Raw genomic sequence first — 72089 nt, forward strand, 5'->3', positions numbered from 1 at the left:
TTTCATATGGGGGAAGAAAAACCCTTAGAAGCTCATCATATTTCCAAGGTCGTTCCCGGCCTTCCCCAAGGTCCTACCAATCTTGCTACATGAAATCTAGTCATCCCAATAACCTGAATGCTTCTCCGGTTTATCCGAATGTCCAAGCTCGACCATACCAAAGTCCACCCCAAAATTACCAAAGTTCATCTCTCATTTACCCAAATCATCCTCCATCCTACCAAATTCCTTCTCATTATTATCAAGGTGTTGCTCCCAACTGCGCTAACGTGCAGTTGAGATACCGAGCACCCCCTCCTGTTTATCAAGTCCAAGCTCCACTATACCGAAATTCATCTCTGAATTACCAAGCTCCATTGCCAAACTACTAAACAAATCCATATCCTAGAAGCAAAGCTCCCCGTCCAAATACGAGAAGTTATCAACAGGTGGATCCTCCTCAACAAGGCATTTATGAACCTCTCCGACCCATATTCGAGAAGAAGCCTTCAAGGAATTTCACTTCGCTTACTGAGATCCAAACAAAAGTGTACGAGAAACTGGCTGCAGTCGGATACATCCACCCTGTAGGGCCCAAACCCGTGGATGTCAACTCAAAATTCTATAGACCCGATCATAGATGTGCTTATCATTCCAACAATTTTGGGCATGATACTGAAAATTGTATCAACCTCAACCATAAAATTCAGGATTTGATTGATCAAGAGGTAGTCTCTCTCCAATCAGCGGCACCAAATGTCAACACCAACCCGTTGCCGAATTATGGAGGCAGCAATGTCAATATAATCGAGACAGACGAAGACAGGTGTGGAACGAAGATGATTACTCCCATCATTCACAATGATTTGGAAAAGGTTGATGCTTCTTTAAGCGTAAAAAAGAAGAGAGTGTTCATTATTTTGACACATGCAAAGGTTGTTGCTTTGGTGCCGTCAGAAACTCTTGTCAAGCCTAAGTTTGTTATTTAAACTACTACTGCTCAAGGCATGACCAGGTCTGGAAGATATTACACTCCTAACGAACTTGCTCTTAGAGGACAGAAGAAGGATCAGACTAAAATTTCGATAAGCGAATGAGAAGCGGAGGAATTCTGGAGAAGAATTCGGACAAAAGATTATTCTATTGTCAGGCATTTGGAGATGAATCCAGCTCATATCTCCATATGGGCCCTGCTAATGATCTCTCTATCCCCCAGGCAGACCTTAATGAAAGCTCTCGATGATACGTATGAACCTGCGGGCACAAGCTGCGATAACGTGGCCACCATGATTCACCAAGTTATTCGAGGGCACCGAATCAACTTTTGTGACGATGAGCTTCCTGTTGAAGGGAGGTAACACAACAAGGAGTTGCACGTCACTGTGGTATGCCACGAAAAGGCTGTCAACCGCGTCTTAGTAGATGATGGATCTGGTTTGAATATCTGCCCGTTGTTGACATTGAGGCAACTAAGGTTTAACCTTGGGAAACTGAAGAAAAACCAAGTCAACATGATATTCTTTGATAGGGTTCAGAGAGACACGCTGGGAGCGGTGAATTTGACCATTCAAATGAGCCCATCAAAATTAAGCGTGCAATTTCAAGTATTTGATATAGATACAAGTTACAACCTTCTTCTGGGAAGACTGTTCATCTATATGGCTAGAGCCGTCCCCTCTACTCTCCATCAGATGATGAAGCTCGTGTGGAAGAACGAAGAGCTGGTTATTCATGGCGAGGGGAATCACTCTTGAAGACAGGTGCTGATCATCAATGAGATATTGCGAGGTGCAGATTTTTACACGGTGGAGCTGGTGAATGCCACCGGTAATGACTTGGCCCCACAGACCCCCATGCATGTCGTGGACAAGATGATAGCCACTGTGATGCTACAAAATGGTTTTGAGCCAGGGTTCGGATTAGTAAGAGATTCCCAAAGACTTATTGAGCCTGTTTCGATCCTCGTTAAGGGATCCAGATATGGTTTGGGGTACATCCCCAAAGATGATGACATGAAGATGAAGAAGAAAAATGATCAAACATTGCCTAAGACGATCCCACATCTGTATCAATCCTTTCCAATCCGGTAGTATGCCGAGCATAAAGACCTTGGGGAAGAAATTTGTGACCTCTTCGAGGAGATCGATGCTGTTGTTGAGGAGGAGGTCGAGCTAGATGGTATCCGCGATGCTGAACCAGGGGAGGTGCTGCAGAACTTGACCTCCACCCCCATCCTGATACCCCAAACTCTTCGGTAGAAAGGCACCATTTCATGCACTTTAAAATCGATGGTAGTTCGGCAGAGGCCCAAAACCCACAATTTTACATTTCTTAACTGTTTGTATTTTTGAATTTTCATCATGATGTTCAAAGAAGGCAACATGGCCCTATGCCATAGACAATGTTTGAATTGTTTTCCAATTTGAATTAGAGCCTCTTCTATTTTCAAACTTTATTTATTTATTCATTTGTTGTACTTCACTTTCCTAACTTTGTCTGTTTATGATTTATGAAACATAAGTTTTATACCTGGCAATGTCATGTCGTGTTACGAGCTGAATGAACAAAATGAGGCAGGTGATGACGAGGTTGACGATTACGAAGTAGAAACTGAGGAAAGATTATGTCACCGAGGAATTTTGGGGGATCCAGAATATGTTAAAGAAGTTATGATCAGCATCCACCTAAATGAAGCTCAGAGAGAAGGCATAATTCAGTTGCTTGCTGAATATATTGATGTGTTTGTTTGCGAAGTCGATGACATGCAAAGGTTAAGTACCGATGTCGTATCTCATAAACGGCCGATTAACCTGGGGTTCGATCCGGTGAAGCAAGACACTCGAAAATTCAAGCCTAAACTGAGTTTAAAGATTAAGAAAGAGATCGCCAAATAGATAGAGTCTCAATTGGTGGAAGTGACACAATATCCAACTTGGCTGGCCAAGTTGTTTCGGTCACCTTAAAAGATGGGAATATCAAGATTTTTGTCGACTACAGAGACCTCAACAAAGCTAGCCCGAAGGATAATTTTTCGCTGCCGAATATTCACAATTTGATTGACAACTGTGCTAAGCATGAAATGCAGTCATTTGTTGATTGTTACGTGGGCTATCACCGAAGGATGGTGAAGATGGAAAAAAGACAACATTCATTGCACCTTGGGGTGTATATCATTATAGGGTGATGCCGTTGGGCCTCAAGAATGGTGGTGCTACCTACATGAGAGCTATGACGACCATTTTTCACGACATGATTCATAAGGAGATTGAAGTGTATGTGGAGGACTTCATAATTTACTCCCGCGAGAGTTCGGACCACTTGACACATCTAAGGAAATTCTTTGATCATTTGCGTGGCTACGACTTGAAGTTAAATCCCGCCAAATGCGCTTTTGGAGTTCCAGCCGGAAAGTTATTGGGATTTATAGTCAGTAAAAGGGGTATTGAGCTCCACCCTTCTAAGATTAAAGCAATTCAAGAGATACCTCCACCGAACACGATAAAAGAGGTGATGAGTTTCATAGGGAGGTTAAACTACATCAGTCAATTCATAGCTCAATCAACCATGGTGTGTGAGCCTATTTTGTAGTTGTTGAAGAAAGATGCCCCAATAAAGTGGACTGAAGAGTGTCAGACTGCTTTTGATGCTATCAAGAACAATTTTTCTAATCCACCGGTATTGGTTCCTCCGCGAGAAGGGAGTCCTTTGTTGCTATACTTATCTGTCTCAGATAGCGTATTCGGATGCGTACTTGGTCAACACGACGAGACAGGAAAGAAGGAAAGGGCTATCTATTATATAAGCAAGAAGTTTACTCCATACGAGTCTCGTTGCACTTTGTTGGAGAAAATGTGTTGTGCTTTGACATGGCTAACCTAGAAGCTGAGACATTATTTGTTCTTATACTACATACCTAATTTCCAGATGGATCAACCGAAGTATATCTTCAAGAAGGCGATGCCGACCCAAAAGTTAGCTAAGTGGGAAATGTTGTTGAGTGAATTTGACATTGTGTATGTGACTCAGAAAGCGATAATGGCACAGGATTTGGCTGATCGTCTTGTAGAAAATCCCGTTAATGAAGAGTATGAACCACTTAATACTTATTTTCACGATGAAGGAGTGTCATTTGTGGGTGAGGATATTTCTGAAGCATATCCAGGTTGGAGATTATTCTTTGATGGAGCGGAAAATCATCAAGGTAAAGGTATTGGAGCAGTCTTAGTGTCAGAATCCGGTCAGCACTATCCTATGGCGGCTAAGCTCCGATTTAATTGCACGAACAACATGGCCGAATACGAATGTGCATTCTTGGTTTGAAAATGGACATCGACATGAATATCTACGAGTTGTTTGTTATTGGAGATTCATACCTTTTGATTCATCCAGTTCAAGGAGAATGGACTGTGAAGAACCCAAAGATTATACCTTACGTACAATATGTGCAGAAGTTGTGCAAGAGGTTTCGCAAGATAGAGTTTAGATATACTCCCAGAATATAGAACGAATTGGCCAATGCTCTTGACACCATCACTTTGATGATTAAACATCTGGATATAGATTATATTGATCTCTGGATATAGAGTTGAAAGAACATCCAGTCCATTGTTTCCATGTCAAAGAAGAACCAGACGGTTTGCCTTGGTATTTGATATAAAGAAGTATTTGGAGTCTTGAACTTATCCTGAAGATTCTACGTCCAACCAAAAAAAGTGGATACGGCGCATCGCACTCAATTTCGGAGAAATCCTGTACAGGAGGACTCCAAACTTAGTCTTCTAAGATGCGTGGATGCACTTGAAGCTGTGAAGCTTATTGAACAGATACATGCTGGAGTTTGTGCCACGCATATGAATGGGCTCACTTTGGCAAGAAAGATTGTTCGAGCCGGATATTTCTTGATGACTATGGAGAATGATTGTTGCAAGTTTGTGCAAAAATGCCACAAATGTCAAATCACGGTGATTTGATCCGAGTGGCACCTCGCGAACTTAATTCTATGAGTTTACCTTGTTCATTCGTAGCTTAGGGTATGGATGTCATCGGTCCAATAGAGCCAACCGCTTCTAATAGACACAGATTCATTTTTGTTGCCATTGATTATTTCACCAAGTGGGTGGAAGTAGATTCTTACAAGTCGGTAAACAAGAAAGTTGTAGCTTTGTTAGAAACAATTTGATGTGCAGGTTCAGAATACAAGAGTCGATCATTACTGATAATGGTACAAATCTTAACAGTCACTTTATGAGAGATATATATGAGCAATTCAAGATTACTCACAAGAATTCAACCGCTTATTGTACCCAAATTAATGGAGTTGTGGAGGCCGCCAATAAGAATATCACGAAGATTCTGAGGAAGATGATTGACAATCACCGAGGTTGACATGAGATGATGCCATATGCTTTATTAGGTTATCAAACGACTGTCAGAACATCGACCAGAGCTACTTCGTCTAGTAAATATATGGAACAGAAGCAGTCATACCTGCTGAAGTCGAAATACCATCTTTGAGAATCATCCAAGAAGTTGAGCTAAGTAATTCTGAATGGGTCAGTAAGAGGATTGATCAACTAACTTTGATTGATGAGAAGAGAATGGTTGTCATCTGTCATGGTCAGTTGTATAGACAGAGAATGATTCGTGCCTTTCACAAGAGAGTGAAAGCTAGAATTTTCGAAGTTGGTCAGTTGGTTCTTAAGCGCATTTTTCCTCATCAAGATGAGTACAAAGGAAAGTTCGCATCAATCTGGCAAGGTCCTTACATGGTTCGTAAAGTATTATCTAGAGGTGCTTTGGTCCTGTCGGAGATGGATGGCACCGCATAGTCGAAACCTATCAATTCAGACGTTTTCAAGAGATACTACGTGGGAAGCTTCGGTTTGCTTTTATGTTATTTACTTGTAATCATTCTGTTTGCTTGTATTTCTTTTGCTTAATTTTTATCCTTCTGTGTAATGAACTACGTCTGACCTGAATTCTCAAGAACGAGATACATAGGTGCCTATGTCGACCTCGGTCACCCCAGTTTATCCTTTTTAATATTCATTTGTGTTTGAACTACGTTCGATTTGAATTGTCAAGAATGAGATATGTAGGCGGCCTATGTCGGCCTCGGTTAGTTTCTTTGTAATTTCCCTTACTTTGTCAACCTTTGAGGGGGGAACTACGTTTGACCCGATTCCTACCTTAACGGGATACGTAGGAGCCACAAGGGTTCACTCATGTCTCCTGTTAGATTTCTATTCCTCTTTACAATAAAAATCGGGACAGAATTTTTGAGAGGGACTCAAAAATTCTCGATGAGAAGAATCTTCCTCAACAAGTCAAGACTGAAGATTTTTTTAGATTTGCAACTGGGATAGAATTTTTGAGAAGATCTCAAAAATTTTGCAATCTACTCAGTTATAGTGGAAAGATAAGCAAGACAATTAACTCGGACAGAAATTTTGCGGATGGCCTCAAAATTTTAGCATAGTTTTATCTTCAAGTCCGGAGTGACTCTGAAAACTCCCCAACGAATAATTAGAAATTCCTCTAAGCATCAGAATCAAAGAAGTTTGTTAAGGCTGATATGACATGACTTGGCAGTGACCTTTTTCAGATATTATTTCTCTTAAATTTTACCTTTTACGTTTCATTTGTTTTGGCATAAAATATTTTGTCTCATCCATCAAGAGTCGGGAGATAGAGAAATCAATTGGAGGACGCATGTTTATAGCTTTGCTCTGAAATCAGCAAATTCTTCCGATGGATGAATATGGAGAGGTCAAAGGAGAAGAAAATTATCCCAAATTAATAGTTTTCATAGAATTGAGTAAGCATTTTATTTTGCTTATGTCGTATACTTGGAAATATGAATTGTTTATTTCAATCAATGTCCAAGAACATAAAATCTATGAAGAACATCCAGCTAGATTCGAAGGTGAATCAAGCAAAAATCTCAAGGAAAAGTTTACAATTTTTGTAAAAGGACGCCATTTGCATCATAACGTCAGATATGATATTATGCATTACCCGGAGGGGTCAGTTATTTTATTATCGATCAAGACGATATGCTATCTGGAAGTCGTTTACCGTTATCATCATTGGAAATAATATGATTATCCGTAAGGTTCCTATGTTGCTCGATTGAAGCACTATCTTCATTTAGTACCAAGGATGACATCAAAAGTTAATATATGTGCATGACTGAAAGATATCCGTGCCTTGCGGAAGATCATGCATCTCGAGTCAATATTCATGCATCGCGGAAGATCATGCATTGCGAGTTAATATTCATGCATCACGTAATATCATGCATCGCGGAAGACCATGCATCGCGAGTCAAAATCAGGCATCACGAGTCAATGTTCACGCATCATGGAAGATTATGCATCGTGAGTTAATATCCAAGCATCGTGAGAAGATTTCATACCTTGCAGAAATTCATGCATCATGAGAAGATTTCATACCTCGCAGAAATTTATGCATCGCGAGAAGATTTCATACCTCGCAGAAATTTATGCATCGCGAGAAGATTTCATACCTCACAGAAATTCATGCATTATTAGAAGATTTCATACCTCCCAGAAATTTATGCATCACGAGAAGATATTATACCTCGCAGAAATTTATGTATCGCGAGAAGATTCTATGCCTCGTCAAAATTTATGCATCGCGAGAAGATATTCATGTCTCGCAGAAATTTCTGCATCGCGGGAAGATATTCGTACTCGCAAGAAATCACGCATCGCGGGATGATATTCAAGCCTCGCAAGAAATCATGCACTGCTAGAGGAGGAATCGTGCATCTCAAAGGAAATATTTACCCCTCAACATCAACTGCATCTTTATTTGGCAAGAGTGAATGCCAAGAGAATCATCGAAAGCAACGAAGAAAATATCGGCATTGCATCAGCTTTATTTATTTTGACATCAAATGAAGAGTGCATTGAAGATTATATTGCAAACACAATACATAAGCTTTATTTGCTTTATGTCAAACCAATTGAGTTGACGTCAAATATCAAGGAGAACGAGTAAGTGTCGACACGGTAAAAGACACTGTCTCCCATTTAAATTGCATTTTTATGCTGACAAGTTTTATCTCAGTCTTTGTGGAGAGCATCCGAAAGGATGAATTCACCAAATCATACCACAGGTGCGGACGACATCAAAAAGGATGCAGCACAACGAGGAACTTTTTCTTAGCAGCAGACTGGGAGACAGTTCAAAGAGGAATGTCAAACTCTTAGGACGTGAGCAGAGGAGCGACTTCCACCACAATCAAACCACACTCGTATCAGAAGGCATGTGGATTTTCTTTAGTTTTATCAGTTTTGATCTCGCATCCGAAAATCTTGATACTTACCGAAAGTAATTTTCCAATCTGAGTGATGATACACCAAGACTTTTGGAAATTATGTATGTGTACATTCTTACCTATGGATGTGAGGAGAACCACATTCATGGATAAGAGATTACAAGCCTCTTTTTCATACTCGACCTATTTGTCACTCATACAAAACCAAAGGTTATCTAGTATAATAGATTTCCTTTCTAAATCGATAGAGTTGAACTACAAGCAGCCTGATGGTATAAGGATATGTAGGCGAGCTCAATGTTGAGAACTCGGTTGTATTCCTACATTTGCTCTCGGATCTTATTCTCGAGCACTCTGATACCTTCATAATTCGGTATCGAGGTGGCTTTTGATATCTTTCAAACATCATTCGTTAAATCAAGTGTATCAAACTACAAGTGTCCTGAATTCTCATATAGTCTGAGATATGTAGGAAACCCATTTTTGGGGTTCGCCCATAATTCCTAAAGTCCTTACCGAGTCCTTTGTTCAAAAATGAATACGTGTTCGGTCGAAATTAGATTAGTCAAATTCATTTTTTTCAAATTTCTTGCATCAATCCGAGTAAAATGAGGGACAGAGTTGTTGACGCCCAATTTTTACCCTCCCCGTCAAATTAGTTCGCGAGTTTCTTAAATTTTGAACGAGTTAAAATATTTAGCTTTATAAAATTCAAAATGTTCTTCCAGTCATTTCAAAATAATTTTAGTACCTTTAATAATCTTAAAATAGTGTATGTCCTTCATATAATTAGCTTATCTTATAAATATTTGAAAATCATCGGAAAATATTTTTATTTTAATTAATTAAATACTTTATTAATTAGTTTAATTACTTAATTGTTTATATTCTGATTAAGCTAGTTAATTTATCTCGTTAAATTTGAGAAGCTCGTTAATTACCTAATATCGATTAAATTTTACGCATGTTTAGAACGAATGTGCTAATCAAATTCGATGTAGTTACGTTCTAAATCAAGTTACCAATTCATGATTTTTCTAACAAAAGTTTTGGGCCCTTGAAACACTTTCATCTATCCCTTTTCCAGCAAAATCCAAACCCCCAAACCCATTTCATTTTCTTCCTCTGAACAATTGACTCGGCCCAAAGTCCTTTGCAATTTTCAGATTTCACCCAACCCATTTTTTTTGAATTCCTAGCCCCAAAAGCCGACCCATTCTTTTTGACCCGGCCCACTCCCCTTTCCCCTACAACAGAGGAGGCGTTGTCATTGCCTGCGTGAGATTGCTCCATGTCTTGACCCAATGACAATCGATCAATCCTGACCGTCCCATCCCCTTCCCCTTTTGGAATGGGTTGAGAATACCAGAAAAGTCTGTTTCGCCAAAAGGATGAAAGGAATTTTGATGTTTGAATATGGAGTGGGCCTCTTTTCCATCCGTTTTTACCCTTTCTCCCTCCCAAATTCGCAACCCTAGTTGTTCCCTTATATATTCGTTGCTTTGTTTCCACTGCTAAATGGAAGATTTTTGGTAAAAACGATTTTGAAAGAAAATAAATTGAGGGGTTAGAAGAACTTTGAAGAAAAACACAGCAAAACACTACATTGAAAAATATACTAGAAACCGGTTTTCAAAGAAAAAAAAGTACTTTTGGGAGTCAGCATTGAAGACTTCCAAGAATTTTCTTTCGGAATTCAATCGGAGGTTGTTGGAATTCAAGTGCGATGGTGGAATCGCCCTTAGCTCAGCTATGTCTCAGTTCAGCGGTCCGAAAAAGGGTAATGTCTACTTGTGTTCATTTTTATATTTGGATTCCAAATACTATGTATTGCACATGTCTCTGTTCGGTTCCTTTGGTCACAATCATGCCTTCTTCTTTATGATATTTTTAGTTGAAACCGTGTTTTGTTTGAACATAGATTTGAGTACGTTCTTCTCATTTCAATCAGTTAATCTTCTTACACTTTGGAATTTGAAGCAAGCGGGTTGAATTCGTTTATCCTTCCTCTTTAGTTTTTGAATATATCTGTAGGTGTCGAATAAACATTTGTTTATGTTAAAGAATCTTGTTCAAGAGGTTAAAACATTTGATACTCTATTACCTGTTAATCTGAGATAGTGAGATTTGTCACTCGTGGGTTTCTTTGGAAGACGCATTCATATGTTTCATGAGGTGTGTTCGAGTAGTGTATCAATAAACCGTTCGTAGGAGAAGATAATCGTAGTTCGAATAATTTTACACTCGATCATGAATAGATTGAAACTCTAAAGGCGAATCTTCTTAGTTTTGCATAGTTTCGACCAGCCATGGGTCGGAAATGTCTCTGTGCTCGAGCTATATCCATTTTGGAGGATTTTTCCCCTTTGTTTACGTGTTAAGATCTTCATTTAGCGCGACTTTATTTTATTGATGGTTTCTTTGTTTTATTTTTTGTCTTGGCGTTAAGTAGTAGGCAAGAACAATCCATGGTATATATGTCTTCCCTAAAAAATGATGTTCCATAGATAAACCTGTGCAAATAGATGTCTCCATGCTCATATGAATATGTATATGCTATTTGTATGTATCTGCTTGCTGGAACGTCAGTAAAGAACAAGTTTCTTTTGTGTTGTGTTAGCCATGTGCATATATTAATGACTATAATATTGATTCTTCTGGTTTGAGATGATTCACATGCTCCCTCAGTTGCTATTTCTAAAGCTCGTTAGCTCTCTACACGTTTGTGTGATATATTTAGTAAAATTATATGTAAATATTCACTGTTCGGGGCTCATGCACATTCTTTAATAAATCGCGTATTTCTCTTTATTTATCTCAATAAAGTTTGTGTATTAGTCATTTTTCCTTTTCTTTATTTGCATGTGAAATTCTTATCAAGTCATCATGGACTATACTTCACACTCTTTCACTTTCTCATTGAGCCATAACGGCTCGAACTACCTTCCCCGAGTCGTCCAGCCTCCTTGAAATAATGTACAGGTTGAGAGCAGTAGATTGTTGCTGGAAATTCTATTTGCAAACCCGGAAAATCAAAATCAGGTCGATATACTATCTGTATACACTGGTATACGATCAATATATATGATATACAAGTGTAAAAAAATGTAAAAGCACATGAAAATGCAGGAGATAATTTTTTTTTACTAAATGCAGGTTTTGGAAGGTCCGAATCGATGGAATACATCCCGACATACCGTGATATAAGCGAAATGTATACACATATTTTGAAAGGAAAATATGGCTAAGAGTCCCAAAAAAAAGGGAAAGAATAAAATTCTCTTTTTTAGCAGGCCCAACAGGTCAAATAATGGGCAACTTTCATTTTTTGGGCCATTTTAGATTTAGGACAGGTTGTTAAGATTTGGACAAAGGGACCAAATTTGATATTCTCTTCCTTCCTTACTCATAATATATTATTATGACTAACTTTATTTATCATATAGTATTAATTTAATTAAATTCCCGAGGTTGTCATTTCTCTTATATTCCTATATATACATATATATACATATATAAATATATATATATATATATATATATATATATATATATATATATATATATGTACGTATATATATGTATGTATGTATATATATATATATATATATATGTATGTATGTATGTATATATATGTATGTATGTATATATATATATATATATATTATATATATATATATATATATATATATGTATGTATGTATATATATGTATGTATGTATATATATATATATATATATATATATATATATATATATATATATATATATAGAAGTCGCTTAGCTTTTATTTTATTTTAGTCGTATTAACCCCCTTTATGTCACTCCCCCTTATAAATGATTTCACTGTTTTCCTAAAGAAAAAAAAAAGAATTTAATTCAATAATAATAAAATAGATAATAAATGAAGTCTCTTTACTTGGTTAAAAAAATTAAAAATTATTAAATAGAAGGTCATTTTTAGTCAAATCACCGGGGAACCGTGAGTTAGAGGACATCCTGAGGGCCTAAAACCTTCTCGGAATGTACATTCGAACTTCGAATCCTTTCAATTGATTTTATCTATTTTAAATCTTTTGAAAATATTTATAAGTTTTCTTATTTTTATCAAAAATCAAATGGTGATTTTGTCATTTCAAAAAATTAATTTCTCTTAAATCATAAGATTAATTGATTTTCGAAACCTAGTCATTTTTTACTATTATATATTATTAAGTAAAACAGGTTGGGCATGCAAGAACCCACAGCTCAAATGCATTAAGGCGCTGGTTAACCGCTTGAATATTTTGCTCCCTCAGTTGGGACTCCCTCTTCTCAATCTAGTCCTCAGCCTCGACAATGGATTTCCTGCATCTAAGGCTGAATACGATGCAGCAGGGTGGCCATCTGGGCCTCTAACTTCTGGACCCTTGCTATCTGGACAAGTGCTGCAGATGATGGAGTAGACCGGGAGGAACTGGGTTCTCTACTAGTGCCAGGAGCGGACTCCGCCGGGTGGTATAAGTGTGCTATGAAGTGAAAGGATCATCCCCTCGGGATAGCTCTACCGTATCCGCCAAATTCTAACTCAGCAGTTGTAACTCAACTTTATGCCCTCTCTGTGGTGCCATCACATTGGGCTCATCCCTGATGAGACCTATATCCACAGTCCAACTGGAGTACGGAGGGCATCATGGTGCGAAATTGGGACTCCAGTATCCTTTCATAAATGGAAGATCATACAAGCGAATGAGTAAGTAGTAGATGTCTTAAAAGCCCTTTCATGTATCATCGATATCAATAAGTTCGCGAAGTCAATCTCCAACCCGGCCATCAAATCTATCCCATGTAAGAATGTTATCTGCTGCCATAGGAGATAGGTGGTGGCAACTGACAGCTAGAAGAACTTGTCTGTGAAAGTGAGGTTGGCCTTTTTGATAAGGCCTCTGGGGTCTAACACCAAGTATTTTCCCTCACCGCCAATGGATAGTTGTTGTGCAAGCCACCTCTTGGTGGACTCTCTCTGATAGCTAGTCCTTTGAAACTGGCCATTCTTGACCATACCCCACCTGTAATCAAACTCTGGGGTCAAAGGGTCCGAGAGATATATATAGAGGTGCCATATAAGAAATGACGAACATTGGTAAGAGAAATATCCACCAGGTAGACTTGAACTAGAACTTGTGTGAGTGGGTCCTGTTTGGAAGGTTTCGCCTACCTGTCCAAACAACCTCGGAGAGTCGCCACACATGAAGCTTGGAACTCTCAAACAATATACTCTCTATACGACCCCAGACTCCTAGCCATCCACTCGAGCCAGTGGCGGGTAAACAATCTGTGCACATTAGGGAATGTGTGAAGGATCCCTGTGAGAACTCTCGGCTCGACTGTCACAAACCTGGTCATCACCCCCTTGTCATTAAAAACTTTTGCATCCCTGTATACTTGATACTAACTATCTATGCACCATCGGTTGGGATCATCAGGACTTGGTGCAGGGACATCATCCTAGGGCGTCGGAGTAGACTCCAAAGTACGAACCTTATCAGACGATGCTTGGTAGACAGGCACCTCTGGGTGAGTGGATGTAGTTGATCTGAAAGCGGAGGCAGTGGCCTCATTCGACCCCATAGAGTGGTTCGACTCTGAACTTGATGCCGCTTCTGCGCCAGACGCTTCTTCAAAACCCGAGGAAAACCCAGATGGTGTGCAAGTAAGTTTCCACTCCTCATCAGACTAGGAGACAGTGACTACACTAGAAGGCACCTTCTTGGGGGTGCCCCGGGTGGCTGTGGGGGTCCAAGTAATAGGAGCACGAATTCAGGATCCCACTCATCATTAGAAGTGCTACTCATCCGACGGGATTGTGCCAAGGACTTGGACCTGCCCCTGGAATAATCGATGCCCAAACTGAAACACAAATCACATTCCTATTCAGACTTCAGGACTGGTTGATGGGCACTATCAATTACAAGACCATTTCTTCATCCTTAATGGTTTTGATTTTGCAAGGTTCATTCTCGGATTCCAAGATGCTACCAAACCCTAAGTTAAAAAGTGGATTACTCATTTTAACCCAAACATACCACTACCCATTCACTTTCTATCATTCTAAGGGACATTTTACTAAGTATTTGACAAGCATAAACATATAATTTTGTCCCTAAGTCAAGACCCGCAATCTAATTTTTTGTTTCCAACAGTAAATAAACGAGAATTCATCAAGCAAAGGAAATAAAATATCTAAGAATCATAATATAGTGACTGGGTGAATGATATTTTCAAAAACCTACATGCCCACCTTTGAACACAGACCGGAGAAATAAGAAAGAACTAAGTAGAATTTTAGAATAAGAGGGTTTTGGGAATTTTGGGGGAATTCGAGAGTTGGGGGAATATGATTAGTTTTGAAGGAAAAGATATGGTGTTATGATTGAAAAGAAAGTAAATAAGGGGAGGGAACCGGTTGGGACAAGAATTTGAAAAGGTTTTAGAGGTTAATGAACGGTTTTCTTTTAGTATAACATGTTGGGTTTTTGTCGGGTCACTGGCTCTTTAGACTGACAACACCCCGTCGACGTTCCGTAAGTCAGGCAACTCACCGTCGATGGCACATAGACTTAGATAAAATTTCAAGACATACCTAGGATCTACGAACACCATCGACGGTCCGTCGATGAAACTACAGCCCATCAATGGGGTTCGTAGATCTGTGCCCCAGACCATTTTATGCGGAATTATTGGTTTTGTTCCCTGCACATTGAACACCCATTAAGCTATTATTTTTGTGTTTCTTATGAACACTTTTGAGACACAGACCCTAAACTAATCTCTAGCCAACACTAAAAAATAATGCATGAAGATAAGTAAAACAAAACAAAACAAGAGAATGCAACTATTTTTACAAAAAAAAAAAAAAGAGAAAAATCTATTGTTGGCTGGAGGATACACCTTGGGTTGCCTCCCAAGAAGCGCTTGATTTGACGTCGCGGCATGACGCATGATCCTTGATTACTTAAACTTCATCAATGTGATATGCCTCAACCACTTCATGGACATTCTTCACATGCCATAGGTAGATTTTAATTATTTGCCCGTTAATAGTGAACTTTGCACCCTTCTTGTTCTCCAACACAACCGCTCCATTTGAAAACAATTTAGTAATAATTAATGGTCCCGTCCCCTTGAGCTTGAGTTTTCCTGGAAACAAGCATAACCTAGAGTTGAATAGAAGCACCTAGTCCCTGACCGCAAATTCTCGCTTTTCAATCATATGGTTGTGGTACTTCTTCATCTTCTCTTTGTAGATGACTGAACTTTCATACGCTTTTATGCGAAAATCATCAAGCTCATTCATCCCATCATGTCTCTGTTCCACTGCTTCATTCTAATCCATCTTTAGTTTCTTCACTGCCCACATGGCTTTGTGCTCTAACTCAATTGGCAAGTGATAAGTCTTCCCATATATACAAGTTGACATAGAGACATACCTATGGGGGTATTTTATGCAGTCCGGTAGGCCCAAAGAGCATCATTAAGCCTCCTTGACCAATACATTCTATTAGCATTTTCTGTTTTCGATAGGATTTGTTTGATCTCTCGATTGGACACCTCTACTTGTCCACTAGTCTGTGGATGGTGTGGAGTAGCCACATTATGGCGAACCCCATATTTATCCAATAGCTCTTTGAACGACTTATTGCAAAAGTGAGATCCACCATCACTAATAATGGCCCTAGGTATGCCAAATCTGGAGAAGATGTTCTTTTTCAAGAACGCGGTGATACTCTTCCCTTCATAGTTAGAAAGCGTTATAGCTTCTACCCATTTTGACATATAGTCCATCGCCACAAGTATATAGTCCATCGCCACAAGTATATATTTCATCCCATGAGAACTCACAAATGGGCCCATAAAATGAATGCCTCAAACATCAAATAACTCAATTACTAGAATGGGATTTAAATGGAGCTCTTGCATTTTCAAAATTCCTCCATCCCTTTTACACCTATTACATGACTTGGTGAACTTGTGAGCGTCTTGGAGAATGGTTTTCCAATAGTACCCGCGCTGCAAGATCATGTGGGTTGTTCGGATACCACTATTGTGCCCACACACAGGCGAGGAGTGGCATGTCTCCAAAATACTTAACATCTCAACTTCCGGCACGTAACGATGAATTAGCCTATCAGCACAACTCTGGTATAAGTAAGGCTCATACCAAAAGAACTTTTTCACATCATGCATGAACTTCTTGCTATGATGGAAGGACAATTCTGATGGTACTATATCACTGGCCAGATAATTCGCAAAATTAGCGAACCATGGAATCATGTCATGAGACGCGGCTATTACATACTTAACAGGGAAGGTATCATGAATTTCATCCTTTTCACCCAACTCTCGAATAGTTTCATCTTCTAATCTAGTCAAGTGATCGATAACATGATTTTCAGTCTCTTTTCTATCTTTTACCTCAAAATCAAACTCTTGCAATAGTAGCACTCATCTATTAAACCTTGGTTTCGCATCCTTCTTTTCCATAAAGTACCTCAAAGCGGAGTGGTAAGTATGCACTATGACTCGTGCCAAGAAAATAGAAGCAAATTTTTTTGAAAGTAAATACCACCGCAAGAAGCTCTTGTTAAGTCACAGTGTAGTTCTTTTATGCTTTATTTAGGTTCTTACTCGCATAATAGATGGGGTGAAGGATTTCTCCATTCTATGTCCCAATACCACATCAAGATCAACCCCACTAGCATCGCACATCACCTCAAATGACTTACTATAATCAAGAGAAATAATTACGGGTGCAGACACTAAACTCTCCTTCAACTCTCCAAATGCCTTCAGATAGGTTTCATCAAAATAGAATTTACATTCCTTCTCAAATAATTTGCACAGAGGGTGTGCAATTTTTAAGAAATCCTTAATAAACCTCTGGTAGAACCCGCATGTCCTAGAAAGCTTCTCATACCTTTTACATAGATTGGATGAGTAAGTCTCTCTTTAAATTTAACTTTTGCTCGATCAACCTCTATCCCCTTCTCCGAGATGCGATGTCCCAATACTATACCTTCTTTCACCATAAAGTAACATTTTTCCCAATTTATCACAAGATTGCAATCTTCACATCTTTTGAGAACCTCGTCCAAGTGACTCAAACACCGATTAAAGGAGTCGCCAACAATTGAAAAGTCATCCATAAATACCATAATAGTGTCCTCCACCATATCTGAGAATATCCACATCATACATCTCTAGAAAGTAATTGGTGCATTACATAGCCCAAACAACATCATCTTGAATGCAAACGTCCCCTAAGGGAATGTAAGGTAGTCTTCTCTTGATCTTTCAGGGCAATAGAGATTTAATTGTAACCCGAATTACCGTTACGAAAAAAATACCATCATTTTCCTACGATTCTATCTAACATCTGGTCCATGAAGGGAATAGGGAAATGATCCTTCTCAGTCCATGCATTCAGTTTCTGGTAATCCATACAAACTCTCTATCCAGTCATCTGCCTCATTGGAATAAGCTCATTCCTCTCATTGGGCAATACTGTCTTTTCCCCCTTTTGGGCACACACTAAACAGGGCATACACAACTACTATCTGCAATAAGATATATGACTCCGGCATCCAACCATTTAATGATCTCCTTCTTCACTACCTCTTGCATAGGTCAATTGTCTCTGGTGCTCAATACTTGGCTTGTTATCGGGCATGAGTTGGATTTTGTGTGAATAAATATCAGGAGAGATCCCAATAATGTCTGCAATAGTCCAACCAATGGCTCGTTTGAACCTCTTCAAAACATCCACCAAACATTCTACTTGTTATACATTCAAATTCGATGCAATAATTACCGACAAAGTTTCATCTCTACCCAAGAATACATACCTCACATGAGGTGGTAGAGCCTTAAGCTCTAATTTTGGAGCCTCCTCAATATATGGTTTCGTGGGTGGAGACTCATGATGCTTTATATCTAACTCTTATTTCTTTGGTTTGGACCAATAGTCACCTCATTTAAGTGCCGCAACCAAAGATCCATACTCTTCAATACCATCACGCTCAAAATTCATGATCATTGCCGCTGCCTCAACACTTAAATGCTCTTCGATTTATACCCAAACGTACTCTCAAACCTATAGGATATAGCAGATACCATTTGGTACTCACCACTATGCTTCATGGACCTACAAATGTTGAATGTGTCTTCTTCATTGTTCAACCTAAACTTCATCTGTTCTTTTTCTGTATCAACCAAAGCCCGACCAGTAGCATAGAACGACCTCCCAAGAATAATAGGTACATCAAAGTCTACCTTACATTCAAGAATCACCAAATTGTCCAGAAATATAAATGACTCCACTATTACAAGCATATCATGGAGTATCACAATAGGCCTCTTCACTGTTTGATCGGCCATCAGTAACCGCATTGCAGTGGGATTTAGGTCACCTTAACCCAATTTCTTACAAATAGAAAGAGGCGCACCTAGGTCACATAGTGCTTTGGCAAAGTGTAATATTCTGATGGTACATGGAAAAGTGAAAGCTTCCGGATCTTCCTTCTTCTGTGCAAGCAACCTTGTATCAATAACACTACAATGCTGCATTCGGTCATCATCCTCAAAACTTACCGATCTCTTCTTTGTAACCATATCCTTCATGAACTTGGCATAACTAGGCATTTTCTCCAAAGCTTCTATCAAAGGTACATTGTTGGAAACATTTTTCAACATAGTGATGAAACGTCGGTATTTACCATCTTTAGTCTTCTTCACCAATATTTGATGGAATGGTGGTGGTGGTCTAGGAATGAGGACCATTTTCTGGGGGGGAGAGGGGGGGCTCTACTTCTTTTGCCGCTTTGTCCACCAATTCACCACTAGTTTCCACGACTGCTTCACCTTTTATCATCTCATCTTCTACCACAGATGGCATAGGTGGATCAATAGTTTGCTTACCTTCTCGAGTAGTGAAATACATGAAATGTCCATCATTTTTAGGTTTTGAATGGTATTTCTAGGAAGAGTTCCTGGTTGTCGTGGGTTCATATTAGTAGATAATTGTCCATTTGTACGTCGATATGCTTAATCAAAACAGCATGTCCATCTACCTTTTGCCCGATATTATCAAAATCACCTCTCAGTTCCTTGGTGTGCTCATCACTAGCATCAAACCTTCTCATTATCTTCTGCGACACATTTTCAACTCGCGCCATACTACCTCCACCATCCCTAGGAGAAACTTCCCAATTTTGAGGTGGAACATAGGGACCACTTCGATCATTTCTGTAACCATAGTTACCCCATTGAATTTGTTTTTGCAGTTCGAATTTCCATCTCCGACATATTGTCCCTTTATGTTGTAATTCCCATAGTTCCGACCTTGATTTCTTTGACCATGATGCATGTTCTCCTGATTGAATCCTTGGGTGTTTGGTGGGAAACTCCCCGTCTAATCATTCACTACATAAATATCCTCTTCATAATAGTACTCATCCGTTGGCGGTGGTGGTTTAGTCAAGTAGGTCACTGCATTTACCTTTTCTGCACCTCCAGTGATATGTTTCAATTCCAACCCGAGCTCAGTTCTCATTTGAGCTATCTATTCACAAATCTCATTGGTCGTCGGGTTGTGTGTAGCTTGCACTTCAAAGGTGATTCTCCTAGTGTCTGACTTTCTAGTACTCCAAGCGTTATTATTGCGAGAAATTTTTTCCAACTTCTTTGCGATTTCGGCATAAGTGCACTCACCATAAGAACCCCCAGATAGTATCGAATATTGATTTATTGTTATCATCTTTACCCCAACTCTTGAGGGCGTGCAACAGAAGGCTGCATCTTCATAGCATTCTCAGCTTGGTTTTCTGCAACTACCTGATTGTGTGCATCAACAGTTGGTGGAGGATGCCTTATTAACCCATCATCACAATTTAATGGGTTCTGCTGGGTTACCATTCTTCGAAGTGTACGGTTAAGATCGAGGTCAAATGGAACTAGTAGTTCTCCTCGGCTTCTTGTATTTGGCATACACCAGAGCTAGACCTGATAAAAACAAAAACAAAAGGAAAAGAAAAATTAGGAAATCGTTGACTAAACGTCAGTAACATTATCAAAGGTTAATCTAAAAGCTACTTTCCCCAGAAGCAACACCAAAATTTGATAAGCTCAAATTACACTTCCCTAAAGAAGTTTAAGCGGTCGTATGAAGTACGGAACCCAACTATTAGGTTGGGGACAATTCCATGAGGAAAATGGTTTACACTTAACTTCAATATATGATTACTTAGATTTAGTCAAGTTCTTTCCAAAACCAGATACATTAAATGAGGGATTTTTGAAGCAAAAATCTTGTAATATCTCTACGTAAAACATGTAAAAGGAGTAAAGCTTTGATTTTTATCAAATTGTGGGAGAAACTAGGGTGTAAGTGTTCCCCTTAGGTTCATAACGTCGTATACCTAGCTAATAAAAATTCTTCCTAGTGTTTTGCATGCAAAGTGATAGGTATCTCTAAATCCTTGGTCCAACATTTAAAGAATTTCATCCGGAACTTGGTCCGGCTATGTGTGTCTAAGATACTAACTCTTACCTTTACTTCATATTAAACATCATATAAGATGTATGACTTATTATTACTTCGCACCAATGAAACTAGATTATTAGATAGTATCCTACTAAATCTATGTTGATAATTCTTTTCCTATTTACTATCTCCATGGTCCGGCAAGTAGCAATAAGGAGAATTCTAATGAGTGCACTCGTTAAAAAAACTTCTAAATGAAAAATATAAATGCATGTAATACCCTATTTGAGAATTGTTATCAAGCTAGATTTACGTTTGTTAAATCACTCATGGTTCCCACTACCCTAATTGTGGATTTAGTTACCCATGCATAGAAGAACACAATTCATAATGGATAAACAATAAATCATGAACTTACTTTGACAAATTCGAAGAAAATCCAGAAATTCACCTTGAAACAACGAGAAATTACTTCAAAACCAAATCTAGAAATTTTAATTAATGCTTAAGTTGCAAAAACCCAATCTCCAACAACAAATTTTGTAAAGTAATAGAATCCAACCCAAAAAATGGGGTTTAACACCCTATTTATAGAAAATATTGTCCTAAATTAAAAGGAATTAAAATAAGGAAAGTTGTCCAAAAAACGCGATTGTAATCGACGAGCCCCACAGACAGTCTATCGATGAAAAGACAGACCATTGAATGCCTCTGTCAGTCTAGACTTAGCATTTTTTCTCCTTCCGCTGACATCTTCTCTGAGTTACTCGATGAACCAACAACACGGTCCGTTGATGCATCTACGGTTCGTCGATGCCTTTCGTCGTTCCATACTTAGACTTTCTTCGACTTCGAGTACTGGACTATCTCTAATACAATCAACTATTCAACAGGATGGTCTGTCAATCAAATAGACCATCGATCCTTTCGTAGCCCCACATTTAGTCAGATTTCCCTGAGTTTCTCTAGACGCTTGAACTTTCAGTCGACGGTCACCATATACGGTCCGTCGATGGAATGACATGCCGTCGATGGCCTTCATAGGTCAGCTCTACACTAAATCTCAGTTGCCTTCAGCATTTTGGCTTCGGACACCTTTCCTGCAAAACAAAGATCATGTTAAAACTACTACAAAAAGTCTCTAGACACACATCAATCTTAAGAAAAAAAAGCATTGAAAGTACCGTGAATCCACAGTGCATCAGCTAACTCTCGCTTTTCTTCCTACACCATAGAACCTGCTTAAAGCATCAACAACAACATTAGCCTTACCTGTGTGATAAAGAATACTCATGTCATACTATTTTAGTAACTCTAACCACCTCCTTTGTCTGAGATTATGATCTTTCTGAGTGAACACATGTTAAAGGCTATTGTGATCATTGAATACATCAACATAAATACCATACAAATAGATGATGTCATATATTCAAAGCAAATACTATAACAGCCAACTCTAAGTCATGGATTGGGTAATTCTTCTCATGATCTTTCACTATCTGGAGGCATACCCTATAACTTTTCCATTCTGCATCAACACAAAACCCAAACCAACTCTAGATGTATCACAATATACCACAAAACCTTGAGTGCCTTCAGGTAAGGTAAATACTAGGGCAGTAGTCAACCTCTTTTTCGATTCGTGAAAGCTTTTCTCACAAGCTTCAGACCATTGAAACTTCACTTTCTTCTGAGTCAACTTGGTCAATGGGGATGAAATGTATAAGAACCCCTCTATGAACCTTTTATAATAGCCAGTCAAACCCAAGAAATTACTAATTTCAATTGGAGATGTGGGTCTAGCCAATTCTGCATTTCCCCTATCTTTTGGGTATCAATTTAATTCCCTCTCAAAACGCAACGTGGCTTATGAATGCCACCGGCTCAAGCAAAAACTCTCATTTCAAAATTTTAGCATATAACTTATTATCTTTCAAAGATGGATATCATGATCTTCTTCATTCCTCACATATATTAGTATGTCACCAATGAAGACGATAACAAACATCTCTAAATAAGGCTTGAATACTCTATTCATAAGATCCATTAATGTTGCAGACGCATTGTTCAAATCAAAAATCATAACTAGAAACTCATAATGAACATAACATGTCCTGAATATTTTCTTTGGAATATCAACTGATGGTAGCGAGATCTGAGTTTTATTTTCGAAAAACATGTGGCACCCTAAAGTTCATAAAATAGATCATCAATTCGTAGAAGAGGAAACTTGATCTTGATGGTAACCTTGTTCAACTAATGGTAATCTATACAAATTCTAAGGGAACCATCTTTATTTCTCCCAAATAAGACCTGAGCGCTCCAGGTGAGCCACTTGGTCAAAGAAAACCTTTATCCTGAAGATCTTTCAACAACACTTTAAGATCTTTCAACTATGATGTGCCATTCTATATGGCAAAATAGATCAAATGAGTGTCTGGAAAATTTTTTATACCAAAATCTATTTCACTCTCAGGAGGGACTCTTAGTAGATCATTTGGAAAGACTTGTGGAAGCTATTTTACTATTAGAATTGACAGAATAGGAGGTATCTCAACACTAGAGTCGTTAACTCATACTAAGGTATAGACACAATCCTTAGAAACTAACTTTATTACCTTAAGGTATGAAATAAAACAACCTTTAGGCACTACTTAACTACTACTCCACTCTAAGACTTGATCATTAAGAATATGAAACGTGACAACTCGAGTTTTACAATCGATTGATGGATAACAGACATGAAGCCAATCCATACCTAGAATGACATCGAAGTCTACCATGTATAACTCAATTAAATCATTCATGGTGTCCTTGTGATTGATGGAAATAAAATAATCATGATATACTTGCTCATCTAGAATATACTCCCCAACAGATGTAAAAATACAAAAGCGTTCACAGAGAACTCTCAATAAGAACATCAAAACTATTTGCAACATAAGGGGTTACAAAACATAAACTTTCTCTTGCATCTAGCAAAGCATAAACATCAATAGTAAAGACTTTGATCATACCAGTTACAACATATAGAGAGTTCTCTTGCTCTTGGCGACTACTGATCGCATAAAGGCTGTTTGCTCCTCCTCAAGTATTGGAAATAGCTCCTCTAAGTGCAGCCTGTCTGGTGGAGCAACTGATAAAAATTGGGCACTATCTTTCTTGAAGTGACACTTTTTCTCACACTTGAAACAACTTAACTAGACATCATGATATTTACCAAGGTGGGTTCTACCACACCCAGCACGTGCATGAGCTAATTACTTCTTGTGTCACACTACCTTGAGACTGTGCAGATCTAGCTCTGAAGTATTGGGAATTCGGATAATTATAGTCAATTTTCTTTCTGGGTGCACTAGCACTAGCACATGATGGTGCATGTACTTTTTGGTTTTGCTGAAAGGACGATCAATTCACCTTACATTGTTGTTTCCCAGACTCATTCCATGCCTTAGCTTTCTTATTTCTGAATTCTTCCCTATCACCAGCTTCTCTTCTTTAACTTGCTGCACATAGTCCATCAACCTTGATATACCGATGTCCCTAATTAGCATCGCTCCCCCACCCTTATTGCTTGATAGACGAGACAACCTAGCAACAAACAAACTCATTCTACTCGTCATATCTGCGACCATCTTCGAAACATAACAGGATAATTGGGTGAACTTCAATCCATACTCATGATCATTCAAGGAATCTTGTTTAAGGGTAAGAAAATCTTGTACCTTATCCTCTTTCAATTCTTGGGGAAAGAAACGCCCCAAGAAGGCCTCCTCAAAACAAGCCCAACTCACAAATGGTGCATCCTCATTTCGGTTCTTCTTCCATTTATCAAACCAAGTGCCTAGCATCATTCTTTAGTTGATACGCAACTAGTTCAACTGGCTCAGCATTGGCAATGTGCATAACCTCAAACACTTTTTTCAGTTCCTGAATAAAGTTCTTCAGATCCTCAGTAGTGCTCGAACCTGTGAAATTTGAAGGATTCATTCTTAGAATTTGTAGATCTTCTAAGTATCAATCACTTCATTTCTATCTTCTCTTTGTTTCCGAACCTGGTTAGTCATATCTTGGATCAACATCCGGATAGCCACACATAACTCAACGTTGGTATGTTCTCATTTAGGTTGCATTTTAGGTGCATTTGGTAACCCTTGCTCCTTAACATGACACCTAGGAGGTCAACCTCTGACAACTCTACATGGAAGCATGATTAACTTAAAAAACACGCACAAGCATGAATTAGAAAGAATTTAGAGATCAACTGTAACATATGAAATGAGTGTGAAAGAAGTGAGAATAAATTCCTAAGTGTTGAAGCCACCTAATTATAGATGTGGTGCGCTTCACACCAATAACTAGAACTCTATAGATATGGCTTAATATCCCCCAGATTCTTGAACTTTGTGCTATGATACCAATTTTGTCACGCTTCAAGACTACACTTAGGACGTGGCTGAAACTCAAGAGACATTGCTTCTCCTAAGCAAACCCTTTGAAGACTTAAACACAATAAATATAACTCATGCAATAACTTAGGAAGTAATATCTTAGCCAAAACGACAACTCAATTCTTAAAATGTATACATATGAAATGAATAAGATTAGAGAATTAATACTATGTGTATATGAAGCCTCTAAAATAAAGAGGGATGTCTGGACAAGACCCCCGATCATCCTAACAATAAAATACTAAAAGAAAATGATAAAAAGGAGTCCTCTGGAATGCAAAGAGGCTCACCAACAAAATCTGAGTGCTCGACTAGATGAGCGAGGTGTGGATGTTGATCTTGGTTACCTACATCTACATCATAAGACGATACAGGACAACTGACATCAATACATTGAATGTATGAGTATCCAAGTTACAATGCTAAACACAACTTAAGCTTCAAACGAATCTAGAAAGAACACTTACCTTAGCTTTCCTCAAACTCCTGAACAACTGAACTCAGTATAAAATAATGAAACACATACAATATGTATAAACCATGGGAAATAACTTATTTCATTAAAGAAAATGCAATAACAAAGTCAACTTTACTTATGTAATAATGCAATATAGTTTCTATAGGAGATTTTCTAACTGACAACCACCACTATGACACTAAGTGGTGATACATCGTCTTGCCCATACTTCAAAAAATGTCTGGTACTTTGTCATCATATAGGACACCTTAACTAAGTGGATCCACTAGTCTATGTTAAAACCACACTTAAGGATTAATCTAAAAAGTATGATTTTTTACTACCCATGATGTCCATATGGTTTGTGAAGATTTGAGTTAATATGGACTTGTTTCCCCATATAGGTGCTCAATACTGCTCCATAAATATAATTAGATCATATCTTTTTATAATAAACTTACTTCTTTTGTTTGAGATAATTACTGAAAACTTCGCTTAAAATCTCTCTTGGAATCGATGTTCACATTTGCTCAAAAAGTGAAAATATTTTAAAACTCTTTGGAATACATAGTCCCCATATACTTCTTTGAAGAAATGAACTTTAATCTTTACACTTTACTCTTTACTCAACTTGAACTTTAAGCCTTAAAAAAAAAGTTAAAGTGTTTGTGAAAGACTTTTGAAAATTTTATAATCTTCTCTTGACTTGCTCCTTAACTTCTAGACTTGACTCTTAACTTTTCTTGAGTTAAAGTATGGATTCAAGATCCATGATATCATGCTTATGGATTATTTCGATGTTTAGACTTACCTTAGAGTGTTTGAATCAACTAGAAAACATAGATATGTTGCTAAGGAACTAGTACAGAAAGTAAGGAAGAAATGGGACGAAATGACGTATGTGGTGCAGGGCGCCAGAGGGTAAAATTCAGAGGCTGACTTGGGGCCCTCTGCCTAACTCGTCATCCTTGAGGTCAACATTTAGAGACCCTTTTTAGGGCCTCTAAGAGGGTTGGCGCCCCAGGACCCTCCCCAGGTTCTCCCCGGCTTTTTTTCTCCATTTTTCATCTCTAAACCTTTTAATTTCCCTTGGTTCTTTGACCGAATATTAGAATCAATTATATGTTCAATATATACTCGACTCAACTCGAAATTACACCCTAAAAATTATTCAAGTCTCAAGAAAACTTCAACAACATAACCCACAAGAATTCAAACAAAATTCATCAAGAAGTCAAAGGATTTACTTACAAATCTAACAAACGTCACTGAATTGAATCATAATTGACACGTGGGTGAGATAATCTAACGCTATTTGATCTCACATACCTTGTAGGGATCACCCCTTGATGAAATTCACAAGCGATTCTAGAATGTTCTTGACGATTTTTGATTTCTCTTCTTCTTTCTCCTCTTTTCTCTTTTCTCCAAGCTCTAGCGTGAACTTTAACTTTTCTAAACTGACTAAAATATGAATTTACCCGAATTAAAATCTTAAAAATGAATCAAAACAATTGGTAAGGAATATACTAAAATACCCTTTGAAAATTAGGATTAGACTTTCCTAATTCGAACAACCTAACTTCCAATAGGCAAATCTCAGTTGTACAAATTCAGCATCATGCATACTCGGCGTCGTTGAAAATATAATTCAACGATATTTTCTACGGTATCTGAAAACAGACCTAACTCATACTGAGCTAGGAGTTATAGTCGTTGAAGTTGACGAAGCACTCATTCTTAATTTAACTTAAACAATTTTTTTCTGATTTTCATTATTTCCAAAATTCACTTCTAACTCTTAACTTCTTCCTAATTATTTCAATTTTCGAGATGATACAACTCTCTAAGGGGTTCATTCTAATTTATCTTTTTTTGTGATTTTATTGGATATTTCTCTTCTTCTTTTTTCAATTGTTTTATTTTCTTACCTCTTCAACTACATAAATTTTACTGTTAATATATTTCATAACTCCTAACCTTTCATATTCATAACCCTCAAATAACTTAATATACAAATTTATGACATCTCAAAATCATGCTTATAAAAATCTACTTTGAGACATATGTGATAATTATAGTTTTTACATTTTTCCTTGTTTTACATGTTTTATCTCTTTTATTGGTTTTTCTTTTTGTCTTCTTTGTTATGATTTTGCAGGATGCAGATCGTTAGATATTTCTATGAAATTCTATTTTACAAGGTAAACTATTTGATGTGCCTAATATGATTATCAATTTTTCACTGTTGCAATTGTACATTCAATATTATTATTTTTGAATTCATGATAATACGAATCACAATTTTCATCTAGAAAAAACTGTTTGACGTTTTCTCTTTGCTTCTCTTTGTAGTTTATATAGATTTTTCTTTTTCTTTTTGTAGTTCTAGGAGCATTATGTAATGCTAAACAAGATCCTTCCTTTATATTTAACTCATATTTAAATATTCCTTAAAGTTTTTATTTGATTAGTTAACTTCATTTTTATGTTTTTCTCTGTTAGAATATTATTGAAAATAGAAGCTGAAAAGAAAGTTAATACACATGTATGCTACTCAATAAAAGCATATATATATATATATATATATATATATATATATATATATATATATATATATATATACATCAATTTTTAGTAATGCAAATAAACTTTTAATAAGTATTATGATAGAATATGAGAATGTAAAGTTAATTCATAATTTTTATAATATTATATAATTTATAAAAAAAAAAACGATGTATATTGATATGGAACTTTGTAGTATTTATATTTTTAGCTTTTTAAATTTTTTTTATTAAAATTAGAAGTTCTCAAGTTTTTGAGATTTCAAAGATTACTACTATAATCTGTTTGGTCAGAATTTGAAATACAAAAGTATTTATTTAGGATAAAAATAATTTAGTAAAGTTGTTTATCAATTACTACTCCTTCATTGGTTTATAAGTTTTAATGTAAAAATTCAAGTATTTTAATGTTCCGTCATTTAATGATTTTTGTTGATCATAACTCCTAAATTATGTTAATAATCATATTCATAATATCATTTGATATTTCATATTGTTGTCCGATAAATAGGGAAATTATAAAAATATTTATATAAAAATTATCAAATTTACACGTATAGTAAAATTAAGAAACTAAATAATTAATAATTTCCTTAACTCTCTTTTTTTAAAAAAGAAAAACTTTAAATTACATAACTTAATTTTCTCAATTAACAAATTTATGTTAAAAGTATTGAAAAAATATCATATAGACAAATCAATTTTCTTCTTAACAACATAAATGGAGTGTAAATAAGGATAATAAGAGTAATATATTTTTCTTTTTTCTTTTTACCATGATAAATGTGAATATATGATTAATGTGTGTTAAATTTATTACTAGTGGAAGCCAATAAAATTTTCTTTTATTTTTTATACATTAAAGAAGGTGTTATCCTTTGACCGTTATTACTCTAATTTATTTATATTAATTACCACGATAATGTTATAATAATAGATTGAGAGAGAACAACTTGTTAACTTTGTATATCAAAGTTTATGTTTTCAACTTTTTTATCAGTATGAAAATTTGTTTTTAATAATTTTTCCGAATAAATAATAATAAAGTCGTATTTTAATTTATATGTCTCTCTTTTCCATTTTTCCTCTCAGTAGTTATCTCGAGTAATTTTTAATCAGTTAATAGAGTGTATTTGAAAATTTTTGAACTATTTAATAACTAAAATTATTTAATTAATAAATAATTATAAATAATTAATTGAGTTTATAACTAATGGAATAAAGTGATAATTTAGTAAATACACTATACTACTTGGCTCATATACACTAAAAAAATAAGTGAGTAGGCTTAGTTACTTTTAGTGCATAACTATTTTCAAAGGAAAAAGGGTTAGGTCGATGGAATACTTCCTGGCGCCGTCGAATAAGTACAATTTGCTAAGGTGATAATTTTAAATTATTTATTGTTGCAAATGATTAGTTCTTTTCTAATTAATGAATGACCATATTGTTATTATTATTATTGGTTGGAGAAAGAGTAGTATTAAAATGCTATATTGAGTTGACATCACCTGTGTTGTTCATGGTTAAATGAAAAACAAATGTAAGGTTATAAGTGATAATGTAATAACTAGTTGACCATTATATGATATGGCATTGGTTATAATTTTTAGTTTTGAGATGTTGTTGTTGGTGTTTCCGATGGTATTATGCCAAGATTTGCAATAGAATATTGGTATTCCTTTATTCGTCATTTTGGGATAATTATTGGACAACTATAATTAAGAATTGGGAAAAATAAAGTGATGAAAAGGAGGTGTGTAATTTTTGCATAATTGTTACTATGTTAGTGGGTTGTATCCATTGGAAATATTTTTATTGGATGATCTAATTCTGGATTTATGATATAGGAGAAGTTGTAACCTAAATCCTAGACTTGGAATAATGAAATATGAGAGTTATCATGGTAATTGACATCAAACTTAATTATAAATTGATGGAGTTTTTGGATCTAGGTTAGATCTAAACTAATGTGAATGTTGCTAGTTTCAACATTTTATTGTAATTATTTATGTGAATACATTGCTTTGAGTTGGAAGTACAACGAAAAGGGAAGACTCAAGTTTCGGAATGATTGTTCGATTATTTGAGGCAAGTAGATTTCTAAACCCTTGTTAGGTGTATGGAATTCGTGTATTTCCTTATAATATGTGTTTGGGGTAATAAGACTTGGCGATGGATTGACTTTCCCATATTGATTAATTATAATGATGAGAAAGGAGTAAGAAAAGGCAATATGATCAATTGTTTGTGTGATATCTTGAGAATAGTTTGAAAGGCTTGTTGAAATCATTGTTGATGTTGTATCATGATTATGTTGTTATGAATTGTGCAATGTTATGAAAATGACCGTCTTCTCATTATTTGTGTGAACATGTCATTTTCATAGTTCTGAGATATAGTTGTGACAAGTGTTATGTGCAATGAGAAAGAATAAGAAATTAAAGAGGATGTACCATTTTACTGGACGTATCACGTGCTGCGATGGATACTATATTTGGAGGGACGTATCACACGCCAAGATGGTTACTATTGTTGAGGGTTCTATGTGTGCTGCGGTGGATGTATGGACAAATATTTCTCCCATGAGTTCTAGACTAAGAGACAACAGGTGTGTATCATTAGGTCATACATCATCAATATACTTGACATTGCATTTCATTCGCATTGGACATTTTTATTATTGATGAACTTGATCTTGTGTGTTGTTGATATTGTGAGTACATTTTTGTTAAAATTGTGATTAATGAATAATATGATTGTTGTGGAGGATATGTAATTGTTAGAGTGTTGTTGTTGAGCTATGTGTTTTGTAAATTGTGAATTATTTGGTTTGGTTGATTTTATACAAGTTGTAGTTTTGGAGGTTTGATTGGGGTCGTAGGAGTATCCATATTCTATTCACTTAGGTTTTGTTTAGAGGTTTACCTGCTGAGTACTGTGTGGTTCGGTACTCAAGCTTATTTCTATAATTTTTTTGTAGGTTACTAGCTCGGACCTTTGTTATATATTGTCTTTTTTTTTTAGGCTTCTTTGAGATGTTAGTATAGTAATGTGAGATGCTTCATAGGCCAAGAAAGGTATTTAACTCTTTTTTTTTTTTTTGAATTTTTTCCATCATTCTTTCAAATTTTCCTCTTCCTTATTGATTAACTTAATTTATGTTCTACATTATCACCGTTTCTTTTAACATAAGTTTCTAAAACATCTGTGGGTTTTACAGAAAATCAAAAGTTAATCTTAATTTATTTTTTAAAAGTTATCTAATTTATTTTGAACTTTCACTCATTTTTCAATTTTCGAGATTACTTTTTGAATGTTGTTTCAATTTTTCTCTTAATTAGTTAGTATTGGAATCAATTATCAATTAATGTTTAGTTATTTGATCATAAATTTAATAATAATTAATAAGGGTAAAATTAGGAAATTAGGCCTAATTTATGTCTTAATTTTCTTTTCTTAAAGAGTGTAAAACACTTCAAAAATTCAATTAATTTAAAATGAAGAGAGTATAATTTTATAAATACAAAGAGAAATATTAAAAAATAAAAATAAATCAACAATGAATAAAATATGAAATATAAATAGAGGAAGTCGAAGATAAGGGCAAATGGGTCAATCAACTAGATAATTCTAAGCTTCTCAACATTCACTTTTATAATATAGAGTGCTTTTAAATACTTTAAGTTTTGATTTTTAATACTCTTGATCTAATTTTTTAATAATATATGTTACTCCCTTTTATTTCAATTTATGTAGCACATGTAGGGATGGCCATTCGGTTCGATTTGTGAAACTCAGATTAATTTTTTGATTTTCGATTTGATGAAAATTCTAACTAAAAATGAAGTGAAATCTATTAGGTTCAACTCAGTTTTTAAAAAATTGGTTCGATTTATTTTGGTTTGATTTTTCAATTTGAATATCAAGCTTCCTAGTTGAGAGTTGGTGAATTTAGACTTTTTACCTATGAGAAAATTGTATATAATAGCAAACTATTAATTAAAATAAAATGTTATAAACATGGTTTGGTTTAATTGTAGTTTATAGAAAACTATTGTGTGCCTCTTTCTCTTGTGGAATCTTGCTCGCCACTCTATTTTTTGTGGCGCTTTCGCTTGCCTCTCTCACTTTTACAAACACAAATGTATAAAATGTATTTGTGTTTTTATAAAGTGAGAGAAAATTGTATATATTCATATATTTTCGTTTTCCTCTCTCCCTTCTCCCAAATCTCACTCGCCACCAGATCTCGCTCGCATCTCTCGCTTTATATAAACACAAAAGCAATGTATATACATTTGCTTTTGTGTTTGAATAAAGTGAGAGAAAATTGTATATACAAATACGAATTCATATATTTTCTTCCTATAGACTTATGATTATACAAATTTATTTTTCCCCTGCCCAGTTTTGTTTTGTATTTCTCTCTTTATCTCTTTATACAAACACAAATTATAAAATTAATCTTTTGTATGTGTATATCGAAACATATTATACAAATGCTTTCTTTTGTATATGTATAACGAATTATACATTGCTTTCTTTGTATATATATAACAAATTATACAACTACATTCTTTGTATATGTATAGCAAACGATACATATTTATGTTTGATATGGAGCGTAATTGAGCAAACTATATTTATCGCATACAAACATGATTTTTGTGTTTTCTATATGTGAAAGTTGGAAATTTGGTGGGTCTTTTCTTTTACTTTTAAATGGGATAAAATTTGGATTGGATTTGTATAGGATTATTAAGGAAAATTTAGCTGACTAGTAAAAAAAATCTACTTATTTAGTGATAATGTCCATACTTGAATAATATTAGTAAACATGTCAAAAATGTCTTTATTTTATATTATTAATATTTTCTCTCTCTTTATTTACACCATTTTGCTCTCTCTCATAAATTATATATATTCCTATATTTAAGTAATTAGATATATACAAATGACATTTTAAAATTTCTCTCTCTTATATTAAGATTATTATTAGTTTCTATCTATATATTTATGACTAATCAATTCAACTACTTCCAAGATTTATTTTCACTTTTATTAATAAAAGATTTTCACTTTTTTATAACATTTTTTTCATAATTAATTATGCATTAATTCCCGAATTTTCTTTTATATTTATTAATATTAAACTTATCATCTTCCCAGATTTTAGTTGGGATTGTCACGTTATCTCTCTAACACTCTCATACCAGAATTTTAATTTGATTGTCACGTTATCTCTCTAACCCTCTTTAATAGGTAATTCTACAATTTCCAATCCATTATTTTTACTTTTATTAAAAAAATATTTTCACTCTCTCTGTAAAATTTTCCAAAACTAATTCTTCATAGAATATCTTTGTTAATTTTAAACTCATAATCTTCCATGATTTTCGTTTGAATTTCAGGTTTTTTCAACTTCTTCAAAATCCCAAATTTATTCATATATCATCAACTTCCCAGATTTACGCTTGTATTTCTTCAAAATCAATATATTAACATATTCTCGAATTTTCCTATTTTACATCATTCTCAAGTAATTCCGTTTGAAGGTTTGATTTGGAGATTCACTTTGAGTTGGGTATTATGTTCTTCATATTACTTTTTGATTTACTTACTTATTTTAATTTTTTTATTTCTTTTTGTTTTGTTGTTGTTCTTAAATTATTTTTTAGGGTTTCATAATACCAAATTCTCTCTTCAATGGATGCATTCAAGAGAGTTACTAGAGGTATTGTAAAAAAAAATCACAATTCTTCCGAGTTATCATAATTTAATTTTTTTTTCACTCAAGAAATAAACAACAATGTAGGTTCAGCTTCTAAGTCTAAGGAGGTTATACGAGGTGGAAAAATGGATGAACCTGTCGAGATGCAAAATCCCACAGAAATTCATGAAGTTGAAGAAGAACAATTTTTTGGAGAAGAGGTAATTTTTTGTTTTGCATGTGCTATGTATTGCATGCTTAGTTTAATTTGTTTAGTAATTTTTAAGATTGAAAAAAATACATGTTACAATGAATTTGAAAGCGTATTTGGAATGTGTAGTCTGTTATAGTTTCTATGTATTTTTATATTGGGAAATTCTTTTGAATGTCATTTATGTGTTGTATTTTGTATTATGTTCCTCTTTTTTGTATTAGTCGTCAATGTAATATAGCTTACAAGTTTGATTTTCTATTTACTATTATCGTATACATTTGTAAGTGTATTCGGAATTTTCATCTTGTTATAGTTATTATTTTTTTTATTGTTTTTTCATAGTTCTAATGTTTTTTGTATTCACTATTATAGGTAGCATGTATTTTTGTATTTAATATGTTTATTGTATTTTTTTGTCAATGTAACAAATTTTATATGTTTGATTGTGTATTTACTATTATATTTTTTTTGTCAATGTAACACATTTTATAATTTTGATTGTTTATTTACTATTATTGAATAGATTTCTAAGTGTATATGGAATTTTTATTATGTTGTTGATATTATTTATTTTTGTGTATTATAGTTTTAATATTTTTGTATCATATATTTGGAAGTGTATATCGAGTTTTGTTGATGTTTTAGTCAAGTATGTATTTTTGTAGTTCATAGTTTTATTGTATTTTCGGTATACATAGAATTGAAATTGTATATTGTATTCTATATTACATCAGTATATATCCATAAATTTATTTTGTATTCTGTTTATTTTTTGTGTTAGTTATGTCAATATACCACATATTTGTAACCATATGTATTTTTTTTGTGTGTTGTTGTAATTGCGTTGATTTTTTATTTATTATCATGTTTTTTTGTTCTGTTAATTTAGTATTATTTCATTTTTTTGGAATTCAATATGCCAGGGGACTTCTTATGCTTGCAAAACGCTACCAAAAAATGCACCCCACATTCACTTTATAGTAAATCATGACATTAAATCCAAGTTGACTGACAAGCTTACACCGGAGCAGTATAATTATTTTTGTGAGAGTATGTGTTTTGGTAAGTATATGAAAATCAGAAACTGTGTTGGGCAAGGTCAAATTCAGAGGTGTTGTATGTCACTAGAAGTAGAAGCTAATAGTAATCAGGCTCTTTTAATCAATGTAAATGGAGTTATTTTAAATTCACAATTAGGACGTTTGCCCTTATTACTAGATTAAATTGTGTTGGTGTTGTAGAGGATTTCAAATTTAACATAGAAGAACCTAACCGACTTATTGTTCAGTATTTTGGTGAAAATTAGATCATACATAGATCTGATTTGTTCGATAGGTTTAACGGTAAAGTTTGGGTTTACAATGATGATGATGCAATTAAGTTTGCAATATTATATTTCATTCATATGTTTGTATTCTGGCGAGAAGAGATCATTGCGAATTCCTAGAATCCATTTTGATTTGGTTGAAAGTGGTCGGTATATGCATTATCCTTGGGGCAGAAAAGCATTTGAGTGTTTGCTACAGAGTATCAACAAGGTTTTGACTATTGATGGTCAATATTATAGAATATGTGGTATGCATGTTGTCCTTCAAATATGGATACACGAGGGCATGGGTAAGCATCAAACGAATTTTGCACGGAAAATCAGTGACCGTATCCCCCGTATTCTAAACTGGCAAACAATAGGAGCAAAACTCGATTCAAAACCTTGATGAAAGACACATTCAATGATGGTATTGCATATAATTCATGAAATTGTACCCTTGTAATTGTATTAATTCGATGTGTATCTTTTATTATGTTAATTATTCTGTTTACTATCGTTTTCAGATTAAATGAAAGAATGTTGTCCCTTCTCTGATAAAAATTGTTGTTCTACAATTGCCTTCTGAAGGTGTTGAAAAATCAACTGAAGGTGTTCAATCTGAGCCACATCGTGATATTGATGAACAAGCACTTACTGGATAGAATTCAGATGATGATTTTGTCAACCCACCTCCACCTTCAACGAAGGTTACAGGTAAAAGAAAAAAGGGACAATCAGTATCACCTGCTAAAAGGGTATGGAAAAAGGACTCAAATATCACAGATCAAATGGAACGGAATGAACAGATCGATCCAGTAGCGAATCGAAATGTGAAAAAAGCTGCAATTAGAAAAGTTATGCGGAAGAAATAAAAATTGTGTTCTAAGAAGACAACCACTCGCACTTGTGTGCCAACAAAGGATTCTGAAATACCATCTGTAAGTGTGTCTCTTGAAAAATTAATGAGGAATGAACTCTCTGAGTTACCAAAGGAGGTATATATTGTTTATACTTGTGTTTTTTCAATATATTTATTCAAATTATTGCAATCTGTAAAATTTAATCATATTGTAACTGTTTCAGGTTAGAGAAGAGTTTAAAGACATACAAAAGTTGATAAATGATAATTTTAATATCATTATGTCTACTTTGAAGGTTAATAAATATGCTCAATTGTTATGTTTAAATTTTTTTTTATTCTTTTTTATTTTTTTGAATTCTATGTTTTAATTTAATATTTACAGGAAAAAAAAAACAATGACAATGGTGGTCAAGGATCACAACCTTTTACAAGTCCAATTTTATCAAAAAATCAAAATAAGGTAGACACAACTTATTTTGAAAATAATAGTGTATTCTGTTTGTATTCTATATACTGTAATATATTTATGTCTAATATTATTTTTTTATCTATATTTGTAAGTACTTTATTTCTTTATCCATAGTGATTAAATATATGTTTATTGTGTTTATATCCAATATATTTTCAGAACAACATAAGCAATCACAATGCTGCTCAAGGACGACAACATTTTACAAGTCCAGTTACATCAGAAAATCAAAATCAGGTAGAGACATCTTATTTTGAAAATAAAGATTAGTATTTTTGTATTATGTTTTCTTATGTTTAATATTAATTTGTATTTTACATGTCGTTAATATTGTATTTCAATATAAATATTTTTTTATATATATGTTGACTACTTTTGTATTTACATGGATTGAATGGTCTTTTTGATGATGAGAAGACGGAGTGTGATGAAAGCTCAAATGATGGGAGCGAGGAAGTTTTTCAAGTTTGTTCATTATAAATTTTGTATTTTTATATGGTTTAACGATATTTTTTTTATTCAATCTCCTTTTTTACAGGATAATTCAATTTTTAAAAATTCAAATCTAGGAGACATACCCGATATTGGTGGGGGTGCTGATAAATAAGTATGTTGGTTAACTCTACATATTTATATAGTGCAGTTGGGAATATTGTTTATAATTAAAATTTTTATATTTTTAAAGGTTGGTTGTAACAATTTCCCTGTGCGTAATCTGATCAATGTAGATGCTGGTTTTAGTTCGTCTAAATCAATAAACCCAAGTGTATGTTTTTCTACTTATCTAAACTAATTACTTTTGTTCTTATTAGTATAATTTGCATTTGATTAAATTTTTTTTATTAACTACAGATACCTCAACCATCATTTGTATTTGACAAACCCAAAAAAATAAGGCCACTTGTTTTTGAAAGACAACATGACTTTACACATCAAGATGACAATGATGAAGAGGATCACTTCATATTTCCTACCCCTATTCAATCTACTATTCCCATGGAAGGGTCACCACAATCACAGTTTGAGTTGGATGATTCTCTAATGCCAAGTCTTAGTGACATAAAAAGTATTTGTGTTACTGACAATATCATTAATGCAGATGTAACGACCTGTTTAGTCGTTTTGAGCAGCAGATTTTATTTCTGAAAAAACAGGCTGAGAAGACGGAACCCACGACGGACCGTCATGGGCACGACGGACCGTCGAGGGGGTCTCATTTCAAAACACTTAGAAATTCTGAAAAATGGGTACTGAAATCGACTCTCTGAACTTCGTAAAGGAATGGCAGGACGGACCGTCACAGGCATGACAGACCGTCACAGACTCTTCAGAGAATTGAGTCTCTGAACTCTGTGACGGAGCAGTAGGACGGACCGTCGCAGGCACGACAACCCGTCACAGGCTGCGTAATCCCAGACTTGGTCGGATTTCTGTAATTATTTTAAGGGGCGTTTTGGACTATTTCTGCTTTAATTATAAAGTTAGTGGGTTAATTCTAATAAGTCTAATCACTTGGGGGTTAAAAGAGGTAACCTTAAGTCAATTAGTGGGTTATTATTGCCATTTTTTATTCTTAATTAAATGCTAATTAGGGTAAAAGAAAGAGGGTTTGAATAATAAAAAGAACAAGAAAAGAGAGAGAGAGAGGATCGAACGAGGAAGAGAGAAAACGAAGAACAAAGCTTGGGGAAATTGCTTGCTTGATCACTAATCTTCGGTGGAGGTAGGTTATGGTTCTTATGCTATACATAGTAAACTCTTAATAGCGAATGATATGTATTAGGTAGTGTTGTAAACCCTTCTATATGCTTAATTATGTGTTTGCATGTTGTGACGATATAATTGTGATGAAATAAGAATGATAAAGCTATTGAATCTTAAATCTTGAAAAAGAAACCCTAATCTACTTTGTTAATGATGATGCCTTGGTATAAAAGAAGGCTTGATGAACGAAAGTAGTGAGATTAGGGGATCGGGTGCCACGTTCCGGTACCAGGATAGTATATGAGGATCGGAGTGTCACGTTCCGACACCAGGATAGTATATGGATCGGGTGCCACGTTCCGGTACCAGGATAGAATATGGATCGGGTGCCACGTTTCGGTACCAGGATAGTATATGAGGATCGGAGTTTCACGTTCCGACACTAGGATAGTATATGGATCGGGTGCCACGTTTCGGTACCAGGATAGAATATAGATCGGGTCTCACGTTCCGACACCAGGATAGAATGAGGATCGGAGTGTCACGTACCGACATGAGGGGAATAAAGATAATGAATCTTGAAAGATGATAATATATTCAATCTAATGAACCTAATTTCCAAATGAGTATGATGAGGAGGCGTGAGTCCTCATTGATGTGCTTGGTGTTGTAACCAAGGGTTATGGTAATTGTAAATGCTTCATGCTAACGATATTAGTTGATTTTATGATGTTATCTGATATATACTGTTTTTATTTTGAGTTGGCCGATGATACCTACTCAGTACTTGTGTTTGTACTGACCCCCTACTTTTATGCTTTCTTCTTTGTTATTTGTGGAGTGCAGCAAACGTGCCATCGTTTTTAACTCAACCGCAACTCTAGCCAGTCTTCATTACTCCGGATATCAGGGTGAGCTAATGCTTCTAGCTTGGACTGGATCTTCCTCTTCATGTCTTGATGACTTGAACTTCTGGCATGAACTAGCTTTTACTTATTTTTGCTTCTTAGAATACTCTTAGTTTAGTAATTTGAAGTAGATTTTCTTCTGATGATGACTTCCAGATTTTGGGGATAATAATAGTTGTTAAGTTTTTAGAAGTTATTGAATTGGTTTTTATTAATGAGTTTAAGTCTTCCGCATTACTTTCTGTTGATATTATATTGAAATGTTAAGGTTTAGATTGGTTAGTTCGCTCACATAGGAGGGTAAGTGTGGGTGCCAGTCGCGACCCGATTTGGGTCGTGACAAACTTGGTATCAGAGAATTCGGTTCGTTGGTCTCATCACACAAGAACGAGTCTAGTAGAGTTTTAAGGAACGGTAGGGGGACGCCTTTACTTTTCTTTGAGAGGCTATAAGACTTTAGGAAAAATTCCATTCTTTCTTTCTTTCGTGCTATTACTTGGGTCCAATTGGTATCTAGGTGATTTAAATTGGTATCTGACCATCTTCACTCTATTTCGCAGATGGTTAGAACTAGAGAACAACCGCGCCAACACCAGCACCAGTGGAACAGGGTGCGTCTGAGCCAGCCACTGGGGCTATAGCTAGAGGAAGAGTAGCGGCAAGAGGCCGTGGAAGAGGTCGTGGGAGGACGTTCTCTAGGAGAAGAGGACGAGCACCTAGCCCATCTGGTACTAGGGCGGTGACTCCTCCACCGACTGAGGAAGTAGTAAGAGAAAGGGAGAATGGGGAGAATAAACAAGTGCAGAATGAGGAATTGCCAAGCCAACCTACCCAAGAAATGATCAATCAGGTTCTTGCTTATCTTAGCGGGTTATCAAATCAAGGCCAGACACCTCTAGTGTTTTCTGCACCAGCACCTCAGGCTCCGGAGGTACAACATGCGGCTACTGCGGCTCCCCGCATGGATGTTCCATTGGAAATAGGCATGTTTCCTCGTCTGACTACAGGGCCTATAATGACAAATGATCAACATGAACTTTTTCGTAAGTTCTTGAAATTGAAACCTCTAGTCTTCAAGGGTGCTGAATCTGAGGATGCCTATGATTTTCTGGTTGACTATCATGAGCTACTACACAAGATGGATATAGTAGAATGGTTTGGTGTTGAGTTTGTGACTTATCAGTTTCAAGGGAACACCAAAATGTGCTGGCGTTCACATGTTAAGTGTCAACCAACAGAGGCACCACCTATGACTTGGTCATCATTCTCTAGCTTGTTTATGGAGAAGTATATCCCCCGAACTTTGAGGGATAGGAAAAGAGATGAATTTTTGAGCCTAGTGCAAGGTAGGATGTCGGTTACTGCATATGAGGCTAAGTTTTGTGTATTATCTCGGTATGCCACCCAACTATGTTTCAGTCCACAAGAGCAGATTCGCCGTTTTGTGAAGGGGTTGAGATCAGAGTTGCGGATTTCAGCCTTACAGGTAGCGGCTACAGCGAAATCTTTTCAAGAAGTGGTAGACTTCATGATAGAGGTAGAGGGAGTGAAGCCAGATGACTTCACCATGGAAACTACATCAAAAAGGTTTCGAAAGGGAGGTGAGTTTAATGGTTCTTACTCTAGAGGACAGGGTTCAGGAGGTTACTCAGTCCGACCAATTCAGTCTTCACTACAGACTGTAGTTGGGGGTCCACCTCAGACTGGTCAACACTTCTCTGAGAGACCTATGCTTGAATCCAGAGAGTGTTATGGATGTGGGGAGACTGGACACATTAAGAGGTATTGTCCAAAACAGAGTTACATACCTCCAAATGTTAGAGGTAGAGGTGGTTATGGAAGAGGCCGTCATTCTGGAGGACGCGGTGGTCGAGGTAATGGTGGTCACCAAAACGGTCGGGGTGATGGGAAAACTGGAGCCACTACATCACAACATGGTAGGGGCAACGGACAGACAAGTGAGAGGGTCCATTGTTACGCTTTCCCTGGGCGGTCAGAAGCGGAGACATCAGATGCTATCATCATATGTAATATTTTGGTTTGTGATTGCATGGCTTTTGTATTGTTTGACCCTGGCTCTACATTTTCATCTGTATCTTCCGCATTTGCTAATGGTCTTGATTTACATTGTTAATTGCTTGACATGCCTATTCGTGTTTCTACTCCGGTGTGATGGTGACTACACTTCCAATCCGGTTCATATCATCTCCTTTTTTCGTGCTAAGAAAATGGTTAGTAAGGGTTGTTTAGCATTCTTGGCACATCTCAGGGATGATACTACCCAAGTACCTCCAATTGAGTCGGTCTCAATAGTTCGTGAGTTTTTAGATGTATTTCCCGCAGACCTTCCGGGTATGCCACCGGATAGGAATATGGACTTCTTTATTGATCTTGAACCGGGTACTCGCCCCATTTCTATACCCCCTTATAGAATGGCTCCCGCGGAGTTAAGAGAGTTAAAGGCACAACTTCAAGAGTTGCTAAGCAAAGGCTTTATTAGACCAAGTGCATCTCCTTGGGGTGCTCCAGTATTTTTTGTGAAGAAAAAGGATGGGAGTTTTAGGATGTGCATAGACTACAAGCAGTTGAACAAGGTAACTATTAAGAACAAGTATCCCATTCCTCGCATTGATGACTTGTTCGATCAGTTACAAGGTGCTTGTGTCTTCTCTAAGATTGACTTGAGATCCGGTTATCATCAATTGAAGATACGGGCAACGGATGTGCCAAAGACTGCTTTTCGAACTAGGTATGGGCATTACGAATTTGTAGTAATGTCTTTTGGTCTTACGAATGCCCCTGCTGCTTTCATGAGCTTGATGAACGAGATTTTTAAGCCATACCTGGATCTCTTTGTGATCATATTTATTGATGATATATTGGTATACTCAAAGAGCAAGAAGGAACATGAGGAGCACTTGAGAATGGTATTGGAAATGTTTAGGGAGAAAAAACTTTATGCCAAATTCTCCAAGTGTGAGTTTTGGCTAGATGCAGTGTCCTTCTTGGGGCATGTGGTGTCTAAGGAGGGGGTGATGGTGGATCCTTCTAATACTGAGACAGTGAAGAATTGGGTAAGACCTACTAATGTCTCAGAAATAAGGAGCTTTGTTGGTTTAGCTAGCTATTACCGTCGATTTGTCAAGGGATTCTCTTCCATTGCTTCCCAATTGACGAACTTGACTAAGCAGAATGTTCCATTTGTATGGTCGGACGAATGTGAGGAAAGCTTTCAGAAACTCAAGACTTTGTTGACTACTGCACCAATTCTCACCTTGCCCGTGGAAGGTAAGAATTTCATTGTCTATTGTGATGCATCCTATTCTGGCTTGGGTGCGGTGCTAATGCAAGAGAAGAATGTAATTGCTTATGCTTCAAGGCAATTAAAGGTGTACGAACGTAATTATCCGACCCATGATTTGGAGTTGGCTACGGTAGTGTTTTCATTAAAGCAATGGAGGCACTATCTATATGGAGTCAAGTGTGAAGTCTATACAGATCATCGTAGTCTACAGTATGTCTTTACTCAGAAAGATTTGAACTTGAGACAGAGGAGATGGATGGAACTACTTAAGGACTACATATCACTATCTTGTATCATCCGGGAAAGGCTAATGTTGTGGCATACGCCTTAAGTAGAAAGGCAGGGAGCATGGAAAGTCTAGCTCACTTGCAAGTTTCTAGACGTCCATTGGCTAGAGAGGTTCAGACTCTGGCTAACGACTTGATGAGGTTGGAAGTAAATGAGAAGGGATGATTGTTGGCTTGTGTGGAGGGAAGATCTTCTTTTCTTGACAAGATCAAGGGAAAACAGTTTGACGATGAGAAACTAAGCAGAATCCAAGATAAAGTATTGCGAGGAGAGGATAAGGTAGCACAAATCGATGAGGAAGGTGTTTTGAGAATCAAGGGAAGGGTATGTGTACCCCGCGTTGATGATTTGATCAACACTATTCTGACAGAGGCTCATAGTTCAAGGTATTCTATACATCCTGGTGCAACCAAGATGTATCGTGACCTAAAGCAACACTTTTGGTGGAGTAGAATGAAGCGTGATATTGTTAGTTTTATTGCCAAATGTCCAAACTGCCAGCAAGTAATGTATGAAGACCAGAGGCCCCGAGGAACACTTCAGAGAATGCCCATTCCCGAATGGAAGTGGGAGAGAATTGCAATGGACTTCGTGGTTGGTCTTCCAAAGACATTGGGTAAGTTTGACTCTATTTGGGTGATTGTTGATAGGTTAACTAAGTCTAATCATTTCATTCCGGTCAAGGTGACTTACAATGCAGAGAAGTTAGCCAAAATCTATATCTCAGAAATTGTTCGGTTGCATGGGGTTCCACTCTCCATCATATCAGATAGAGGTATGCAGTTTACTTCTAAGTTTCAGAAAACATTGCATGCGGAATTGGGTACTAGGTTGGACCTTAGTACTGCGTTCCAACCTCAGGCCGATGGTCAGTCTGAGCGAACGATTCAAGTGTTGGAGGATATGATTCGTGCATGTGTGATAGAATTTGGTGGTCATTGGGATAGCTTCTTACCCTTAGCAGAGTTCTCCTACAACAATAGCTATCACTCAAGCATTAATATGACCCCATTTGAGGCACTATATGGGAGAAGATGTAGGTCTCCCATTGGGTGGTTTGATGCATTTGAGGTTAGACCTTGGGGTACTGAACTTCTGAGAGAATCGTTAGATAAAGTGAAATCTATTCAAGAAAAGCTGTTAGCGGCTCAAAGTAGATAGAAAGAGTATGGAGATCGAAAGGTTAGAGACTTGGAGTTTATGGAGGGTGAACAAGTCTTGTTGTAGGTTTCACCCATGAAAAGGGTGATGCGTTTTGGTAAAAGGGGTAAATTAAGCCCAAGGTATATTGGTCCCTTCGAGGTTCTGAAGTGCATAGGGGAGGTGGCTTATGAGTTAGCCTTGCCTCCAGGGCTGTCTGGAGTACATCCGGTGTTTCATGTGTCTATGTTGAAAAGATACCATGGGGATGGAAACGACATTATCCGTTGAGATTCAGTTCTGCTTGATGAAAATTTGTCTTATGAGGAGGAGTCTGTTGCCATTTTAGATAGAGAAATTTGCAAGTTGAGATCAAGGGAGATTGCATCCATCAAAGTTCAATGGAAGAATCGACCAGTCGAAGAAGCCACTTGGGAGAAAGAGGCTGATATACAAGAAAGATACCCACACCTGTTTACAGATTCAGGTTCTTCTTGTCGCCCTTGTTTTTCTTCTTATAATTGTTCGAGGACGAACGATGGGTAAATTGGTATCTATTGTAATGACCTGTTTAGTCGTTTTGAGCAGCAGATTTTATTTCTGAAAAAACAGGCTGAGACGACGGAACCCACGACGGACCGTCATGGGCACGACGGACCGTCGAGGGGGTCTCGTTTCAAAACACTTAGAAATTTTGAAAAATGGGTACTGAAATCGACTGTTTGACCTTCGTAACGGAATGGCAGGACGGACCATCACAGGCGTGATGGGCCGTCACAGACTCTTCAGAGAATTGAGTCTCTGAACTCTATGATGGAGCAGCAGGATGGACCGTCGCAGGCACGACGGCCCGTCACAGGCTGCGTAATCCCAGACTGGGTTGGATTTATGTAATTATTTTAAGGGGCGTTTTTTACTATTCCTGCTCTAATTATAAAATTAGTGGGTTAATTCTAATAAGTTTAATCACTTGGGGGTTAAAAGAGGTAACCTTAAGTCAATTAGTGGGTTATTATTGCCATCTTTTTTTCTTAATTATATGCTAATAAGGGTAAAATAAAGAGGGTTTGAATAAGAAAAAGAAAAAGAAAAAAAAGAGAGAGAGAGGATCGAACGAGGAAGAGAGAAAACGAAGAACAAAGCTTGGGGAAATTGCTTGCTTGATCACTAATCTTCGGTGGAGGTAGGTTATGGTTCATATGCTATTCATTGTAAACTCTTAATAGCGAATGATATGTATTGGGTAGTGTTGTAAACCCTTCTATATGCTTAATTATGTGTTTGCATGTTGTGACGATATAATTGTGATGAAATAAGCATGATGAAGCTATTGAATCTTAAATCTTGAAAAAGAAACCCTAATCTACTTTGTTAATGATGATGCCTTGGTATAAAAGAAGGCTTGATGAACGAAAGTAGTGAGATTAGGAGATCGGGTGCCACGTTCCGGTATCAGGATAGTATATGAGGATCGGAGTGTCACGTTCCGACACCAGGATAGTATATGGATCGGGTGCCACGTTCTGGTACCAGGATAGAATATGGATCGAGTGCCACGTTCCGGTACCATGATAGTATATGAGGATCAAAGTGTCACGTTCTGACATCAGGATAGTATATGGATTGGGTGCCACGTTCAAGTACCAGGATAGAATATGGATTGGGTGTCACGTTCCGACACCAGGATAGAATGAGGATCAGAGTGTCACGTACCGACACGAGGGGAATAAAGATAATGAATCTTGAAAGATGATAATATATTCAATCTAATGAACCTAATTCCCAAATGAGTATGATAAGGAGGCGTAAGTCCTCATTGATGTGCTTGGTGTTGTAACCAAGGGTTATGGTAATTGTAAATGCTGCATGCTAAGGATATTAGTTGATTTTATGATGTTATCTGATATATACTGTTTTCTATTTTTAGTTGGCCGATGATACCTACTCAGTATTTGTGTTTGTACTGACCCCCTACTTTTATGTTTTCTTCTTTGTTATTTGTGGAGTGCAGCAAACGTGCCATCGTTTTCAACTCAACCGCAACTCTAGCCAGTCTTCATTACTCCGGATATCAGGGTGAGCTAATGCTTCTAGCTTGGACTGGATCTTCCTCTTCATGTCTTGATGCCTTGAACTTCTGGTATGGACTAGCTTTTACTTATTTTAGCTTCCTAGAATACTCTTAGTTTAGTAATTTGAAGTAGATGTTCTTCTGATGATGACTTCCAGATTTTGGGGATAATAATAGTTGTTGAGTTTTTAGATGATATTGAATTGGTTTTTATTAATGAGTTTAAGTCTTCCGCATTACTTTTTGTTGATATTATATTGAAATGTTAAGGTTTAGATTGGTTGGTTCGCTCACATAGGAGGGTATGTGTGGGTGCCACTCGCGACTCGATTTGGGTCGTGACAGCAGAATAGATCATTATCATGCACATTCAAACTACAAGCAATGACAACTTAAATATTCAACAGGCTAGCAAGGAGAGTCAAAACAAAAAAAGTCCTGTTCATACACCATTACCTGCGCATAGGATTAGACGTCCAGGACCTTTCAATACACCCCCATATATGACATCGTTCGGCTCATCTGCAAGTATAAAGACATAAAATTTTTTAATGTATTTTAAATCTGATTTATATATGTTTATTATAATTTTTGTATATGGTATGTTATTTTTTAATTTGACATATACATAAGGTACTTCATCGGTGCAACCAATTATTTTTGAAATGAAACACCCGTTCATCTTTGATCTTATTTCTGGCAATCGTGATATCATTATGTGGGATGCACACCGGTCATGGATTCGCGAAGATCTTCCTGCAAAACATGAGAACACGTATGTAATTCGCATAATAATAAAAAAAATTGTATGCTGTATTATGTATTCTACATTTTTTTAGTATATGATATGTTTTTATTTTTGTAGTCATGATTATTATTTTTCGAGGCTATTTTGCATAATCAGTTATTACTCTAATTCAATTTTTTAATGTATTCCAAACATGTTAGTGTATTTTCAATTAATCAACTTATTGAATGCTAATGCACATTTTTTTATAAATTGATTGGAACAACACATATATTTTTCGTTAATCCTTTTAAAATTTTGTATTGTAATACCAATCGAGATCTTTATTTGTTGTTATGTATGTTACTCTAAATTCTAGTGCATATTTTCACAAATAAATCAGATACCTATATAATTTCTATGTTTCTATGTATACCTTTTATTTTTTGTGTACCTTTTACTTTTTGTGTATTTCTTTAGACATCATATAACTACTGTGTACAAATTGTATTCCTTTAATTTTTTGTGTATTTGTAACGACCTATTTAGTCATTTTGAGCAGTAGAGTGAATTCTGGTAATAACTGTCTGAGTCGACGGATCCCACGACGAACCGTCATGGGCACGACGGACCGTCGAGGGTGTCTCGTTCCAAAACACTTAGATTCTGAAAATTTGGATACTGAGAACAACTCTCTGAACTTCGCAACGACATGGCAGGACGGACCGTCGTGGGCACGACGGACCGTCACAGACCCTTTAGTGAAATTAGTCTATGAACTTTGTGACAGAAGCAGCAGGACGGACCGTCGCAGGCACAACGGGCCGTCACAGGCTGCGTAACCCTGATTGGGTCGGATTTCTGTTAAATATTTTAAGGGGCGTTTTGGACTATTCCTTCTTATAATTATAATGTTAGTGGTTGAATATTAGTAATTCAATTACTTGGGGGTTAAAGAAGATAACCTTGAAATAATTGGTGGGTTACTTTTGTCATCTTTCATACTTAATTATATGGTAATTAGGGTAAAAGAAAGAGGGTTTGAATAAGAAAAATAGAAAGAACAAGAGAGGGAGAACGATCGAGAGAAGAGGGAAACGAAGAGGATAGCAAAGATTTTGAGGACTTGCTTGCTTGATCACAATTCTTCGGTGGAGGTAGGTTATGTTTTTTATGCTATTTCATAGTAAACTCCTAATAGCGAATGATATGTATTGGGTAGTATTGTAAAGTCTACTATATGCTTAATTGTATGCTTGCATGATGTGATTATGTAATTGTAATGGGTTTGAAAGATAAGGTTTTGAAGTTAAAACCTAAAACCCTCTTCGTTAATGATGACGCCTTGGTATAAAAAATAGGCTTGATAAACTAAAAGAATGGGGTTAGGGGATCGGGTGTCACGAACCGACACATAGTATTAGGGGCATCGGGTGTCACGAACTGACACGTAGTATTAGGGGGATCGGGAGTCACGAACCGACACATAGTATTAGGGAGATCGGGTGTCATGAACCGACACGTAGTATTAGGGGATCGGAGTGTCACGTTCCGACACCAGGATAGTAAATAGATTGAATCTTAAATTTTGCTAATATACTCAGATTTAATGAACCTATTTTCTAAATGAGTATGGTATGGAGGCTTGCGTCCTCATGGGTGTCCTTGGCGTTATTATCAATGGTTCTTGTACTTGTTGTTGCTACCTGTTGAGTATTGTAGTTGATTTTATGATAGTATCTGATATATACTGTTTTCTATTTTGAGTTTGCCGATGATATCTACTCAGTACCTGTGTTTTGTACTGACCCCTACTTGTATGTTTTCTCTTTGTTAATTGTGGAGTGCAGCAAACGTACCATCGTCTTCAACTCAACCGCAACTCTAGATAGTCTTCATCACACCAGATTTCAGGGTGAGCTAAAGCTTCTAGCTTGGACTGGATCTTCTTCTTCATGTCTTGATGCCTTGAAGTTCTGGCATAGACTAGCTATTATATATGTTTAGTTTCTTAGATACTCTTAGCTTTAGTAATTTGAGGACAGATGTTCTTGTGATGATGACTTCCAGATTTTGGGGAATAATAAGTGTTTGAGCTTTTAGAAGTTATTAATCTATTTTCATTAATGCGTTTTAAGTCTTCCACATTGTATTTTGTTCATTATGGTTGAATTACTGGTAAATGATTTGGGGTTTAGATTGGTTGGTTCGCTCACATAGTAGGATAAGTATGGGTGCCACTCGCGGCTCGATTTGGGTCGTGACAAACTTGGTATCAGAGCATTAGGTTCGTTGGTCTCATCACACAAGAACGAGTCTAGTAGAGTCTTGAGGAACGGTAGGGGGACGCCTTTACTTTTCTTTGAGAGGCTATAAGACTTTAGGAAGATTCCATTCTTTCTTTCTTTCGTGCTATTACTTGAATCCAATTGGTATCTAGGTGATACAAATTGGTATATGACCATCTTCACTCTATTTTGCAGATGGTTAGAACTAGAGCAACAACTGCACCAACACCAACACCGGCAAGACAAGATGCGTCTGAGCCAGCCACTGGGGCTGTAACTCGAAGAGGAGTAGTGGCAAGAGGCCGTGGAAGGGGTCGCGGGAGGACGTCCTCTAGAGGAAGAGGACAAGCACCTAGTCCATCCAATACTAGGGCGGTGACTCCTCCACCGAATGAGGAAGTGGTAAGAGAGGGTGAGGAAGGGGAATATGAGCAAGTGCAGAATGAGGAATTGCCACCCAAACCTACCCCAGAGATGATTAATCAGGTTCTTGCCTATCTTAGCGGGTTATCTGATCAAGGACAGACACCTCCAGTGTTTTCTACACCAGCACCTCAGGTTTCGGAGGTACAACATGCCGCTACTGTGGCTCCCCGCATGGATGCCTCATTGGAAATAGGCACGTTTCCTTGGTTGACTACAGGGCCTATAATGACAAGTGATCAACATGAACTTTTCAGTAAGTTCTTGAAATTGAAACCCCCTGTCTTCAAGGGTGCTGAATCTGAGGATGCCTACGATTTTCTGGTTGACTGTCATGAGTTACTACATAAAATGGGCATAGTGGAACGATTTGGCGTTGAGTTTGTAACCTATCAGTTCCAGGGAAATGCCAAAATGTGGTGGCGGTCACATGTTGAGTGTCAACCCGCACAGGCACCACCTATGACTTGGGCGTCATTCTCTAGCTTATTCATGGAGAAGTATATCCCCCGGACCTTGAGAAATAGGAGGACAGATGAGTTCTTGAGCTTAGAGCAAGGTACGATGTCGGTTACTGCGTATGAGGCTAAGTTTCGTGCAGATCTTCCTGGTATGCCACCGGATAGAGATATTGACTTTTGCATTGATCTGGAACCGGGTACTCGCCCCATTTTTATACCCCCTTATAGAATGGCTCCCGCTGAGTTAAGAGAGTTAAAGGACCAAATCCAAGAGTTGTTAAGCAAAGGCTTCATTAGACCAAGTGCATCCCCTTGGGGTGCTCCGGTAATTTTTGTGAAGAAGAAGGATGGAAGTTTTAGGATGTGCATAGATTACAAGCAACTGAACAATGTAACTATTAAGAACAAGTATTCTCTTCCTCGCGTTGATGATTTGTTCGATCAGTTACAAGGTGCTTGTACCTTCTCAAAGATCGATTTGATGTCTGGATATCATCAACTGAAAATACGGGCAACGGATGTGCCCAAGACTGCTTTTCGGACCAGGTATGGGCATTATGAGTTCTAAGTAATGTCTTTCGGGCTTAGGAATGCCCCTGCCGCTTTCATGAGCTTGATGAATGGGATTTTTAAGCCATATCTGGATCTCTTTGTCATTGTATTCACTGATGATATACTAGTATACTCAAAGAGCAAGAAAGAACATGAGGAACACTTGAGAATTGTATTGGAAATGTTGAGGGAGAAAAAGCTTTATGCCAAATTCTCCAAGTATGAGTTTTTGCTAGATTAAGTGTCCTTCTTGGGACACGTGGTTTCTAAGGATGGAGTGATTGTGGATCCTTCTAAGATTGAAGCAGTGAAGAGTTGGGAAAGACCTACTAATGTTACAGAGGTAAGGAGCTTTGTTGGGTTAGCTAGCTACTATCGTCGATTTGTCAAGGAATTTTCCTCTGTTGCTTCCCAATTGACAAATTTGACTAAGCAGAGTGTTCCATTTGTATGGTCGAACTAGTGTGAGGAAAGCTTTCAGAAGCTCAAGACTTTGTTGACTACTGCACCAATTCTCTCCTTGCCGGTGGAAGGTAAGAATTTCGTTCTGTATTGTGATGCATCCTATTCTGGTTTGGGTGCAGTGCTAATGCAAGAGAAGAATGTAATTGCTTATGCTTCGAGGCAATTAAAAGTGCATGAACGTAACTATCCGACCCATGATTTGGAGTTTGCTGCGGTAGTGTTTGCATTAAAGCAATTGAGACATTATTTATATGGGGTTAAGTTTGAAGTCTATACGTATCATCCTAGCCTACAATATGTGTTTACTCAGAAAGATTTGAATTTGAGAACAGAGGAGATGGATGGAACTATGGAAAGACTATGATATCACTATCTTGTATCATCCGGAAAAGGTAATGTTGTGGCAGATGCTTTAAGTAGAAAGGCAGGGAGCATGGGAAGTCTAGCTCACTTGCAGGTTTCCAGACGCCCACTGGCTAGAGAGGTTCAGACTCTGGCTAATGACTTTATGAGACTAGAAGTAAATGAGAATGGAGGATTTTTGGCCTGTGTAGAGGCAAGATCTTCCTTTCTTGAAAAGATTTAGGGAAAGCAGTTTACTGATGAAAAACTGATCCGGATTCGAGATAAGGTATTGCGTGGAGAGGCTAAATAAGCAAAAATTGACGAGGAAGGTATTTTGAGAATTAAGGGAAGGGTATGTGTGCCCCGCGTAGATGATTTGATTCACACAATTCTTACAGAGGCTCATATTTCAAGGTATTCTATATATCCTGGTGCAACCAAGATGTATCGCGACTTAAAGCAACATTTCTGGTGGAGTAGGATGAAGCTCGACATTGTTGACTTTGTTGCTCAATGCACGAATTGTCAGCAGGTAAAGTATGAACACCAGAGGCCTGGAGGGACACTTCAGAGAATGCCCATTTCCGAATGGAAGTGGGAGAGAATTGAAATGGACTTCGTGGTTGGTCTTCCAAAGACAATGGGTAAGTATGACTCTATTTGGGTGATTGTTGACAGGTTAACTAAGTCTGCTCACTTCATTCCGGTCAAGGTGACTTACAATGCAGAAAAGTTAGACAAACTTTACATCTGAGAAACTGTTCGATTGCATGGAGTTCAACTTTCCATCATATCAGATAGAGGTACGCAGTTTACTTCTAAGTTTTGGAAAACATTGCATGCTGAATTGGGTACTAGGTTGGATCTTAGTACCGCATTTCACCCTCAGACCGATGGTCAGTCTGAAGAACGATTCAGGTTTTGGAGGATATGCTTCGTGCATGTGTGATAGAGTTTGGTGGTCATTGGGATAATTTCTTACCCTTAGCAGAGTTCTCATACAACAATAGCTACCACTCAAGTATTGATATGGCCCCATTTGTGGCACTGTATGGGAGAAGATGTAGGTCTCTCATTGGGTGGTTTGATGCATTTGAGGTTAGACCTTGCGGTACTGACCTTCTGAAGGAATCGTTAGATAAAGTAAAATGCATTCAAGAAAAGCTTTTATCGGCTCAAAGTAGACAGAAAGAGTATGCAGATCGAAAGGTTAGAGACTTGGAGATGATGGAGTGTGAGCAAGTTTTGCTGAAGGTTTCACCCATGAAGGGGTGATGCGGTTCGGTAAGCGAGGTAAGCTTAGTCCAAGGTAAATTGGTCCATTTGAAGTTCTGAAGCGTGTGGGGGAGGTAGCTTATGAATTGATCTTACCCCCAGGACTGTCAAGAGTGCATCCGGTATTTCATGTGTCTATGTTGAAAAGATACCATGGGGATGGAAACTACATCATTCGTTGGGATTTAATTCTGCTTGATGAGAATTTGTCTTACGAGGAAGAGCCTGTTGCTATTTTAGATAGAGAAGTCCGCAAGTTGAGGTTAAGAGAGATTGCATCTATCAAAGTTCAATGGAAGAATCGACCAGTCGAAGAATCCACTTAGGAGAAGGAGGCTGATATGCAAGAAAGATATCCACACCTTTTCACAGATTCAGGTACTCTTTCTCGCCCTTGTTCTTCTTCTTGTGATCGTTCGAGGACGAACGATGGGTAAATTGGTATCTATTGTAATGACCTGTTTAGTCGTTTTGAGCAGTAGAGTGAATTCTGGTAATAACTGTCTGAGTCGACAGATCCCACGATGGACCGTCATGGGCCCGACGGACCGTCGAGGGTGTCTCATTCCAAAACACTTAGATTCTGAAAATTTGGGTACTGAGAACAACTCTCTGAACTTCGCAACGACATGGCAGGACGGACCGTCGTGGGCACAACGGACCGTCACAGACCCTTTAGTGAAATTAGTCTCTGAACTTTGTGATGGAAGCAGCAGGACGTACCGTCGCAGGTACGAAGGGCCGTCACAGGCTGCATAACCCTGACTGGGTCGGATTTCTGTTAAATATTTTAAGAGGCGTTATGGACTATTCCTGCTTATAATTATATAGTTAGTGGTTGAATATTAATAATTCAATTACTTGGGGGTTAAAGGAGATAACCTTGAAATAATTGGTGCGTTACTTTTGTCATCTTTCATACTTAATTATATGGTAATTAGGGTAAAAGAAAGAGGGTTTGAATAAGAAAAATAGAAAGAACAAGAGAGGGAGAACGATCGAGAGAAGAGGGAAACGAAGAGGATAGCAAAGATTTTGAGGATTTGCTTGCTTGATCACAATTCTTCGGTGGAGGTAGGTTATGATTTTATGCTATTTCATAGTAAACTCCTAATACCGAATGATATGTATTGGGTAGTATTGTAAAGTCTACTATATGCTTAATTGTATGCTTGCATGATGTGATTATGTAATTGTAATGGGTTGGAAAGATAAGGTTGTGAAGTTCAAACCTAAAACCCTCTTCGTTAATGATGATGCCTTGGTATAAAAGAAGGCTTGATAAACTAAAAGAATGGGGTTAGGGGATCGGGTATCACGAACCGACACGTAGTATTAGGGGATCAGGTGTCACGAACCGACATGTAGTATTAGGGGGATTGGGTGTCATGAACCGACACGTAGTATTAGGGGGATCGGGTGTCACGAACCGACACGTAGTATTAGGGGGATCGGGTGTCACGAACCGACACGTAGTGTTAGGGGATCGGAGTGTCACGTTCCGACACCAGGATAGTAAAGAGATTGAATCTTGAATTTTGCTAATATACTCAGATTTAATGAACCTATTTCCCAAATGAGTATGGTATGGAGGCTTGCGTCCTCATGGATGTACTTGGCGTTATTATCAATGGTTCTTGTACTTGTTGGTGCTACCTGTTGAGTATTGTAGTTGATTTTATGATATTATCTGATATATAGTGTTTTCTATTTTGAGTTGGCCGATGATATCTACTCAGTACCTGTGTTTTGTACTGACCCCTACTTGTATGTTTTCTCTTTGTTAATTGTGGAGTGCAGCAAATGTACCGTCGTCTTCAACTCAACCGCAACTCTAGCCAGTCTTCATCACACCAGATTTCAGGGTGAGCTAAAGCTTCTAGCTTGGACTGGATCTTCTTCTTCATGTCTTGATGCCTTGAAGTTCTGGCATAGACTAGCTATTATTTATGTTTAGTTTCTTAGATACTCTTAGCTTTAGTAATTTGAGGATAGATGTTCTTGTGATGATGACTTCCAGATTTTAGGGAATAATAAGTGTTTGAGCTTTTAGAAGTTATTAATCTATTTTCATTAATGATTTTTAAGTCTTCCGCATTATATTTTGTACATTGTGGTTGAATTACTGGTAAATGATTTGGGGTTTAGATTGGTTGGTTCGCTCACATAGTAGGATAAGTGTGGGTGCCAGTCGCGGCTCGATTTGGGTCGTGACAGTATTTCTTTAGACGTCATGATCAGGACTGATACAAGAAGGGTAAAGCATGCATTCCTGTCCCATTTGACTTTGGTGTTGATATTGTAGACAATAAAAATTGGTTCGACAATTTGTACTCAAAAGGAAAATTGTTGAATAATTCGGTAATTAAGAACTGTAGTTATTCAGTTATTTTTTGTTGTTTTATTATTATCTAATGATTATTTATTTTTTATTGTTCAGCATATCAATGTTATATTTTACTATTTGAGAAAGAAAGCAAAGTATGATGTGGACAACAGTTATAAATACACAACTGTGGATTTTTTGTTTACGTCCAAAATTTCATCAATCTGGAAGAAGTATGAAGTTTTAGATAGTGATGTCTGCTGCGCTGATGAAGAGAATTTTATAGGTGATTACATTAGAGGGTATAAAGTTCATGCCAACATTCCGTGGCATTTGGTGGATCACGTATTTATCCCTGTAAATGTAAAGGAAAAATTTCATTGGGCATTGGCGGTACTCTCTCTTAATGATAGACGTGTATACGTGTGATATTCTTATAGAGCGGCAGGTTATGATGCAGCAATCAGGAAAGAGGTTACCAAGTTGGCTCAACTCATTCCGCTTAAGTTGACTATGTATGATTATTACAAGAACAGAGGCTTAGATAGATATGTTAGTCAAGAAGAGAATGAGTTATTTGAGATAGTTTTCATAGACAACATACCTCAATAGACCGATGACAGCTTGTAAGTTGTATTAATTCTGTTAGTGAATTTTAATTTTATTTTGTATTTAAATTTTAATGTTGTATTCTCATATTTTATTCAGGGATTGTGGTATCTATATGCTTGCTTTTGCCGAGTGGCTGTCTTATGGTCAAGGAAATCCAAGTGGTACATTTGACGTAATGTTTTTATGGTCAAGATATGCTGCACTTCTTTGGAAATATGCTAAGAAAAAGCAAGACAACGGAGCCATTAGTGAATCTGAGGCACCCCCTAGGCATGCCATGCCTCAATCTGTTCGTGTTGTGTCTGATGCAATTGAAATACATTAGTTGTGCGTTTGTTGAAGATACTTCTTCGTGTTTTAAAACTAGTTAATTTATGTTTCATAAACTTTTATGTTGCTTTATATTTTGCATACTTATCATTTTGATTAACTTTTATGTAGAAGATAATTCTGTATACTTATCATTTTAATTAAATTTGTTTAGCAGCTTATTTTGCATACTTTTCATTTTGAATTTATGTATATATATATTATGTTAATTGATTCCATGTGTTGTATTTTTGTATGTTGTATTCATCGTTTTAAAATGGGATAATGCCCAAGTACCCCCTCAACCTATGCCCGAAATCTCAGAGACACACTTATACTATACTAAGGTCCTATTATTCCTTTGTAAAGGGCATCCTTACTATTACTTAAATTCACACTTAGGGTTTATTTCAAATAGTTAGAATAATTTTGTTTGACTTGAAAAATATGTGCAGGGGTTTAGTTGTATAATAATGCTAACTCAGCTGCTTACTTAAAAAGGAAAACGATGGAACTAATTTGTTATCTAATGAATATCGATCCAGATGTTTGTTTCTCTATACTTCCCTCTATAGGGAAGTAGGAAACAAATAACTTAGATAACTACAGAACAAATTCAAATCCAATCAAAAAAGCACACGCTATTGGACACTTAACCATGTGGTGTGAATAACTTCTTCATTTCCTTATAGTTTAGGCATGCCGTGTCTGTGGACTGTTTTTCTCCATTTTGAATATTCTTACTATCCTTTCATAGCTATTAAAATTTTTATCATATTGATATGTGTGCTCTTTCATATGTCTCATTAACAACAAAATCAGCTAGTTTATTTGCCTACCTAAAAAAATGTGTTGCTCTTAACTGCAGAGTTTTTATATTATATTGTATTTCTTCCATTTCCTCTGTATGATGCCATGACACTTCCTATTCCCCCTGTACATACATGATATGCATAGTGAATATGTCTCCATTTACATATTTGTGATGTTCTTAGTTTGACAATGTTGTAATGCTCATAGAATTGTTCCTGTTCTGTAGTTTAGTAGACATTTTAGCTTGCTATAATACCAAGAAGTAGTAGAAACTATATGTGTAACTATGTTATTTTCTTAACGTCATATGAAGCTTATTGAATTTATATGCAAATTGTAGATATAGAGTTATAACTTTAAAATATATCAGCGAAGTAATTGAACTTTTCAAACAAAATTGCTAAATTATTTTATATTTTTAATTAATTGTACGTAGGTGATGATATTAAAGAAGGATATGAAAGCATTACTGAAGACTTGACATAGGAGCTTAATTGACTTGATGTTAAATTTACCTATGTTTTGGAAGTCTATTATTTTTGAAGATTGTGTGGTGTATCCGTCACTACACCATTTTTGGCCTACAGCAACACCACGTAAGTGTAGCCTAAACTAGCAAAAAGTGTGGCCTTTGATAAAAGGCTACACTTTTGGACATTCAGCAACACTTTTTAGGGGCTGCCCAAAAGAAGTGTAACCTTTGACATTAGGCAACACTTTTTAAATGTTGACATCTTTGGCAACACTTCTAATGCGTAGCCAAACAGGTATAAGGGAACGCTTTAAAGACGTGCATTAGCAACACCTATTTTTTGATAGACTACACTTAAAAGCGTTGCCTTTTCAGATTTATTGGTCACACTTAAAAAGTGTTGCATTTTATTGGTCATCTGTTGCAACACTTCAAAAGTGTAACTTTTTATCTACCTAGAGCAACACTTACAAAGTCTAACTTCAACATTTATAAGCCTACATGTAGCACAAATATATATAATATATTTACATACATACAAGTGACCTAAAACACAAAATGAACTAATAAATCATTAAATTGAAGCTATATATTTCAAATAAACTTTGAGAAATATTTCATGTACAACCAAAAGATAGTATGTGTTGTGTACATACCCACACTTATACATCAATATTCTAAATGTGTACACAATAAATCAAATATGTATTTAAACTTTTACAATAGTTCAAAAACTCTTCATCATACAATTCAAATTTGATCACCTCCATTTCTCTACATAAATAAGATATTGCATTAGGGTTCAAACTTCATAAGAAACAATATAAAATATTTAGTGTTATACAATAACCATGATGCAGGCAAACTAACGCAAACAACGTTAATTGCTTGAATATCAATTCCTCTAGTAAACAAATCTGTTCAAACAAGAAAGAACAAAAAATTAAGAAATTTAACAATTAATAAATTTAAAATTTCAGCTTTAACGGAATGTGTGGCGGACCATCATAGACATGACGATCCGTCCTGCATGTTCGTCATGAAGATCAGAGAAGTAGCAGAAGAAACTTGTTCAGCTGTACCAGAAAGCATGACGGACGGTTGTAGCCATGACGGTCCGTCCTGCATGTTCGTCATGAAGATCAGAGAAGTAGCAGAAGAAACTTGCAAGTATCACAGTTCATGGGCTTTACAAATAATAACATGATAATTGTTCAAGGAAAGATCAAGTATCACAGTTCCACAAACTTTTGGGACATAGAATTTACTAAAGGAAATCACAAAGTATCAAAAAAATGAGTTTACAATTAATAATGATGGAGTTGGATAATAATTCGATTAAATCCCATCACATACAAAAAAGATCTAGTCATAGAGAACTCAAGACATAATCTCGGATTCCCAGCAAAAACATACATTAGGTCAACTTATCAAGAAAAATAAAGATTATGTAGATGTAAGAAGAATCACAATGTAGTACAAGTCTGCGTAATTCTAATTAAAATAAAAATTTAATAAAAATTTAATAACACTTACTAGAACATGATAGCCACATCCAAGTAATCTTCTATCCAATGTGGCATGAAACAAGTCAATTATAAATGCCGAGAAGGTGATATAAGTAGAACATGCTCTAACTTTACAAGGTACTTTATGTAGAATGGTTCAAATATAAGTAGATTTTCATAGATAAGGTTATTGTCAACGTCAATACCATGGCCCGTCATGACCACGACGGCATGTCATGACTACGATGGCCCGTCGCGAGGTCCACGGTGGCCCGTCGCGAGGTCCGTTGACCCAGCCGCGTTTGGACAGATTTCCTATAAACAAATTTTTGAAGCATTTTCTTACAATTTTCAAAAGGAAATCTGATGGAATAGTAGTTTACCCAGAAATCTTTGAAGAAAATCTTCTTCTTCAGCTCTCCAATCTTGAACAACAAAGGTGAGAGGAAAATCTTCTTCTTCAGTTCATGTTAAGAGAAATCGTAGTTCGATTCTTCAGCAATAACAATCCCAAACTACTCAATTACTTCTAAACACAAAACAAAAATTCAATCAATTGACTATTTTTAGCACTACATGATTAGAAGAGAATGAAAAGTAATTTAAGCTGTATGAAATTGATACTTATGCTTGATGAAGTTTGTTTTAAGCTTCAGTCCTTCAATCATCAGCTCTTCTCTTCAGTCTTCAACGTCCTCTCTTCGATCTGCATCTTCTACTCTTTGATTTAATGTTTTGGAGAAGAAAAATTGTGTGCTACTCTTAAGGTTTTGCAAAAAATAATGGAAGGGGGAGTTGAAAATGTTGGAGGGAATCAAATATTTTAGTGAAATATTTGAAAATGTTGGAGGGAAACTATAGGCAACACTTCTATAGTGTTGTTTTTACAATTATCAAAATAGGACCCTTTAAAAGTGTGACCATTTATATACATAATTGTTGCCCTTTATTTCATACTATGAAAACGCTTATAAAGTATAGTCTATATCATTAAATGGTACACTTTATAAGTGTTGCCAATATTATCATTGCGAAAAGTTAATAAAATAGGCTACGTTTAAAAAGTGTTCCCAAAAATATTTTAGGCAACACTTTTCAAGCGTTGCCCAGATTTACTGTAGCCGTAGACCTAAAATGGTGTAGTGCGTCCAATTCAACCTTTTTGAATGGCTGAAAATGTGTATATAGTTGCTTTTGTCGATACTATGTACCCAATTTCTAACATAGATCTTAGATTGTATTTTTGGTAATAAAATAGAAATTCTTCCCATTATCTTTTTATGTGTATTTTATGCTACAAAAGTATTGTAGTGGCTCAATTAATAATATATGAGCAAGCCATCCATAGTATATATATATGTTGGAATACCCTAATAATAATCGTTGCAATATGTTGATATTAATTGTTGCATAAAATAAAAAATTGTTGCAATGCGTTGTAAGATCTGTTCCAATAGACATTGAGCAACAATTACAATGGCTCAAAACTGGCGCATTACCACATAGTTACTGTTGCCATAGAATTAAATGTTTGTTAAAATAAACATAGCAACAACCTATTCAGAACTGTTGCATAAAAGACTTTTAGGACAGTATATAACTCTACAAATAAGGTGTTAACCGTCCGCAAAGGACAAGAAATAACTGTCCCATAAACTCTAATGTCACGGTTAATAACCATACCAATACAACTATAACCGTTGACAATTAATTAATACGAAAACCGTCGCAATAGTTTAATATATTGCAATAAATATTGTAACCGTTATAAATAAGCTTTGCAATAGATCTATTACTACACTATCTATTATAGTGGTTGCCTTAACCGTTGCATTAGAGCTACTTCGACGGTAAATTCAACTATTGTCATGCTAATTTAACTATGGCATTAGATCATATTTCTAATAGTGTGAGTCTACTTTTTCTACTTGCAGAAAAATCACTATGTGAAGTGTCTATTGGGTACCAAGGGTTACTTTTGATGTTGTGAGGATGATTACAAGGTGAGAGAATTTTCCTACTATTGCGGCTACATTGTTTGTCTTGGTATGTTATATCAAGAATTACGTGTTTGTTTTGGATGAAATTGATGTGGGAGCTCCTAAAATTTTATACGTGCATATTTTTGTCGGAAAGGGCTGGGTGAAAGTTCCCAAGGTCGAACCAAGGGTCCTTGAGGAAGCACCCTTCTTCAAATAAATAACTGCCCAAAACAGTCCTAGACGCCGTATGCAGTAGACGGTTAGTGGGCTAGTTGAAGCCCCGTAGATCGGTGTCAGAAGTCAGGACATAGGCGTGGGAGAAGGAAAAGACATCGACCACACTCACTAAAAAACCAAGGACCAACACGATGGTGTGTTTGTTGGGAAACAGGACGCCGTTGGCAACCGTGTGTGAGGACTGTTTCCTGCGCAGATTACTGTAAGTTCCAAAGGTGAAGTTGTGAATTCACCCCATGTTCAAATAAGAGAAAGTGTGGTTACTTAATGGACTTTGGGTATATTAAACTTTTTAGAAGCCTTTATAACTTAGAAGACTTCATTTATCAAAAATCAAAACCAAAATTCCCTAAGAAATTCTCTAGAACTCCATTGAAACCAAAACTCAAGTAAGAGGTTGGATTGGAGATTTAAGTGGTGATTCGTCATAAAATATATGGATTAACATCAATAAGGTATGGTTTTTTATCCTTCTAACTCTATTCGTCAAGGATCCAATCTTCATAGTTATTTTCAATGTATTCTTAAAAGATGTTTCTTCTAAATTTACATTTATCCACGGGTTCTAGCATTCAAAATTTTAAAGCATTGAATATTGATTAAATTGTTGTTAATTATATGAATTTAACTCAATTAACCTACGAAATCATGTAACTGATGAACCCTTGTTTTTAACTACTTTATGGTTTACTTGATATTGACTTAATGCTTATGAACTCTAGTGTAATTTTTTATGGGCTATTGAATGATGTATGAATTCTATTGAATTGATGTATAGGTTGTCTTTGATTGATAAATATATATACAATTGACCTAGTTTCATTGAGTATTATGGTATTTGTATTGAATTGATGATCATGACCACTGGTAAGGACCTATTAGTATTGAATTTGATAAGTTAGCTAAGGATTTAAGATGAGATAATGGATTGGTGGTACTCTACCCTAATTCTCTTTATTTTATTTAATGTATCCCTTGAATTATGTTTTGATTGGTATGGTCCACTTATGATGGCACTGTTATGTGATTGATGTGGCCTTTTAAGCGTAACATTATGAATCATGATGATAACGGCCTTGTCGACAAGTACTTGAAGTATTAGGATGATTTGTATAGTTTATTATGTGATGTTTGATCATATCTACCTACATGTTAAGCAATGTGAAAGTATGTGTTATTCTATTAAAGTTTTTTGCAGATCATGTAAACTATAACAATGTGTTCATGTGTGTTGTCTTAGAGTTGATGCATGGTTGTTCATACATCACGATATGAGTCAATAATGGTTATATTTATGATCTTATAGTAATGTATAGGATGAGATCGATAAGATAAGGTTCATTCCTAAGTGGTTCAAAGAATTATATTCTATATGTAATAAAGTAAAGTATGTTGTGTCTTGTTTTGGTATACTTGTATCCCTTACTTGATACATGTATGAATTATATGTGAATATGGGATGTCTTGAATAGGTAATATTAGTGCCCTTGTCCTTTATAATTGAATGATATGTGGACCTTAGATAATGTTAATAAGGTCATGTATGTGTAACCTTAAACCTATATGGTTAGGTTGTGAACCTTGAGGTCGAGAGTCGTAATGGTATACTACTTGAATGAATATTCGTTGTACTTAGGGTTGATTGGATGGAACAACATTATATTATCCTTAGAAATGTCATGATGACCTAGCTTTGTTTCTGTTGTAAGGTAGCCTTATTGGACCTTACTTGTAGGGTGAATGTGATTGGGTTATGAACTAGATATGGAACCCCTTGATTTGATCCTTTAATGTGAATTACTCTATGAGAACAAAGGCTAGCACCGAGTGAGTATGTTATGAGAAGTAGCTCTACTTGATATGGAGACTAGAGTACAATGTATCTCTACTTGAGAAAAGACTAGATTAAATAAAAGCCTTTCATATTCCTTTACCATGTGCCTACATGGGATGTGTCCTAATTCTATCCTTTTCAAGTAGAGTACCCTGATTGAAGTAGGTTAGACCTCCGGATTCAATCTTTAGCTATCATGGTCTATGTCTGTTATTTAATATTTTCATCACGTGGGACACCTACTAGTATTGGAGAAGTTATATGGAGTTTAGGTGGTGGTATGAGACGCTATATATAGATTGCATAATAGGCTTTTAAGATGTTAGTGAGAGTCCCTAAGTGTTCTCCAAGACCATTAATTGAATGTCTTTGTGTTATGAATGTGTCTTAAATGAACTAATGAATGCAATGACATATGTTAAGAAATTTTGTTAAATGAATAACTACTTATCGAAAGTGGCTAAGGGTTTTTTAGTTAAATTGTTAAGAGGATATTGGAATGGTTACTTCATCTCTTACCTAGATAAATCTTAAGAATGCCTCTAAGTAGGAATGTTTGTTGATTTTTAAGACACGATCTAAACATAGGTAATCTTAAGGATTACTTAGGTAATCATGAAGATGTCAATCATGGACGTTATCTTCTAAATTTACTTGATTACCTCTTTTTATAAACATTTAAAAGAGTATTCATATTATATGAATGTGGGTGTATTTTATGTGTGTGAATCTCATTATAGGTGGTCTTAAGGATCATTTAGGTGCCTAGAGAAGGTGTAAGGGTGGTTTCTCTTTGTCTTACTTAAGTGAGTCTTGGATAGCTTTTAGTGGGAGGATTGCATGATAGATAGTATCCCTTGTCAAATGGAGGAACTTCACTGTAACATTGAAGATAGTTCACTGTAAGTTGGCATGGGTTACCATAATGTTGCTAAAAATGTGAATAATTGTCTACGTGATTCACATATGTTTCTAAGGTGTTAAATATTATTCTTATGACTAAATAATGATATTTATAGTAGATATAGTAGTACTAATTCCATGCTTTTATCTTTCTCTAAAGTGATTCATAGGTGGAGGTGATTCTGGAGAGCTAAGATTGAATTAGAAGATCGCTCAAGCAAGTAAAAGTATGTCCTCATTTAACTGGAGGACATAAATGTGTTTTATTTCTCCTATTGAAGTATTGTAATAGACTATGTATTTTTATATTGTTATTGTATGGGCCGTATGAAGATATTTTAATAATTAATAATTTTTTTGTAAAAATTTTTAATTTCGCACAACTTTTCAATATGTATATGTGATGAACGATACAAAAGGACTTGTATAAAACCGCCACGAGGTCAAGTATGTCGGTTACACTTCGAGATTTCCATACCTTTTATGGCGTGGTCTTGGGATGTCACAGGGTATTTGATTAGTTTTATGTTTTTATTAATAAGCATTTATTTTAATATTGACATGTGAAATTGATATTTTACAATGAAAATATCCATTAACCCCAAATTTGTCTTATGAAGGGGGTATATTGTTTATGATCTAATTTTGATGGAATTGTGATTATAATGAGTTCTATAAAAGATTTTTATTCTTAACTATTTTGTTATATGGTGAATTCTAGGATATGTTAGGGAATGGTGATCTTGTGTATGGGAAGAGGTCAAGTTGATTTAAAACTTTTACTAATATAGAAGTGATATAAAAGTGATATCGTCTTGTATGGTCCACTTATGAAGGAGGTGTTTACTTCATGTTCTTATTATGATCATTGTGTGGTCAACATTATCATTTGAATTGTAGTAGTCATGCTATGGTATATGTGATGTATAATGTGAATTTGGTTATATGGGCTAATGTAATCTGGTAAAAGGTACTATGACTTATATGAAATGCATAAAGTGAAGGATGATGTGATATATTGTGTATTTCTCTAATGTGTATCTATGATGATGATGGACTTATAGTGTCCTTATATGTTAATATGGTGTCTTAATTAGGTAGACCTAGTTTTTCCTTCTTGATATATGAATGATAAATAAGGTGTTATAAAGTATATCTTGAACAGGTAGACCTAGAATTTATCCCCTTCTTTATGAGTCGAATACCCTAAGTTAATGTGAAACCTTGAACATAAAAAGAAGGTTCATAATGAAGTGTATCGGACAGACCTAGAATGGTAACCATTTTATTAATAAGCTATCCTAATTAACCTTGATTGATTTTCACGACCCGAAAGCACTCCCTACAAGCTAGGAGTAACCCTCGTTTTGTGACCGGGCATACTTTACCCCCTGGGGTCTTGTATAAGCCCTTTAACAAGCATTCCATAAATAAGACATGAAAAGTAATGCGGAAATAAAACTTTTCACAATTAATTAATAAAAAGGAAATCTTTCATAAATACTTAAGAAATCTCATCATCACAAGCCAAACTTAATTCACGACATATAATATCTTAGGAATACGACCCTTTACATTAAAATCATACACATATTAGGTCTTACTAATAAAACAAGGAAACAATAGACTATGTCCTCAAATATATGAGGACATACAAATTTCTTGAGAGAGTGACTTTCCCAAGCTTCACCTTTGCACCCAAAAATTCTTCAACCTATTCTTATGGAGTTTTAGAAAATTATGGGGTTAGTACAAATAATGTACTAAGTATGGCATTAAAAAAACATGCCAAAACGGACATTTTAGTAAAATAACATTTCGTGCAATTTGAGTAAAACATTCAAGGATATAAAAGCAAAATATCATAAGAAGAATCACTTAAGACCTAGATAATAGATTCCATAATTTTAAACTAAAAGAGACCACTTATAGTAACTTCCATAACATTACAGTATACTCCAACTAACAAGATAGGGAACTAATTTGAACTTTAAAAATGAATCAATTAAGGCATTCACGTAGAAATATCCTAATCTAAATGAGTGAACTTCCAAGGACAAGAGAAAAAGAAAGTAGACTCCTTTTCCATAAGAGTTTCCCTACTTCTGGATTATCCTAAGACTCACTAAGGTAGGACATGAAGGAAGTATGCATATGGATCCTTCAATACATACCAAAGAAATCCTCATGACCACCCCTTTCAACTTACTCAACTTGGGAGAAACAATCCTTCAATTTATGGCAATACATTGAAAGACACCCAACAAACCACCAAATGCTTCCCTTTCGAACTGCCTACTAAGTGCAATGTGTAGATAGCGTCCCATACCACAACCTACCGTAAGTAGTACATTTTTTTAGAAGGTTTGGCACCAAGTCTTCCATTTCAGAAGGTCCTACCTAGTGCAATGAGTAGTTAGCGTCCTATACCACAACCTACCCTTAGTAATACGTTCTTTTAGAAGACTTAGTTCAATCAATTCTTTTGTGGGGGGTTAGCTTAACCAACATAGACCATGAGAGCTAGACATGGAATCTCGACGTTAACGCCTATCGGATGTGACATTCTCACTTTCCTAGAGAAGGGTCATTCTTTTTAACTTTCACATTGCTTTCCCAATAGCTACACCTATGTGGAAACATAGTTATGGGATAAGAACATTGCTACTAAAAAGGAGTAATTATCTCAAGAGGTACTTTGGAAATAAAACATCTCAACTCACGAAGAGTTATCAACCTCTCCTTAATATCCTCTCAATGCTACGCATAACTCCCCATAGATTATTAATATTATAATCTATAGGTTAAGAATGGCTAGTGAATACCACATCTCAACTTATAAAGGGCATTCACCCTCCAGCCTTTATTAGAAAGCTCATTAGGATTAGTGAGGTTGCTAATAGACACTTCATCTCAACTAATGAAGAGTGTCCACCTTAAAACTTTTGTTTTTACTCAATTAAGCTACATACACTCTTATAAGTGTGAGTCTGTGTGTGCATGTGAGCACACCTTGCACATAAGCATCATTTCATTTACATTCCATACAATACATCCTTAGACCTCCTTCAATAACATCACACAATTTAACATGCTTTACATAATCATATGTCATCTTAGATATAATCCATTACATACTTCTCATAACAAGCTTCATAAAACACTTAACAAGAATAACTTCATTTAAGCAAACTCTCTAGCCTTTTTTACATAATAGTTTCAAAAGGCGCATTTAACAAGAATAGCATCATTTAAATATTACTTCACATAACAAGCCTTCAAGGATTCATTTACAATAAACAAGTAACTTTACATTAATACAATTGAAATAAACACCGCCACCAAGAATGTAACACCTTGAAAATCCAAGATGTGTCGTAAAGCCTAAAATAGGTATCATAAAGTCTAAGTACTATTTCAAAGTCCATTTTAAATGATTATAGGTCATTTAGAAGTTGTAACAACCAAAACATCCAATAATTTTTATGACGTCCTTGAAGTTTGTTCAAAGGTCTGTAAATATGCCTACGGCTATTTGACTAACTTTCACGATAGGGAAATGTAATAAAATTGGAGTAAAGGTAGATATTAGGTGTTTAATTTGTTTCATGGTTGAAAAATGTCTAGGTAAGACTCCCCAAGGAAAACCCAAGGGACCTTGAGGAAAACCCCTGTAGTCTGATTCAACACTACCTATTGTTTCCATCGACGGTAAAGAAAATAGCCCGTGTGTGGAATTTAATTAAGGGTTAAGGAAGTCTAATTAAGTTGATTTAAGACATATTATAAATACCCCTTAACCTTATTAATATAAACACAAATATGAAATAAACTCTCTTGCTTCTCTGTTATTTCTTTCTCTACATGAACCAACCAATGAAGACTGGCAAGGACTAGGGTTTTAGGGATGGAATGGGATGAATTAAACATCAAATTGTTGATAAACTTTAAGGTATGGGTTTTGAATTCACCATCAAATTGTTGATAAACGTTAATATATGGGTTTTATTCACCTCTGAGACTTTATGGTAATTGTGGATGGTTTGGTCTAAATTAAAAATATATGATCCTTTATCCCTAACCCTAGGTAGTGATCATGACCTATATTGTATTGTGATCATTCAATTGAGTTAGTTGTTGATTAGATTACTATCTTAGTTGTTGATTAGATTACTATGTCACTCTTGAGATTAGAGATTATAATTCATGGTGAATAAGAGGGTCCCAACTATATCTCATAGTTTTTGAACTATGTTGTCCGCACATTAAAACTAGCTAGTGGATCCACGTAGTTGCTATGTTTCATATTTTGATACTACCATAGCAATTATTCCTCCTTATTTTGGTGTAGGGTTTTATGACACCGAATTCCACAGAAGTTCATGTGGTCTATGTCGTTTAGGGCAAGATGTTCTTAAAAGGTAAAACGAATTAAAGGATTTGAACTCTAACTTGGATAACCTAAGGGTTCTAGATAAGTCTAGGTAGGGGTATCAGACTCTAAATAAACATTGCACTATTTAGCCTTGATGGAATTCATATGAGGAGGTTACTATATATGTTTATGTTGTGATAATATATGATTCATATATGATGACTATGTCTTGTTGTTGACACTATATGTTGATTAGTTCATTTATGAATAAGATTTTGGTTATAATTTTCATGTATGAAGAAATGTAAACCTAAATGCCATGATATGTAAATTTGGACTTGATAGATTTGCTTGGTAATTGCAGTTGTTGACTTGATAAAGACTTGTGAGTAGTTGTCTTGCTTATTATGATATCTTTTTACTCTTATTCATTCGTGTTATATTTTTCCGTGATGTAGGTTTGTAGTAAATCATGATTTTCAAGTATGTTGGGATAAGTATTACATCTTAAGATAGTAAGTATGTTTTGTTTATTGATATGACTTATTTGACTTTGCAATAAGTCCCCAAAGGATTAAAATAACATATTTTGACCAAATGTCCCTTTTAGCATGTTTTGGTTGTGTATGTGCATAACATCCCATACTTATTACATATGGAGTACTAACCCCATTTTCTTCCCTTTTTCCCAAACATTTAGGTTCGAGTTGTTGAAGTTTTTTGAAGGTGATATTGTTGAAGGCTTGGATTTTTCCTTTCATCCAAGTAGGGTAGGTCCTCAAAGTTCGAGGGAAATTCCATCCTCTAACTTACCGACTTTGTTATGAGCATATTGACTCTATCATTCCTTTCCTTCTTAATTGAATATTGTACTGTCGTATGACCTATACATGGTCTTGTTTAGATGGTATGAGATGAAACAATCATTCATACTATTTCTATATTTTACGTATATGCATATGCAATAAAAGTAAAAGGATATATAACCTTCCTATACGAAGGGTCTATGTATACTAGATAGGAATATATATTATGTTTATGTAGAGTTTTATGTAAACCTCCATGCAGTAATAATGAAAGTTTTAAATTTTTACTCATTTACAACCTATGAATGTATTAACATGAAACTAAAAAACTAGACTTAGTCATTGAAAAGGACGACGACGCCGATTATGTCATGGGGGTAAGCCCAAATGTGACAAACTTGGTATCAGAAAATGAGGTTGAATATCATTGAGTTATGTCTCTCTCTCTCTCTACCACTTCTATGTAAGTTTGTATTCATGATTGTGAAGCACGCAACTGTAAAGAGTAAGAACATATATGATGCTGAGGAATTCTCTCTTTCTTAGAAATCTTATATCGTGCAAATAGAGTATACTTATGGTGTGCTTTTGCATCTTATCCTAATATTGTGATTAAAGGAGGCATGAACAATCGATGAAATGTGACTCGAAAAATTGAGGATGATGTTGTTAATGCGCAAGCTCCTCCTCATGATGAGCAAGTTCCTCATCTTGAGGAAGATGCTAATGTGGAGCAAGCCCCACCCAAACCCTCCACCTATGACGGAGGCTGAGATGAGGGCTTTTCTTTGTCAAATGGCCCAATCCATGATTCTCAAGCAAAAGTCGCGACTGTTCAAGACCAAGCATTGGCGACCCAAGCCAATCAGGATATTTCTCCCCATCCTCATCAAAATGTCAATACTATGACTTCTCGTCTAAGAGACTTCTCTCTAACTAACCCTCCTACTTTCGATTGGTTTAAGGTTGATGAAGACCCCCAAGAATTCCCTGATGAGATCTACAAGATACTTTGCGCTATGGGGGTGTCTTCAAGTAAGAAGGCCGAGTTGGCTACATATCAACTTAACGATGTTGCTAAAACTTGCTATGTGCAATGGAGGGATAATAGGAAGTTAAGGGGTGGTCCTGTGACATGGGAGAACTTTAAGGTGGCTTTACTATATCAATTCTTCTATAGGGAGATGAGGGAGGAGAAAGTGACGATGATCATATCCAAAAAGGATACAGTGTCTATGTGTACTCTTTGCAATTCATTATGTTGTCCAAATATTCTCCTTTTTTGGTCTCTGATCCTAGAGACAAAATGAGCCTTTTTATGACGGGGTTGTCGGAGGACTTACAAGAGGAGTGTCAATCAGCCTTGCTACATGACAACATGAACATTTCGCGTTTTACGGTTTATGCAAAAAGGGTTTAGGAGGCAACGGCTAAGCAAAAAAGTAGAGATTCTATGAGAGTAAGGTTATTTCATGGAGGTTTTTCAAAGAATACGGATGATATATAAGACAAGCATAGATTTAAGAAGCGGGTTTCTAATGAAGTCCCTTAAAAATTCCTAAGATCTAGTGGTGATAGAGTGACTAACCCTATATTCAAGAAGAAGAAAGGTGCTAATTCAACAAATGAGAAGCCAACTTGTGGAATGTATGTAAAAAGCACTATGGTTATTCCTTTAAGGAGGCATTTAATTGCATTTGTTGTGGCAAGAGTGTTCACAAAAATAAATATTGTCCAAACTTAAAGAGGCAATACAAGGGTAGTGGCAAATCTCAAACAAGTGGTTCTAGTGATGATCCAAAGAATAACTGCTTCTATTTTCTCCGCTATAAGAGTGAGCAAGAGACCTCTCCCTATATTTATACCAGTATGTTGAAAGTTTTATTTCTTGATGTATATGACTTACTTGATCACGGCGCTACTTTATCATTTGTTAGGCCTCTAGTAGCTAAAAATATTTATATTTTACCCAATATTTTGCATGAACCTTTTATAGTTTCTACTCCGGTGGGTGACTTGGTTTTTGAAAAAAGGGTGTATAGAAATTGTCCAATTATGTTGCCCAATAGAGTTTCTTATGTTTAGCTAGTAGAACTCGATATCATTGATTTTGATATTATATTGGGTAAGGATTGGTTGCATGCATGTTTTGAATCCACTGATTGTAGGACAAGAGTGGTGAGGTTTATCTTCCCAAATGAACCCGTTTTTTAGTGGAAGAGGGGAATTCTATTCCTTGTGGTCGTATTATTTCTTGTCTAAAATCATGAAAAATGATCTCAATAGGTTGTCTTTACCATTTAGTAAGAGTCCAAGATATAGACTCCAATGTTTCTCCTGTTAAGTCAGTACTCATAGTGAGTGAGTTTCCGGATGTCTTCCCTAATGAACTTCCCTGTATTCCTCCCAAACGGGAAATAGATTTTGGCATTGATTTTCTACCAGATAGAAATCCCATATAAATTCCTCCTTATCAAATGGCTCCGGCAAGTTGAAAAAGTTAAAGGCTAAACACAACAACTTACTAGATAATGGTCTTATAAGGCCTAGTATTTCTCCGTGGGGTTCTACGGTTTTGGTTGTGAAGAAGAATGATGGGTCCTTAAGAATGTGTATTGATTACTGCCAACTCAAAAAGTTCACTAAGAATAAGTTCCCTCTCCCTCGGATTGATGAATTATTTTAACAACTCTAAGCGGCGAGTTACTTTTCAAAAATGGACTTGAGGTCGGGGTATTATCAACATAGGATTAGAGGGGAGCATATATCAAAGACGGCCTTTCAGACTAGGTATGGCCATTATGAGTTCTTGGTCATTTATTTCGATCTGACTAATGCTCCGGAAACATTTATGGATCTAATGAATAGAGTTTTTCAAAATTTCATAGATTCATTTGTCATTGTGTTCATTGACGATATCTTGGTATATTCGAAGAATGAAGATGATCATATGGGTCAATTGAGGTTAGTGTTTCAAACCCTTAAAGAACATCAACTGTATGCCAATATAGTCAGTGTGACTTTTTGTTAAGGTTGGTGACTTTCCTTGGGCACATCCTCTCTAGTGAGGGAGTTGAGTTAAATCCAAGGAAAATAGAATCGGTGAAAAAATTTCC

General features: G+C 36.1%; 1 protein-coding gene across 1 annotated transcript; it reads right to left on the reverse strand.

Annotated features, from left to right (window-relative positions):
- Positions 1 to 18375: 18375 nt before the first annotated feature.
- On the reverse strand, positions 18376 to 19101 carry LOC138337953 (uncharacterized). Its single transcript, XM_069288398.1, has 2 exons — positions 18813 to 19101; positions 18376 to 18731 (listed from the first exon to the last, which is right to left on the reverse strand). Exons 1-2 carry the CDS (start codon positions 19099 to 19101, stop codon positions 18376 to 18378), a joined length of 645 nt encoding a protein of 214 aa, XP_069144499.1.
- Between the last annotated feature and the right edge of the window lie 52988 nt (positions 19102 to 72089).

The sequence above is a fragment of the Solanum lycopersicum genome, chromosome 8, assembly GCF_036512215.1.
Source record: "Solanum lycopersicum chromosome 8, SLM_r2.1".
Taxonomy (NCBI): Eukaryota; Viridiplantae; Streptophyta; class Magnoliopsida; order Solanales; family Solanaceae; genus Solanum; species Solanum lycopersicum.

Excerpts from the sequence above, each read along its gene's own strand:
- LOC138337953 (XM_069288398.1), bottom strand. The coding sequence starts at position 19,101 with ATGGTCCTCATTCCTAGACCACCACCACCATTCCATCAAATATTGGTG. Across the intron at positions 18,732-18,812 it reads GGAAGCTTTCACTTTTCCAT|GTGACCTAAATCCCACTGCA; the intron begins GTACCATCAGAA and ends AATTGGGTTAAG.